Source organism: Ruditapes philippinarum, unplaced genomic scaffold, assembly GCF_026571515.1.
Source record: "Ruditapes philippinarum isolate M1 unplaced genomic scaffold, ASM2657151v2 ctg6072_1_1_1_1, whole genome shotgun sequence".
In the NCBI taxonomy this organism is placed as follows: domain Eukaryota; kingdom Metazoa; phylum Mollusca; class Bivalvia; order Venerida; family Veneridae; genus Ruditapes; species Ruditapes philippinarum.
In genome coordinates this window covers 1-54061 of record NW_026852154.1, presented here as the reverse complement: position 1 = coordinate 54061, position 54061 = coordinate 1, and the positions used below count along the sequence as shown (strand labels likewise).

At 33.0% G+C, this 54061-nt stretch overlaps 1 long non-coding RNA gene across 1 annotated transcript; it reads right to left on the bottom strand.

Annotated features, from left to right (window-relative positions):
• Nucleotides 1–25114: 25114 nt before the first annotated feature.
• On the bottom strand, nucleotides 25115–37037 carry LOC132750795 (uncharacterized). The gene is made up of 3 exons (XR_009628599.1): nucleotides 36486–37037; nucleotides 28788–30683; nucleotides 25115–27930 (listed from the first exon to the last, which is right to left on the bottom strand). It is a non-coding gene; the product is annotated as an uncharacterized LOC132750795 (long non-coding RNA).
• Between the last annotated feature and the right edge of the window lie 17024 nt (nucleotides 37038–54061).

Here is a 54061-nt window from a genome sequence, read left to right as displayed (position 1 = left end):
ATGCTAACTTTAAAGGTCTAGCTCGTTGAGTTTTTAAAAAAAAAGTTTTTTTTAAGTTTTTATTAACATATAGTTAAAAGAATGACATCCTAGGGCTTTTATTTTGAAAAAAACTTTGAAGACCTCACTAAAGGTGTTTCATGCTTAATACATAAACTCTAGTATTTGTTTTATTAAAGAAGATTTTTAAGTTTTTCTATACACTAAAAGGGAAAAATTAATGCCCCCCGGGGCGGGGCCAAAATTTTGCCCCCCTAGGGTTTTATTTGAACAAATTTTTGAAGCACTAACTGGGAATGTTTCTTTGCTTAAAATATCTAGTCTCTAGCTTTTGGGGGTTTTTTAAAAAGTAGTTTTTTTTAAAAGCTTTGAAATTCACATATAAGGAAAATCAATGACCCCCCGGACAGGGCCAATTTTAACCAAGGCTCTTATTTAAAAATTTTGGTAGACACCCATTAGAAAATCTTTCATTAAAGATCTTAGCTCTACTTTTTGGGTTCTCTAAAAGAATTTTTTTAATTTTTTAAAATATATCATTAGGGAAATAAAATGCCCCCCTTGGCGGGGCCAATTTTGCCCCAGGGCTTTTATTTGAAAAAACTTGATGAAAATCATTAAAAAGAAGTTTCATGCAAAATATTTTAGCTCTAGCTTTTTGGGGTTCTTTAAAAGAAGATTTTATAATTTTTTACTATATGCTATAGGGAAATCAATGACCCCCTTGGGGGGGGCCAATTTTGACCCCAGGGCTTTTATTTGAAAAATTGGAACACCCATTAAAAGTTTTTTCATGCTAAAATCTTAGCTCTAGCTTTTTGGGTTTTCTTTAAAAAAATTTTTTAAATTTTTACTATATGCAGTGGGGAAAATAAAATACCCCTGGGGGGGGGCCAAATTTTTTGCCCCCAGGGCTTTTATTTGAAAAAGCTTAAATAGACACTCACAAAAGATTTTTATGCCAAATTCAGCTCTAGCTCTTTGATTTTTTAAAAGAAGTTTTTTTTAAGTTTTTTTACTTTTGGGTTTTGCCATGGAAACCCAGAGTTCTGCAGGGAAATTAAATTTTTGAACAATTTTAAAGGTGCACCAAAGGGAAACATTCCTGTGAAGTCGGGATAAATTGGGGCCTCAGCGGTTTTTATCCCTCATGTACAGACTCAATCAAACCGAGTCTGCAATTTTTATTTTAAATTTTGTTTGTTTAAATGCTTTCCGAGGGTCACTTTGTTTCCGATTTTGTTTTTCACAACAGCGGGTGTAATTTGCTGTGTGGCAGCCGTAAAAAGTTCCCCCGTACTTCACTTCAGTGTTGTTTATTTTTCGGGCCCTTGGGGGATCTTTTATGCCAACACTATAAAGTGTTAAAATTGAGTACCGCTCAAGCCGGTGCTAGGGGGCGTGGGGGATGTTGATTATCCTTTACCCTCATGTACAGACTCAATCAAACCGAGTCTGCCTTTTCTTATGTTATTTTTTTTTTGTTAATGCTTCCCGAGGGCACTTTGTTTCCAGAATTATGAGGAGATGTCTTTTTAAAGAAAAATTTTTAGGACAAACGGACGGACGCCGGACGAAAAGCGTTACAAAGCTCACCCTTCACTTTGTGACAGGTGAGTAAAAAACAGTTGTAAAAAAGACATTCAGCAGGCAAACAAAAAAGATAAATAAGAATCCCAAAAAAAAGCCCAACAGGGGAAAAATTGAAAATGGTGCAGGCTCGGTTTGATTGAGCCTTGATTGTTTTTTTAACTTCACAACACAGGTGTCAAGTGAGTGTGGCGCTGTAAAAAGTTGCCCCGACTTCACTTCAGTGTTGTTATATTGTTCTGGTCCTTGGGGATCTTTGATGCCAGCACTATTAAATGGGGAAATTTGAATACCACTTAAGCCGGTGAGGGGGTGTAAAGGGATTTTTTCATTTTTACATTACCCCTTCATGTACAGATAATCAAAACCCACTTACATTCTCTTCTACTTTTGGTGATTAATGTTCCCAGGGATAAATCTGTTTTCCCGATTTTTTTACTTAACAACACCAGGTGTCAAGTGGTGTGGCAGCTGTAAAAGTTGTCCCTACTTCACTTCACTAACCCTTTTTTGTTTAAAATGTAAATTTGTTAAGGGGTTTAGCAAATAATGACAAAAAATATTAAAATGATCTTATTACTCAAATCACGCTAAAAAGATTTCTTGAAGTTTTAACAGAATTTTTGTTTAAATTTTTATATTTTTGGGTTTTAAGCGTAAATAGCTACATTTTGAACAAATTTAGCGCCATAGAATCACTAATTTTTTTTAAAAAAATCAGGGTACTTGAACAATCCCTTCCAGTTACAATAACAAGCTTTTGTGGATTTAAAAATGATTGAAACAAGCCTAAGTATTCATTTGACATATTCTTTAAAAGTTTCCAGAGTTCCCTTTTGGTTTAAAAAAAATTTTGAAATTTCTAGGGCTCTAACCTTTACCCCCCGGGTCAAGTTTTTGGAAACCACCATTTTAAATTCCTTTTATATGGAGAAAAGTTTTTTTCCTTTGACTTCATAAAATATTTATTTTGATGGGAAATTTCAGAATAAGGAATGAAAAAATTTAAAAAAAAGAAAAAATTTTCCTGTGTCCCCTTTAAGCCGGTGTTAAGGGGGGGTGACGGGAAAATTGCAATTTCCAGTACCGTCCATAAAGGCTCAATCAAAAACCCAGCCTCAACATTTTCAATTTTGCCGTTGTTTGGGGCCCTTTTTAGGGATTCTGTATTTATCTATTTTATTTATTTACATTTCCCTGTTTATTTTTGGCCCTTGGCGGGCTGTTAAAAAATCCCCCGTAATTTTTAAACAATTTTATTTTATATTTTCGATCCTTGGAAAATCGGGTTTAGCACGACATTTTTTTGTTGTTTCTTGTGGAAATTTTTAGGGTTTTAAAATTTTTTGGGCCCTTTTTCTTTTTGGGTTTGGGTTTCCAAAAATTTTCTACTTTTAAATATTGTTTTAATCCCCCCTTAGGGAAAAGGGTTTCCTGCTTTTTAATTTGTTCCCTTTTGGGCGTCTTATCTTAAAATTTTTCAGGCTTATAAAAAGTCAAGATCCCCTTTTTAAATTCCTTTTTTTTAGTTCCCCCCAATTTTTTTCTCGTTTTTGGGACACGTTTTTTTACTTGGGGGCCATACGCCGCTTTTATGGGAATGGCACGGAAGAGTCACATTGTTCTTATTCAAATTTATACTCAGCACGTTTAAGACCTCATATCGACAACACTTCTGACCAAAAACGGCTTTTCCTAAAAAACCCTTTCTTAATAAAGGTATCGAATCATCGATTTACCAAAAGTTTTTTTCGTAAAAACGGGGTCACTAATTAGTTCCTTTTCTTAAAAAACACCGGGATCCCAATTTTTTGCTATAAATATAAGAAACCTGTTGGGAAATATCATATTTAATTAAAACAAAGTGGTTTCTGACTTAAAATTTCAGTCTAATACTCCAACAACTTGAGACTGCAATACTTCTAATTCTGAAATTCAGTTTTTTTGGCCATATAACACTGGTAATTTTGATATAATTGCGACAAAAGAATTCGTAACTTATTCTTAAAAGGCCCTAGATACAAAATTCCCTTCTGAAATTGATTTTAAAATGCTTTTTCGTGGTCAGATTGCTGAATCTATAGAGGATTTTTTGGGTCAAATGGTGTCGCCGTGAAATGGGGATTAAATGCTCTAGTTACAGGGAAACGTAACATCTTTAAAATTTATTGTTTCACGTTTTAAATTTTTTTTATCGGGGAAAATGAAATCTTTTGCACCTAAAACAAGATTACTTTAAGACATTGAAGAAAGATATTCAGCTTTTCATTAAAAATTTTTGTTTTGGTCCCCAGGGGGACAAGGGGGCAAATAATATTATATTGTTGACGAATCCATTCATTAACGTTTTGCATAAGGAACTTAATAGTACTAAGCGTATTCAAAAACCTCTCCCTCCGAAAAAGACATTGAAAACAATCATATTACTAATATTTCAAATTTTAAAGTACAAATTAATGAAACAAAACTTAAACTTCCTTTATGTATTGGTTTTCCTAAATTACAAAAAAAACCTTACAAAGCTAGTTTCATTGCTAATTCTAATCTTGCATACAATAAATTTTTCTTTTTTATTGACGTCTTGTTTGACTGCCATTAAAACACATGTAATTAGATTTGTGAAAAAGTCTATGAAAAACAGGCAAACATCTCTTTTGGTCAATTAAAAATTCGGGTGAAACTTGGATAATTCAAAATTAAAACTTTCAAAGCTTAACTGTCAGTACTACGATTTTTCTACACTTTATACAACTTTCCACATAAATTAATCAATGATAACTAATTTCCCTAATTCAAAAACTTTTGAAAAGGAAAAAGTTACCTTTCTAGCATGAATTCAACAAAGCTTTTTTTACTAACGGTATTGAAAAACATTATTATGTGGACCTGTGACAAATTTTGTAAGCACTCTCTTTTTTTTTTAGACAACATTTATTCAGGTTTGGTAATACCCTTTTTTAAACAGATCATAAAAAATTCCCTTGGTACAAATTTGGGGGCACCCCCGGTCCCCTTTTTTTTTACTGCTATGAAAGAGACTTTTTGAGTTTTAAAAGGATTTAAGGATTTTTTTTAAAAAAACCTTTGAATTTTTTTAATTTTTAGATATCCTTTTTTTGATAAAAATGGTGTCTGCTTTATCCGCATGTCTTAATAAAAAACTTTCAAAATTTTGTTTTTTTTCTTCTATTACTATAAACAACAATTCTATTCACACGAAATCTATAAAAAGAATGATTTGTTTTTTGTAATTTTAATTACCCACATTTAATGGAGACGTACCCCATGCAACATTTTAGGGGTTTATTTTTCCAGAATTAGATTGCTAGAGCTTGTAACAACGTAAAGGTTTTAAAACGACCCCGGGAATATTTTTATTACCAGCAAGCTTCTAAAACAGGGCTACCGCTATCATAAAATTACGGAAATATTTTACTAAATTTACTATCGTAACTTTGTTTTAAATTTTCCAAATTCAATAGTGTTTTAAAAAACTCTTCTGCGAAAAGGGGATTGCCACCCCTTTTTTATGGCGATGTGATTTACAAACTTCGAAAGATTTTGGGTCAGGGAAATTTTTTGCTGTTTTTACTAAAATCTTTAAAACTTTTTTAAAAAGAGGTTATGACCTACTATTTTAAGATACTGTTTTAGTGTTCAACCCTTTTAAGTTGGAACTCGTTTTTTTTTTTTGCATCTAAAAATAGTTATGGGATAGTTCGTCCCTTTGGGACTAATTGTTTAATGTTCGTTTTCTGCTTGCTTCGTCGGGCCCTTGTAGGTGATTTTTTGGTTTGCTTTTTTCCTTTTGGGGAATTGAGTACTTTTTTTATGGCTTTGGTTTTTTTAATTTTTACATGATATTTTGTGTTTTACTTTTTTAACCCTTTTTTGAAACCCATGACAACTGTTAAAATTTCACTTGGGGGGGATTCATTTTATTTACACTGTCTCTTTTTATAGGAACAGGGTGGGGTTTGGGGGGGTTTGGGTTCACCTTTAAACCCGGGTTAAAACCCCCCAGCAGTCTTATTAGGGGTGTGCCCGTTTCCAAGGCGGCGCCCCTGTGTTCTCAGATTTTTTTTGTTTTTCATTTTTTTTTGGTGACACTTTTGTTGTGTCCCCTTTTTTTTTCTGTCTACGGTGGGTGTCTTCCCCCTTGCCTTTGGTTTTTTTTTTTGATTTTCCCCCGGGGGGCCCTCCCCCCCCCCCGGTTCCCCTTTCCCCTTTTGGGGCCTTTTTTTTTTTTCTTTTTAATTCCTTATTACAAATTTATTATCATTTGATGATTCCTGTCCTTTGTTTTTCCCGGTTTTTTGTTTTTTGGGGGCCCCCTGGGCTCCCTTCCCTTGGTTGTTTTGCTGGTCATGTGGGGGTTGCTTCATTTAACGCCGCCTTTCCTTGTTTATCTTTTTTAAATTTTTTTAAAATTTTTTTTGGGGTTGGGGGCCGTAAAAAACCCCCTAATTGCAATCAATGTTTTTTTTTATTTTTTTTTCGGCGTTCTTTTTCGGTGTCCCCCTCCATTGTTTTAAATAATTTTTTTTTTTTCCCTTTTTTTATTTTTTCCCTTTTTTTACTTTAATATTGGGGCCCCACTGGACACGGAATCATTTTATTACTACATTTTAAAATTTTGAAAAACATTGATAGAAACAATACAAAACTTTTTTCACCCCTTCGGGTACATTTTTTTCTACTAATTCTTTACAGATTAAAATTCAGAAAATAAAAAACCATCCGTCGTTCTTTTGCCTTTAAACTTTTTTCATTTATTTTTTTTTCCCCCGTTAAATCTAAATTTTTTAATTTTTTACGCATTAGGCTTTCTCCTATAAAAATACCATTTTTAAGAAATATAATACAAATATATAATTTTTCCTCTTCTAGAGTGTATTTTTTAAAATTAATTTTAAAGGGGGGTTTGTAATTTTTTTTCGCACAGGTCTACAATAAACCCCTAATGTTTTTTAATTTATTTTAAAAAAGATATTTATGAAAGGGAACTCATTTTGTTTATGTTTTAACTTGAAACACCCCTGTGGCATACAGTATGTTGGTCAGACAGGACGTTCTCTTAAAATTCGATTCCGTGAAATTTTTATAAAATGAGAAAAACGCCCCAAAATTTACAACTTTTCTTTTTAAACAATTTTCGTAAAGATGGTCTTTATTTAAAAAAATTTAATTCAAAAAGTGGAACAAAAAAATTTTGATTTTTGATGCTTCTGCTAGTTTTAAAGTTAAAGTTAGACACTTAGCAGAATTAAATGGGTCAAGAACTTACAAAAGCCTTTCCCCCTTGGGCCCAAATGACAATATTTTTTTAACCCAAAGGGAACATCTCTAAAGATCCAAACATTGATATATTTTCTATCTGAATATTCGTAAACGTAAAAAACCCATTCACGGAAATACGTAGAAATGGCAACATAAACGTAAAACTAAAAAATTACCCTGTCTGTCACCGATTAAATATTATCTTAAAGAAATCTGGTAAACATGCAATGTTATCAGCTTATTCCCTTTATTTCATCTCTGAAAACTTAGACGCGGAAGCAGATAATATAGTTATTAAAAAGATCCTTTATATACAGCAGCTTTTTCTTATTCAAAATTATACTCAGCAGTCTTTAAAGGGGCTACACTGAGGTCTGACGGGTAATTTGGGGTCCAAAAAAAATGTATCAAATTTCCCCCCAAATCACAATATTATGACTAAAATAACAATAACTTACACTTTAACCAACCCTCTAAAAACAATTTTGCTAAAAAATGCATATTCACATTTGCTTTTTGATGAAAAAAGAAAGTTGGTTTTCCCAGAATGTACAGAAGTTCCCCCCAATTCATCGGGTATAACTAAAATACGAAAGGGCATTTTTGGAAAACAGAGTAAACGGGGGGAAAAAAAATCTATTTATTTTTTTTCAAATCTCTAACCTATTGTTTATATAACTTTAGTTAAAGAAGAAAAACTGTATAAAAGATAATCAAGGGAGCAATTTCGTAGTCTTGAAAAAAAAACGCCAGCGAAGCGGTCATTTTCTGCAAAACGGAAAGATATTATATACATGTACAATTTTTTCATTGACATTTCAGTTTCAATTTCAATATTCTAAAGGAAACATAATGCATCTTTTGATTTTTATACTAAAGACACAGTGTAACAAACTAATAAAAGTTTTTACGCTATCTTAAGTATTTAAATCAAATACAGTTATGACATTTATTGATTTGATTGTTTGTTTTTGGGATATAGTTGGGGTTACGTCCAAAAAACTGTGGGTATTTTGCGACTCTTCAGTTTACGGTGGGAAAAAATCAGGTCCCCCTTTTTGCAAAAATTGTTTCGGAAAAAAGGGGCATCTGTGTATGAAATGAGTGACGTTTCGTAGGCTTTTTGAAGGATCGTACATACACGTTCCACACAAAATTACATCATTTTTCATACCATGGAAAAATTAAATCAAGTTTCATATTGTAACAAATAAACCCCAAAAAAAAACCCTTTGAACTAGCCTGAATGTGGCATTTCACGTTTTTTCCCATAAAAGCCCCCCCCCCCCCCCCCCCCCCCCCCCAAAAAAAAAAAGAATGAATCCCGAGATGCCCGGAAAGTTCATACACATCTTCATTTTTTATTGTTAAACAGTAATACGCTGTAAAAAATTTTGTCAGCATAAATATATATACCTACCCAACACTTTTATAAAAAATTACGAACTGGACTTCGTTTGTATTTTAACAGATTTAATACAACATATATACATCACAGGACCCTTTTTGAAAAACGTAAACGCGTAAAATTAACTTCATTTTTACCAACTATTAAGGGTTTTCCGATTTCACCGTGGTACCCTGACGTATCTTAGTACATTTCCCTTTGCTATTACTTCATAAATTTTATATTTAAAATAAAATATTTTTAAAAAAAGATGTCACTGGGGTTTCCCAGACGTTGTAGATGCCCCCTTTTTCAAAGATAGTTGAAACGCAAAAACCAAAAAATTTCGGCCCTGCATTTCTGGTCGCCTGGACGTTTCTTATACGATTCAGCATCAATGCTTCTAAATCTTGTTTATATTTAAACGCAAGTTGCCTTTAACATTTTATGGTTGATTTTGTTTTTAAGAAAAGGTTTAAAAATCAGTTGGGCCATATTTGCGTTGCTATGAAGTTAAATATAAGTTCTCCCTCCGTGAATTTGACGTCTTTTTGAACACAACTTCATTGCCCATAATCTTGTTAAAAGCTGTTTTTTTTAGTATAAAGTCACAATTTACATAATATCATTAATACTTCCTTTGATGTCAAAAAATTTAAAAAAAGAGAGTGTCGTGAAAATTACAACTTAGTAACTTATTTTTTGAGAAGCTCAGGGCTGGGGGTCAAACCGCTGTGTCAGAGATTGAATGTTAGCTTTTGTATTTCCTAATCTTCGATCAGAAATACAAAAAGGAATGGTAACATTCAATGAATACAACACCCACACGACCAAGCAAAAACAGGACCACAGCTAAATTATCAAATGAAAACATTAATTTCAGGCTTTCAAGTGGTAAATAAAAAGAATAAACAACAAAAATGAAAAACAGGAAGAAAGAAGAGAAAAAGTAGAGAAAAGTAAAGGTTTTCGTGCTATAAAGAAAGAAAAGCAGCGTTCTCTCCCTAACTTATTTATGCAATGAAATGCATCCGATCAATATTTAGACCATTGTAGTTTTTTGAAACCAGTCACTCGTGTTTTCAAAATAGTCGGGAAATGAACCCGACTTTTTTTATCAAACATTTACAAAACTATTAACAATTGAGTATGCCATGATAAACAGGCTATAAGGAGTAAAAACAATGGTTTATATATGCATTGCCCTTTACCGTCTAGGAGTTGGAAGTATTATAAAACATAGTTTAAGTCAATGGTTGTTGTATGAGGTGAGGTTAATAATATCTTACTGAATTCTTAAAGTTACTTTTACTTACCTGCCCTTCACATTTGTCTTGCTGTATAATGATTTTGTTTGTTTCGTTTAATTTGAAAGAAAGTTAGGGTTTAAAAAAACAACAACTATATAATTCAGTTTTAAGTTTATTTCACTAGTCACGGCAATAACCTGCTGTGGAAGCTTGACTATGTCGGGGGCTGCGTCATGTGAACGTTGCCGTCGCCTTGATTGTTTTTATTCCAGTTTTTCCTTTTTTACTCTTATAACGCTCTCAAATTTCTTTTCCACCGGAAGCTTTCATATATTGGTAACATTAAAGCACAGCTCAATTGACCCATCACTAGTACGGAGGCCTTCCAATAAGAAAAAAATTATCAGGATATCTGCTAAATCAATAATGATCATTGATAATATTAATAGAGCCAGATTGTAAAACTTCTTTTCCGACCTTCCTGATAATGTTTTACCATGTGCATGAAACAGGTATCAATTACCTATAGTTTTGAATGGTCTAGATCAAAACATAGTAATCTTTTCATCAACAAAGTTTACATCCAATGCGGATAAATATATGCAAGTATGTATGTAAAATGATAAATATTAAATTTCAGATCTATCTAGCAAAGGAGATCGATTTTTTCTTAAAGAATTTTAATTATGTGCACTAGACAGACATTAGAAATATTATCTAATAAAAGTTGAAGCCTAAATGTCCTATAATGAGGCCGGATTCATTCTCTATTTAGCCAGTGCTTTCAGTGCTTTGATCAGAGTTAAAGAGAAAATTCTGGAATATAACATTCTGTGTGTGCATGTGATTTTTTTATATGCTTACAATACTCAAATTCATGTTCGTTGTATAAAAGGTATTACGAAGTTTTTTTTTTCTGAACGGGTGTCAGATAAACCAAAGTGACCTTTGAAATAGGACCCATTACACTGATTGACAAAGTAAATTTTCTTAGCCTAGATATCATGATATTTATAACCATTACAAAGTTAATACATAATATTTAATTAATTACACGAAAGCTCTCAAATTAACATAGAATATTTGTAAAAGTTGTGTATGTCAGTTTTCGAACTCCGTACGTTTAGCTAAATTCATCATTGTAATGGAGAAAAAAACATGATTACAACAATGTAATGCTTTTAAATATATTGAAATTGCTTTTGAAAGATTTTTTCTCACAAGAACATATGTGAACAACAAGAAATTTAACAAACAAACCCATTATTTGCTTTTAAATTTATGGATTGTTGGTATATTCCGGTTTCGCACTTTCGTTGCTGCCGATTACACAAAAAAATTCTCCGTTTCGCTTTTTAGTCATATACCGAGAATCATCACATGACCGTTGTTTTTTATTCAGATTTGCAAACTGAAAGGTGTTTAAACGCTTTTCCCACAAAATTGGAGAAAATATGTATTTAAAACGACTTGCCAATCCAAAGAACACATATCAATGTATCACTGATTCTGTTTGAATGTCCCTAACTCGCAGGTAACAAAAAAATATCGGTTCGTGAAATTTTACTTTTTTTTGTGACATTCGGCCGTACCTCAGTGGAGTACCTTTAAGACCTCATATCGACAACACTTCTGACCACAACAGGCATTTCCTAAAAGTAACCTTTCTTAATAAAGGTATCGATATCATCGATTTACCAAGTATTTTTCGTGATAAACGTGTCACTAATTCAGTTCCTTTATACTTTCAAAAACACCGAGATACAATTATTTTGCTATAAATATAAGAAACCTGTTAGAAATATTCATATTTTAATTTACAACAAAGTGGTTCTGACTTAGATATTCAGTCTAATACTCCAACAACTTGAGACTGCAATACTTCTAAATTCTGTAATTCAGATTTTGGCCATATAATCACTGGTAATTTTGATATAATTGCAGACAAAAGAATTCGTAACTTTATTCTTGAAAGGACCTAAATACAGAATTCCTTCTGAAATTGATTTTAATGCTTGTCGTGGTCAGATTGCTGAATCTATAGAGGATTTTTTCGGTCAAATGGTGTCGCCGTGAAAATGCGGATAGTAATGCTCTAGTTACATGGAAACGTAACATCTTTAAAATTATTGATTCACGTATTAATTTTTATCGTGGAAATGAACATCTTTTGCCACCTAAAACAAGACTTACTTTAAGACATCTGAAGAAAGATATTCTAGCTTTTTCATTCAAAATTTGTTTTGGTGCCAGCGGACAAGGCGGCTAATAATATTATAATTGTATGACGAATCCATTACATTAACGTTTTGCATAAGGAACTTAATAGTACTAATGCGTATTCTAAAACCTCTGCCTCCCGAAAAAGACATTGTAAACAATCATTATTACTAATATTTCAAATCTTAAAGTACAAATTAATGAAAAAGAACTTAAACTTCCTATTATGTATTGGATTCCTAAATTACATAAAAAACCTTACAAAGCTAGATTCATTGCTAATCTACATCTTGCACTACAAGTAAACTTTCTATTTTATTGACGTCTTGTTTGACTGCCATTAAAACACATGTAATTAGATATTGTGATAAAGTCTATGAAAACACAGGCAAACATCTCTTTTGGTCAATTAAAAATTCTGGTGAAATCTTGGATAAATTCAAAATTAAGAACTTTCAAGCTTCAACTGTCAGTACATACGATTTTTCTACACTTTATACAACTTTGCCACATAAATTAATCAATGATAAAGCTAATTTCCCTAATTCAGAAAACTTTTTGCAAGGGAAAAAAGTTACCTTTCTAGCATGTAATTCTAACAAAGCTTTTTTTACTAACGGTATTGTAAAACATTATACTATGTGGACCTGTGACGAAGTTTGTAGAGCACTCTCTTTTCTTTTAGACAACATTTATGTCAGGTTTGGTAATACCCGTATTTAAACAGATCATAGGAATTCCTATGGGTACTAATTGTGCACCCCTGGTCGCCGATTTGTTTTTGTACTGCTATGAAAGAGACTTTATGTTGAGTCTCTCTGAAGATAAACAACAAGATGTTATAGTCGCATTTAATAATACTTCCAGATACCTTGATGATATTTTTAATTAAGATAATCCTTATTTTGATCAAATGGTGTCTGACATTTTCCGCATGAACTACAACTTAATAAAACGAACTCTTCAAATTTTAGTACATCATTTTTGGATCTTCATATTACTATCAACAACAATTCTATTCACACGAAAAATCTATGATAAAAGAGATGACTTTGACTTTTTGTATAGTTAATTATCCACATTTAGATGGAGACGTACCCCATGCAACATCTTACGGGGTTTATGTTTCCCAGTTAATTAGATTCGCTAGAGCTTGTAACAACGTAAAGGATTTCATTGAGCGGAATATTTTTATTACCAGCAAGCTTCTAAAACAGGGCTACCGCTATCATAAATTACGGAAATATTTTACTAAATTTTACTATCGTAACTTTGATTTAATTTCCAAATTCAATAGTGATTTAAAAACTCTTCTGCGACAAGGGATTAGCCAGCCTGGTTTTTATGGCGATGTGATTTACAAACTTCGTAAGATTTTGGGTCATGGTAATTTTTCTGCTGTTTTTACTAAAAATCATTAAACGTTTTATTAAAAGAGGTTATGACCCTACTATTTTAAGACATACTGCATGTTTAGTGTTCAACCCTTTTACAGTTGGACACTACGCTTTCCTCTTTTGATTGCATCTGACGGACCAAGTGGGAGACTCTATGATGGATAGTTCGTAAAGCCTTTGGGACTGAATTGTCTTAATGTTCGTCTTCTGCCTTGCTTCGTCGGCCCTTGTAGGTGATTTTCTTGTTGCTCTGTCTTCCTTTAGGACATTGAGTACTTTTGTTATGGTCATTGGGTTTACTTTTATATGTTTCTACATGATCATTTTTAGTGTTTTACTTATTTAACCTTTTGTAACCATGACAACTGTTAGAATTTCACTTGGCGGGGATTCATTTTATTTACACTGTCTCGTTTATAGGAACATGGTGGGGCTAAGAGCGAGGTTTGGTGCACCATTAACCGGTTTAAACTCCCCAGCAGTCATTATTATGCTGCTGACCGTTCCAAGGCGGCGCCCCACTGTGTTCCTCAGATGTATGTCTTATGTTGTTTCATACTGTTTTGGTGACACTTTTGCTTGTGTCCCTTGTTGTTTTCTCGTCTACGGTGGGTGTCTTCCCCATTGCCTCTGGTTTTTGTTTCTTTGATTGCTCCCCACCCCCTCCCCCCCGGTCTCCTGTCCCCTTCCCCTTTGTGGGCCCTTTTTTTTATTTTCTTTGAATTCCTAATCAGTTACAAATTGATTATCATTTGATGATTAACCTGTCCGTGCTCTGTCTTTGCCCTGTCCTGTTTTTGTTTGGGGTCCCCCTGGGCTCCTTGCCATTGGTTGTTGTTGCTGGGTCATGTGGGGGTTGCGTTCATTGAACGCCGCCTTTCCTTGTTGATCTTGTTTATCATATATTATTTGAAGGTTCTATGATAACCGCCGTATGAACACATCTGCGGATGTTTCTAAATTCAAAATTTTACTATTTCATATTTAAATGTTGAATTCTGCTTAAGCCGGTGCTAGGGGGCGTGGACGGTAACTTGCACTTTCCAGTACCGTCCATGAACAGGCTCAATCAAACCGAGCCTGCAACATTTTCAATTTTGCCGTGTTGGGCTTTCTTTAGGGATTCTGTATTTATCTATTTCATGATCACATCCGTGTTATTTGTGCCGTGTGGCGGCTGTAAAAAGTCTCCCCGTATATTTTAATCAATGATGTTATATTTTCGATCCTTGAAGATCGTTCAGCACGACATTATTGTTGTGCTTGTGGTATTTTTAGTTTCAACTTTTCGGCATTTTCTAGTTGGGTGGTTCCAATATTTCTACTTGAATAATGTTGAATCATCCTTAGGATATGTTGCCTGCTTTTTAAATTTGTCTTTTTGACGTCTTATCTGTGATATGCAGGCTTCAATAACGTCAGATCCCCTTTCAAAATTCCATTTATTTAGTTCCGCCATTGTTTTCTCGTTTAGGGCACACGCTTTTTATTACTTGGGGACCATACGCCGCTTTTCATGGATTTGCACAAACGTGTTACATTGAGGGTTCTATGATAACCGCCGTATGAACACGCCTGCGGATGTTTCTAAATTCAAAATCAACATTTTCGTGTTTAAATGTAGAATAGCTAGGAGGCGTTGGTGGTAACTTGAACTTTCCAGTACCGTCCATAAACAGGCTGAATCAAACCGAGCCTGCAACATTTACAATTTTGTCGTTTTGGGCGTTCATTAGGTATTCTGTATTTATCTATTTTTGACGTCTTTTTGCTTGTGTCCCTTGTTGTTTTCTCGTCTACGGTAAGTATCTTCCCCATTGCCTCTAGTTTTTATTTCTTTGATTAACCCCCCTCCCCCTTCCCCCGGTCTTCTGTCCCCTTCCCCTTTGTGGGCCTATTATTATTTTCTTTGAATTCCTAATCGGTTACAAATTATTTATCATTTAATGATTAACGTGTCGTTGCCCTGTCCTTTTTATGTTTGGGGTCCGCCTGGGCTCCTTGCCATTGGTTATTGTTGCTGGGTCATATGGGGGTTGCGTTCATTGAACGCCGCCTTTCCTTGTTGATCTTGTTTTTCATATTTTATCTGTGATATGCAGGCTTCATAACCTCAGATCCCCTTTCAAAATTCCATTTTATTTAGTTCCGCCCATTGTTTTCTCGTTTAGGGCACACGTATTTTTTTTGTCCCCCGCCTTTTCGAAGAAAAAAGGGGGATATAGAAATAGGCTCCGTCTGTCCGTCCGTCCGTCACACTTTCGTGTCCGGTCCATAACTTTGTCATTTATGAAAGGAATTTGAAATAACTTGGCACAAATGTTTATTATAATAAGACGATGTGTCATGCGCAACAACCAGACCCCTACCTCCAGGGTCAAGGTCACACTTGCTCATTCAAGGTCAACATTGCCTTTTTGAGGGTATATGTCGTGTCCGGTCCATAACTTTCTTATCTATGAAGGTATTTTGTAAATACTTGCCATAATTGTTCACAATAATCAGACGATGTGTCATGCGCTAAAACCAGTCACCTACCTTCAAGGTCAAGGTCACACTTGGAGGTCAAATATAAACATAGTCTGTTACAGGGTATATTTCGTGTCCGGTCCATAACTTTGTCATTTATCAAAGGAATTTGAAATTACTTGGCACAAATGTTTGTTATAATAAGACAAAGTGTCATGCGCAACAACCAGACCCGTACCTTCAGGGTCAAGGTCGTACTTGCTCATTCAAGGTTAACATTGTCTATTTGAGGGTATATGTCGTGTCCGGTCCATAACTTTCTTATCTATGAAGGGATTTTGTAAATACTTGCCATAATTGTTCACGATAATCAGACGATGTGTCATGAGCAAAAACCAGTCATCTACCTTCAAGGTCAAGGTCACACTTGGAGGTCAATATTAACATAGTCTGTTACAGGGTATATTTCGTGTCCGGTCCATAACTTTGTCATTTATCAAAGGAATATGAGATAACTTGGCACAAATGTTTATTATAATAAGACGATGTGTCATGCACAGCAACCAGACCCGTACCTTCAGGGTCAAGGTCGTACTTGCTCATTCAATGTCAACATGTCTATTTGAGGGTATATGTCGTGTCCGGTCCATAACTTTTCTTATCTATGAAGGACTTTTGTAAATACTTGCCATAATTGTTCACAATAATCAGATGATGTGTTCATGCGCAAAAACCGGTCACTTACCTCCAAGGTCAAGGTCACACTTGGAGGTCAAATACTTACATAGTCTGTTACAGGGTATATTTTGTGTCCGGTCTATAAACTTTTTTCATAGATCAAAGGATTTTAAAAAAATACTTCGCACAAATAGTCACTATAATAAGAGGATGTGTCATGCGCAACACCTGCATCCCTACCTCCAAGGTCAAGGTCACACTTAGAAGTCAAAAATTAAACATAGTCTGTTATATAGGGTATATTTTGTGTCGAATCTAGAACTTCTTCATAGTTCAAGGGATTTTGAAATAACGTGGCACAAATAGTCACAATAATAAGCGATATGTCAGGTACAACACCTGCACCCCTACCTCTTAAGGTCAAGGTCACACTTAGAGGTCAAAGGTTAACAGAGTCTGTTATTTGGTATATTTTTTTTCCCGTCAATTACTTCTTCATAGATTAAGGGATTTTAAAAATACTTGGCACAAATAGTCACAATGATTAGATGATATGTCATGCGTAATATCTGTGTCCCTACCTCCAAGGTCAAGGTCAAACTTAGAGGTCAAGATTTACATAGTCTGTTATAGGGTATATTTTGTGTCCAATCTATAACTTCTTCATAGTTCAAGGGATTTTTGAAATACTTTGCACAAATAGTCTCAATAATAAGACGTTATGTCATGCACAACACCTGCTCCCCTACCTCCAAGGTCAAGGTCACACTTAGAGGTCAAAGCTTAACATGATAGATTTTTAAATTCCGTATTTCATTTAGTTTTTTAACAAATTTATTGTTACATTTGCAGATCTAAGCATTGATCATATTTTTGGACTGAATGTCCTGAGATCCATACCTCAATCTTTTGATATAGCACAATTTTATGCTTCATATAAAACTCCCGGGGCGGGGGACGTTTGGTAACTCTGTTACAAATTTCTTGTTAATTGTGGGACCATAGCCGCTTTTCATGGAATGGCATACTACTGTGTCACATTGAAGGGTTCCGTGATAACCGCCGTATGAACACAATCTGCGGATGTTTTAATGATTTCAAAAATTTTACTGTTTCATGTTTAAAATTGTATGAAGTATCTGCTTAAGCCGGTGCAGGAGGGCGTGGACGGTAACTTGCACTTTAGCAGTACCGTCCATGAACAGGCTCAACAAATAAGAATACCCTACAACAGATAGATTGTTCTAAAGAAAGCAACACACAGACAAATATATATTAGTAAGTGTTGCGCTAGGCTCGGTTTGTGTAGTCTTGCTGTTTCATTCTTGTATATTCGAGATATTAGATGTAAATTGGGAATTTAATCGCCGTCACGCACTCTCACTGACAGCACCGGTCGTAATAAAGAGCGGAGTAAGTCAAGTATGTATTGAATTTTATACTCGTGTGGATAATTGAAAATTAACTTAATTTGAAAGAGATGTGGCGAGAAGAAACTCGTTATTTGTATTAGGACAGTAGTATGATGATATAATCTAGTTAAGGACTGGTCTTATCTCCAGTTGTGAACAATATCCATGTGAGAAACAAGTAGTGTTCCCGCATTTCCTCGCGATTGTATAAGAAGACGGCGTTGGTCCCAGACAGTATAAATTTTATAGAAAGAGCTCGTAGCCTCTATAGACGAGAAAGCAATGGGTAGGGAAGTGTAGAATTATAGTTATTTGAGATTTTATTGCATGAGAAGGGTTATTCTTGGTAACAAGTGTTATGGATGCAAGGTCCTGGTTATTGTAGGAACAGATAAGAAGCGTCAAAAGACAAATTTCACAAAGAATGACAAAGGCAACATATCATAGAGTGAGTTGTGATATATAAGAACATTATACTTCACGTAGTAGCGAAATTGGTGAAAGTTCTCGACACTCACAACTAGAAAAATGCCGAAAAGTTGATAACTAAAAATACACAAGCACAACAATAATGTTCGTGCTGAACGATCTTCAAGGATCGAAAAATATAACATCATTGATTAAATGTAGGGGGAGACTTTTTACAGCGCGCCCCAACGGACAAATAAATCACGGATGTGATCAATCAAAAACCGAGCCTGCAACATTTTTCAATTTTGCCGTGTTGGGCTTTCTTTAGGGATTCTGGTATTTAATCTATTTTTAATTTTTCATATGCTCATACAGAACAGACTCAGTCTATGATATCTGGAAATCAATAGTGAATACAATATGAAAATGTAATCTTCAGTGGCTCAGGTTTAAATTTGAGCCTGATCATGTCAAATAAATTCAGGGGACAAGGATGTACTTGTTGATGCTGGAGCGTACTGTTGTAACTCTCACCACTGAAGCTAACATAGATGGTTAGGAAAACTACGCCGCTCTATATGACTGAAATATCTGATTCAGAGAAGTAAATACGGACGGCTAAAATAGTATACAAACATAGCTATAATGAACTTAGTAACTCTTATCTAGTCTCCAACTATTAATAAAAAGTCATATTTACAGACCTACAAATCGTGTCAGAATAATTTAACCTCAGTTATTCTATTGAAAAAGTTACATTGAAGGAGCTCTGTCCTTTAATGCTGAAATATTGTATTTATTAAATAGAAATTATGCCAGGTATTTGCATAGTGTCATAAATTATACATATTGAATTGAAACTGTGACTGATTGTAAAAAGACAGAATGTCCAGATTTAGCTTATGTTCTGGTTCTATAATAACGGATAAATAAATTTTTTGCAAATATACAAAGCATTAAAACCGTTTTAACTATCCTAGAAGATTTAAAATTGAAAGATATTGTTAATCCATCTTCTATTAAAGCACGACTGAGTGTTTAAGTCGCAATCGTCATACTAACATTTATCATGGAACGTACATTTTGAATATTCAATCTCTCGTAGATAGATCGCTACTTCCTAACTGGCAAGGGGTTCATTATCATTGGAAATCCGTCAATTGTAAGATATAATTGTCGATGGCCTTTAAATGTTCCTATGAAAGCGCGCACATAGATGGTGCCAACGCTCTAAAAAATGCAAGTGTATGTTATCGGCGTTATATTATAGATCGCGTCTTTATATAAATAGAACTCATTAGACATAAAGATCACAAGGCAAGAGCAAACAGTTCACTATAGGACGAGACAGCACACAGACACACATCGTCTCACGACACACTAAAAAACCTAGGAGTCTCATTCAAGAGGAATAAATTGCAATGAATGCATAAATTTAAGAAGAAAAATAAACAATAGGGATGAATGACACGTTGAAAATTTTATAGTTTTAGTTGGACGGCTTAAAAATGTACGTGAGCTCGCACTCTGAGAGTGTGTAAGATCTTTAATTTTTCTACTGAGATACTGCAAGACATTGTGAGCGTGAAAGACTAAAGAGAACCAGAGCGGATCATGTAGGACTGTGCCTATACGCGCACAACATGGGGATCAGTAAAAGATAATATACAGAATAGACTAATAGAAAGCCGCACACACGTGAAATTGAAAAATGTTGCAGATCGGTTTGATTGAGCCTGTTCATGGACGGCACGAAGACGCTAGTCAAAGGATTATCCTTTGCGTACCGACCCAGCGTAGCACCGCCTTTTTAGTCGATGTTTGTCTAAACAGTTAAAACCACACGATTGAGAATGTCATGAAAATTTTGATATACGCAAACATCCGCAGATGTTAGTATATATCATACGGGCGGCGTTATTTAAAACAGAATATAAGTGAACCTATGATACAAAAATGTGACACTTCCGTGCCATTCCATAAAGCGCGTATGGTCCCCAAGTAAAAAAATGCGTGTGCCCTAAACGAAAAAAAATCAATGGGCGGAACTAACTAATATGGAATTTTGAAAGGGGATCAGAGGTTATGAAGCCTGCGTATCACAGATAAGACGTCAAAAGACAAATTTAAAAAGCAGATAACATATCCTAAAGGGTGATTCAACATTATTCAAGTTAGGAATATTGGAACCACCCAACTAGAAAATGCCGAAAAGCTGAAACTAAAATACCACAAGCACAACAATAATGTCGTGCTGAACGATCTTCAAGGATCGAAAATATAACATCATTGATTAAATGTACGGGGAGACTTTTTACAGCCGCCACACGGCACAAAATAACACGGATGTGATCATAAAATATAGATAAATACAGATTCATCCCTAAAGAAAGCCCGACACGGCAAAATTGAAAATGTTGCAGGCTCGGTTTGATTGAGCCTGTTCATGGACGGCACTGGAAAGGACAAATTACCGTCCACGCCCCCTAGCACCGGCTTAAGCAGAATTCTACATTTAAACGTGAAATAGTAAAATTTTGAATTTAGAAACATCCGCAGATGTGTTCATACGGCGGTTATCATGGAACCTTCAATGTGACACTTCCGTGCCATTCCATGAAAAAAGCAGGCAACATATCCTAAGGGTGATTCAACATTATTCAAGTAGGAATATTGGAACCACCCAACTAGAAAATGCCGAAAAGTTGAAACTAAAAATACCACAAGCACAACAATAATGTCGTGCTGATCGATCTTCAAGGATCGAAAATATAACATCATTGATTAAATGTACGGGGAGACTTTTTACAGCCGCCACACGGCACAAATAAAACTGATGTGATCATAAAATAGATAAATACAGAATCCCTTAAGAAAGCCCAACACGGCAAAATTGAAAATGTTTCAGGCTCGGTTTGATTGAGCCTGTTCATGGACGGCACTGGAAAGTGCAAATTACCGTCCACGCCCCCTAGCACCGGCTTAAGCAGAATTCAACATTAAACGTGAAATAGTAAAATTTTGAATTAAGAAACATCCGCAGATGTGTTCATACGGCGGTTATCATGGAATATTGATAGACATTCTTGGAATGCAAACTTACACGGTACACGCAGGGGGATGGGGAGGAACTGTTACTTATGACAACTTGTCAGAAGTTCTTGTGATAACTTCTTTGGTATTAACTCCATACGGTCTATAGGTTTTTAATTTATTTTTCCACAAGTTTTCTATTGTTTTTCTGTATTGGTCATTCCCGTATAACTTTTCCAGCCCCATTATTGAAAAATCATTGACTGTGTGGTCGTTCGTGTAAAAATGCACCGCTAACGGATCGTTGTATTTGGTTCGTTAAGAAGGTGTCTTTGGTACAACGTATCCCCTGTTTCTCCAACATAAATATAACGTTCGCAACGCTTACAATAAACTGCATACACAACATTCGTAGATTTGCACGTGATCTGATTTCGAACCTTATACGAGGCCCCGTTCACACCAATGAATGTGTCTGCTTCAATAACGTACGGACAAATCGCACACTTTTTGGATCTGCAAGGAGCACAGGAATTCGGCTGTTGAAAAAATAGTTTATTGTGTTTCTTATGAACGAGAATGTCTTGTAGGTTATTATCTCTTCTAAATGCTGCAATTGGTGGATTCGGGAATATTTCCTTCATTCTATCTGAGGTGTGTAATTCAGGTAGGTGTTTTCGTACTATTTGTCCTACATTCGGAAGCGCTCTGGAAAATGTCAGTACCAAGGGGATTCTTTCAGTGTTTTCTTTATCTTCATTATAATGTAATAGGTCACTTCTTTTTTAACTATCTACTTTATTTAATTCTGTTTCAATATGTCGATCTTCATAGCCTCGTTTCTGTAACTGAGTTTTAATATTTTCTCTATGTTGTTTGTAAGTCGTTTCATTAGTACATATTCGCTTAGCACGGAGGGCAAGTCCATATGGTATTGATTTTTTTGTCCGGCAGACTGCAAACAACGCCACGGCGGGCGTCGTTCATTGACGTTACGTCACTTCCATTGTTTTGTTTGATATATTTGTATGTAGAAATTAAATGCTGCTGAAGAAGGCCGAAAGCTACGGCAAATTTAAATTAGCGTTTTTTCTTTTATATATATATATATATATATATATATATATATATATATATATAATATATATATATATATATAATATATATATCAAAACATTGACTGTTATAATGTTGATTTACCAACACTTGATATTGAAAAATGTTTAAAATAAAATATAATTCTGCTGAAAAGACTGTCCCACTCTTTTTTTGAAAATTAAACGTTACAAACAGATAATTACCGATGGATATTTTTTAGGAAATAGCCATGCGAATTATTTATCTTTCATACGAAATAGATTATAGAATTTTAAAGAACAATGGCAAAATGTAAACTTATTTTGATTTACTAATTGATTTTTCAAAGATTTGTTTTATCCTTCTTATAAAGTTTATCTTAGTGTCCAGCAACCCAACAGTAATGTAAAAAGAAGGGAAAGTCGACACTTCGAGCCAAACATCATTTAAAGCTACATTAACTATTTTTGCCGTCGGCCTAAAAACCAAGCATTCTACAGTTTCATTAACCTTTTTTACAGTATCGTTGTAAATGCATCAAATATTGTTCATAAATTAGGATTTTAAATGGAAAACCCCACGGTAACACATTTAAGTTTGTATACGAATTTTAACATGCAAATGAAGACTATAATCAACTCGTGTACGCGCTACGTCACGGTGTTATAGTTGCTATCCGGAACACAGCAAATATAAAATTTTCTTGTGCAAACACACTTTAACCGTTTAAGCTTCACGGTGCACTAGACCTGGGGTTTAGAAAAAATTATCATCTCATAAAAAAGATTAAATTTATATGAAAACATCCGTTAAAATTCGGAAATATACCGTTAAATTAGGACTGTTACTTACAGCCATGTTTGTGATGATCTGAAGGCGGAGTTTCTCATGCAAACAGAAATTGAACTTTCATTTTCGCCACAATGAGGTTACACATTTTTATGCTCATAAAACTCATTTTGGTTGTCTGGACACCAAAACAAGATCTAAAGTCGATATGAAACTTAATTTTTTAATGAAATGTCGCTATTTCTGTTTTTGTGAAATTGATTAAATGTAACTTAAAAGATGGCAAATTTCACAGCGTATCATAAAAATGATATCAAAAAATGAAAAAACATTTACCGGATCTCGGAAAACTGCATACCCACACATCATCTTGTCTGGTATTCATACTTTCAACTTGGTCCATTTCCTCGCGCAGTTTACTGTATATAACTTCACCCTTGTAGATTTCCCTCTTCGGTAATATGCTTTTATTCGAATCCATCATTAATGTGTCCACGAATAGGCCAAACTAAACACTGTCTACCTATTTTGCTATGTTATCATATTAAAACAATGTCACCTGTTTGTTATGTGTAGATAAGGTCAATTTACTGCTTATCTGTATACTCATCCTATATTTACAAACACAGTTGTAATCACTGTAGTGAATAACTAACTGTATATTTTCATTCATCCAGGCATAAACACATGACATCATTTTCATTCATCATTATAAGAATTATGGGTAATGTCTTGTTCTTGTTGTGAGTTACTATGCTCAGTGAACTGTCTCTTGTTATGTCCTTGTTATGTTCTGTGTTGTTAAGTGATGTCCAATAAATATCTTGTATATTTGTTAAGTTAGAATGTAATTGGATGAGAGTGATTTCATATCATTTTATGCACGGGCAATTTACATTCCTTTTCTAAGAAATCATTTTTTATACTTTGCATTGTAAGGTGAACTTCAGTAGTTCTTCATAGAACATATTGAATATTGTACGTATTTATATAAATCAACTTTACGTTTGTTCTTTATAGAACGGATTTGATATTTATAATTTTATATAACAGAGGTCAGCCAGTTGCACCTGGTAAGATATGTTTTACTTTAAATTACTTAAAATAAATGTAATGAAATGTATGAATTAAATAATTGAAATTGTTTGAAATATGAAATGTTGAATTGATATTGCATTTGTATTTTAATTTGTGTTTTGTATTTCATGTATTTATAATTGTTTATTCATTTTATAGGTTTCATTTACACATCATCAAAATAAATATTGAACACCCAGTCAGAGTTGGTCATGTGTTCTACCCAAACCATACTCTACATATAGGTCATTTGGCGACGTTCCAGCATTATCGGTGGAGGAAGACCTCAACAATGTCACCTGGTTAATGTACTATAAAAACTTGAATTTGCATAAAAAAGATCTTCAAGTGACTTTTATGACTTTATTATTCAAAAAGGCTTCCTGTCAATACACGAACTCAATACCTACAGATTGCTCATGAGATAAAGCTATGACAAAGTAAAACATGCATACCATTATAACGAAACAATGTAATCGGACACAGATCGAAAGGTTATTAGGTATAAGCGATGTTCATAAACATAGAAATTTGTTTTTAAATAAACCAAAAACGTGAATGAAATATCAACTTACATGACCTATGGAGGTAGAGTTTAACAATTGTTCATAATTTAAAACCCTATTAAAATGCTTAAAATGATATCACTTTTATTGAAACGAGTTACAGAGACCCTGAATACATCTTATTTAAAAAGTAAATTTGATCGGTACATTGTTGAATGTTTTAAAGTTGAATTTCATTCAATTAATGACGATTATAAAACTATATATACGGCAGTTTCTGCGCGAGAAGTAAGTATTAAACAAACTGAAAAATAAATGTTTTCCATAGCCAATTATAGAACACGCTATGAGTTTACTTTTTATCAGTGTTACGGAAATAAATGAACCGAATATCAATTGAAACATGAGAAATTTGCCTGGAAAGCAAGAACAAAATGTACATAATACAATTTTAATTGCAAAATTATCTGTATTAGAGTTTCTATACAAACATCTGTTAAAGATCCTCTATGTTTTGTGATTGATATACTCTCCTGCGCATCGGTCGAATGTTCCACTATCGCTCACTTCTTACCTCTGCTAAAATTGTAGGTTCAGACCGATATTTCTATTTTTAGACAGGAAAATCCATGTCTACACTTCAGCCAATCAGTGACTAGCTTACTTGTAACGATTTGTCACATACCTGAATTTGACGCACCGTAATGTAAACAATGCGTGTTCATTTGTACTTTACATAAAATTGTTTGTTTTAAACGACCAAAATGGTAAATTCGCGATGATATATTATTTATGGATAGTCAATTGTAATGGAGTCTACGTAAACGGTAGCTCAATACGAATAATGGTCCGCATGCATATTCTGGCTGCAAGAAAGTCCACGTCAGGCCGTTAAAATTATTTTTCTTATATTTTCTCAGATGACCAGAAGCATTTCGACAGTAACTCAACCAATCCCTCGAAAAACAGAGCCATTCTTATATACATGTATGAATAAAGCGGAAGAAGTTATCACATGCTATTGCAACATTACACCAGGTCCAGGTGTATACTATGCACAAAAAGTAATTTAAAAAATATTAATTTGACTGATCTTATATAGAACAGTACATACAAAGTCAGTATCATCTAGCTTTAATGATGGCCATTTAAGAATATCCAAAATCATATTTGACGTACTTTCATACCCTGTGTTTTTTCCATGGATGGGCAGGTTTTGTACAGTCATGATATATACATGTATGTGCAAAATGACATATACATAGGCTACTACATACAGATATGTGCAAACTCAACCAACACTATTTTAAACATCAATAGTAAAACTGCATTGGTTACTCATTTGAAATTCAGCTATTCTACTTAATAATATTGTAGTCAATCAGGAGACTACCACAGCAACCACAAGCTTGTCCATTAATATCAACAAGGGCTGTCAATAGAACAGTTGTTCTATTTAACTATTCTCAGAACTTGATTGAAAATGTTTGAATTAACTAAGGAATATTTCATTTATATACATATGATCAAGTGTTGCAATTTTATTTATGTTCGCATGAGGCCATATTTCATTTAAAATTCACAAGTTATGAGCCTTTGACAGTGACCTCCAAGGTATACTATTATTAAGTTTCGGGGCGTCTGTGGCCGAGTGGTTAAGGTCGTTGACTTCAACCCACTTTCCCCTCACCGCTGTGGGTTCGAATCCCGACAGGGACTTTGGATTATTTCATATGAGGAAGCTATCCAGCTAGCTTACGGAACGTCGGTGGTTCTACTCAGGTGCCCGTTTGTGCCTGAAATAATGCACGGAAGGGCACCTGAGGTCTTCCTCCACCAGTAAAGCCGGAACGTTGCGATATGACCTATACTGTGTCGATGTGACGTAAAACCCAAAACAAACATACAAATTAAGTTTCAAGATTAATTTTGCAGGCAAAACTTTAACCTGTATTAAATCACAAGTTTAGAGGGTCATACTTCTGTCAAAATCCATGCTAGAGTTACTGGCCTTGGAAAGTGACAATTTTTATGATCCCAAAAAGTGTGCAAAGTCTTTTACACATGAAATAATGCAGATTTCAAACCAAGGTAAAGTGCAAGCCATTAGTTGCACGAAAAACTTTAAGATGTTACACTGATGAAGAATTCCAGGTGTAAAGGATAGCCCCATTTTTCTTCAAATAGTTAAGCTAAAAATAATAACTGCACTGTAGATCATCAATGAATTTATTTCATACCTCTAAGTCTTGATTTTCAAAACAATGTGTATATGAAATTACAAATGCAATATTTTATTGATTTAACATACATGTATAACCACAGTCCTAAATATAATGTATCAAGGTTTGATCACATAAACATAACAAAAAAAAAAGAGTACATAAGTTGGCTGTAAGGTCACTCAGAATCACAGGGATAAATTGACAAATATTTCTCTTCCTATGAAGTTAACATCCTAAGTCAATAGTAACAATAGAATAACAGCAAGATCAAACTTGACCAACACTAAATACAAATAGGTTGGTATATTTTTAGCTAGTTATTGAGTAGGCAATGCATATTTAATTTCAGGTTTTAAAGTACAATTTGTGTCTTCAGCACTGGTTTAATATTAAACTTTCTGAGTCAGATACCCGGTCATATTGTTACTATGTTCAGTGAAATCATGATTCCAATTCACATTGTTACATTGTACAGTGTTTACTAAATATGCATTAAATCAAAGCAAGAGCCTACAGATTATTATCTTATTTTTGGTAAATCAATGGTAATAATTTAACAAATTTCTTTCAAATTTGTTTTTATTTTAACCACAATAGTCATGTGACCAGCATTACTTCAAATATAATCAGAAATAACTTACATGTAGACACTAAAGGTAGATCAGTTTTCATCTACTTGTACCAAGTAAACTATTTTAGGATTTCTAAGCTTTATCAGCAAGTATGTAAGCTAACTAATTAATAATTTCTCAAATAATGACATAGAAAATCATTCACAAGAAAAAAAACAAGAGGGCCATAATGGCCCTGAAGACGCTCACCTGTATATAGGCCCTCGGGGTGAGGCCAATTTTAACCCAGGGGCTTTTATTTGATCAAACTTGGTAGACACCCATTTGAAGATGTTTCAAGATAAATATCTAAGCTCGAGCTCTTAATTTTTTTTAAAGTTTTTACTATATACATTAAGGGAAAAACAATGACCCCCTTCTGGGCAGGGCCAATTTTGTCCCCGAGCTTTTATTTGAACAAAATTTATTTGGTTAACACTCACTAGAAGATATTTCATGCTTAGTATCTAAACTCTAGCTAAAAGAAGATTTTTAAGTTTTTACTTTACACATATACCCTAGGGTGGGGCCAATTTTGAACCAAGGGCTTTTATTTGAACAAATTTTGTAGACACCCATATCTAAGCTCTAGCTGCTATTTGGGTTTTTTAATAGAACCCCCCCCCCCCGGGCAAGGCCAATTTTGACCCAAAGTCATTTATTTGAACAAACTTTGTAAACACTGACTAGACGATGTTTCATGCCATATATTTAAGCTTAAGCTCTTTCGTTTTTTTTAAGAAGATTTTTTAAGTTTTTTCTTTCGGTTGCCATGGCAACCAGACTTTTGCATGTAATTAAATTTTTTGAACAAATTTTGAAGTTGACTATCAAAGGAACATTCCTGTGAAGTTTGGATGAAATTGGCTGAGCTGTTTATGAGAAGATGTCGTTTAAAGTAAAAGTTTACGGACGACAGCCCGATGTAAAGCGATCAAAAAAGCTCATCATGTCACTTTGTGACAGGTGAGCTAATTATATATATATATAAATATTTTGGCAATTGCCAAAAGAAGGCCGGAACAGTATCTGGTTTATGAGGCTAAAACTCAAAATAGGTCATATTATTTGGTCGTAATTTAGCATTATCCTTAGGACAGTGTAATTTGCTATTTTCATGCTTGATTGTAAATAAGCTATACCAGCTTATCAAAGAAAATGTTCAATAAGTTTTAAAACTGCATGCCTGCAGATGAATAAAAATAAACTGTACTTAGAATTTTAGAAAAGTAAAAAGATACTTTTTGATTTTCCATGATTAATCACCAGCGTGACTTATAAGGACTATTTTTGCATATTTCACTTGTTTTTGGTTATTTACGTGGAATGTAAGTGCCATTTGCAATGTGTAAATTACTTTCTTTGTTCACTTCACAATATTTTAATATTTTTTAATACATTTTGAAAATTTTAATGAAAATTAGCATGAACCTGGAGGCATGCTGCTTTAAGTCTTAGAACACAAAATTTAAGAATGACTTTAAATTGTCAGAGCCATTGAACTTTTCCGACATAATGCCTACTAAAACTTTGATACCAGGCCAGCATTTAACGCTTACACTGCTGAAACCAAGTGATTAGCCTTTGCCAGCAGTATACAGCCAGGCTATTGAGACTGAACAGGCTCCACACTGTTGTCTCACTAACTTTAACTTTCCATCCTGATGTATAATGTACCCAAAATGATAATAAACACTTTTAAATATGAAAGCCAGACATTTCCATTAAGAAACTCTACAGGCTAAGGGTTGATATAATTTTGCATCAATGCTTTCATTTTGCAAAATTCAAAAACAAATACTGGTAACATCTAAAAGCATTTAAAGAAATGCTGCAAGTCTTATTATGTTGTCATGAATGACAAATATCCCATAAATAATTTCATGTTAAAGCAAAACTGTTAGTTCAGACATTACAAGTTGAATTAAAAAATCTAACTTAGGATCAGGAACCATATTCCTAAACAAAAATAATTATGCAGGATTTATGCAGCTTGTTCTATATGATATGATGCTTAATGTGAAACAAATGCCCCCAGTTCAAATGCAATCATTTACAATGTAATTATAACATTTCCTGCAGATCTACATTTATTCAAGACTGTGAAAAAATTAGACATAACTCATTGTTAATTATTAATTAATTAAAGGTGCTATCTCATTTAGGGTAAGCAACAGTAATAACATAGAAGCTGTAAATACCCCAAATATTCAAATTTATAAAGGGGATATCATTCACAAAATACTGGTGCCTGATGTGGGCAGAAAATAAAGTCAACAAAATTCAACTTGTTACATCCTTAATGCATTACACAATATCTCACACAGTAAATTTTCATGTTTCAGAAACAGCTAATTTTAAAATTTATCAAAAATTACAAAATTGTAAAAGAAAAGATCTAAATTTCATGGAAAATGATGCCAGAATTTTAAACCTAAGTACAGCCATTTGATGTGAGTGTTGATAGGACACTAAAGATTCTGATTTAATATATAATTTAAATTGCACATGCACATGTATTTCATATGACCAGTAAAATTTCCATCATTACATCTTTTTGATAAAGGTCACAACTTGCAGCACCAATACATATGTAGTTTTCATGAATTTGTCACCATAAGGCTGTCGCCTTTCACAAAACTTAACATTTTGGGCCAAACCTGGGCAAAACCTTGACCTGAAATTACGCATACTATAAAGTAATTAAAGCATTCCATGAGAAAGTGTTCCAACACAACTTAAACTTAATCTCTATGTTGAATGCAGGTATCTGATCATATACTGATGATGGTCCATACTGTTCAAGTATTAAAGTCTAACCATATTTCAACATTTTTGCAGTGGTGAAGACTTTAAGACTGCTATTTGGCTCTGATTGATGATTTGATTTGATCTTTGCTGTAGTAATATGTCACATAATTCTCCATCCCAAATTTTATTTTAAGATAAATAAACAAGGTCAAAAATCCTTATTTTATCTTCTGTAAATGCATGTAAATCACATTATAAGTCTTTGTTCATAACATTTACTTCCCACTTACAAGAGGCTTTCAGATCCACAGATACTTTGATCACTGATTTCTCCTATGTTTTATGCCTTGGAGTTCAACTGTACTATTTCTAATGGTTCTTTTATACATGTACTTAGTACACAATGTTTACAGTATTTGGCACAATCTGTTGGACTAGCTCTAGCTGTAAGTGCTAGCAAAGCTCTTCAACCCCTGTGAACACTGGATGAAACACATCTTTCTGTTTCTTGTCATATACCCTAAAAAACAGAAATTATGACATTTATTCAATTATATATGTATATAAGAATTGAACAGTATGAAAACATCATTTATACAGTAACAATCCTGTTCTTTAAAGAAAATAACCAACTTTATGTTAATAAATGTCAAAATATAGTCCACCTTAATTTCAGAAGAATGGTGTTGATCCATTAAACATATACAGAAATCTGTCAAAATGCAGAAACTTAGTTTAAACTTTATTTATTCAATAAATGCGGAAACTTAAAATTTGAAATTAAATCATCTTCTAAAGTATCTCCTTTGAGCTACTGTTTAATTTATACTTTCAATACCCCATAAGCACCTTACATTTGGAAATAGTAAAATCCCTCTAGCTATCATGGCCAAACTTTAATAGTAACTTTGTTTTTGAGGCAGCCTGTAATTATGTGAAAAGACAGATATTTGTGCAAACTATCAAAAATAGCCTAATTACTCCCCCAGGTGAACATCGCATGGCCAGGACTTACACTTAATACCCCTGTTCCTCCTCTACAACCCAAAATCCTTAAACATCATCCAAACATCACAAGTATTGACAAAAATAAATTTTATGAAAAAAAAATTATGGCTCTAAAAATGAGCCGCGTCACGACAAAACCAACATAATGGGTTTGCGACCAGCATGGATCCAGACCAGCATGCGCATCCGGGCAGTCTGATCAGGATCCATGCTGTTCGCTTACAAACCCTATAGCAAACAGCATGGATCCTAATCAGACTGCACGGATGCGCAGGCTGGTCTGGATCCATGCTGGTCGCAAACCCATTATGTTGGTTTTGTCGTGACGCAGCTCAAATTATAATTTTTATAAAATTATAATAATACCACTGTATGAAATGATGGCTACTTAATTTTCTATATTCCAGTTTGAAATGAAAATCTTCAAATTTATGACATATTCATAGTATAATATTTAGAAAGAAGTTTTCCCATATTACAATATGACAAATTGTCATTGACAATATATATATACACATGTACATCACAAAATTATTTCATGCTGATCAGTGATTTTCCCCAATATTTAAATAAAGGTTATTTCCCCAAGTCCAAAATAGGTATATTTTGATATATTTTCCCCTAAAAATGCTATTTCCCCAGAAATGCACTGTGCACAGCCTTCTCCATAAGCATGTCTTAACAACAGCTGACTTATATCAGGTACATGATACATGTACATCTTACTCACTGAAAGCTGTCCCTATATATAAGATAGTCTCGGCTATGTACCATGCATGTTAAATTGAAATGAAAATTTTATAAAATGTGTGTGTAAATTTATTATTTTGTTCTCAGATTCAAGAATTTGATTTCAGGATTTCACCCTTTATCCTGCTATATTTTTCACCTCAGGAAGCCACGGTGTTTAAACAAAAATCACTCTATACAAACATGTACATGTACTGTATTAATATTAACTTACAGTCAAACCTGTCTGTAGTGGCCAGTAAGGGAATTAAACTAAAAAAAATTAAGGACAGGTGACCACAACATCCAGGTTGACATCACATGAATAAGTGTAATATGTATATTTATGTATAAAAAATGTATTAAGTACAATAAAATTTAAAAGCTTGCTTTAATATGATTTTTTTAGCAAAATGATCAGCAGCTTGTACTCATTCATTATATTTTATATATCACATGTATATATTTATTTATTCATATTAAGATTATATTTAGTTTTGAAGCAAGTAAATAAATGTCAAAGTTTAGAAATGTTCAATGTTCAGGAGAGAAAATGTGTGAGCAGATGGATAGGGCTATTGGTAGGGTAGTCCAACTAATTAGACTTGTCAAAGAGACACCGAGATAATTTTGGACGGGCGCTGTCTTTTTCCAAGTCCAACCACGAACTGCATTTTTATGCACGGACGCTTCCCAATTAGAAGTTGTTGGGAGCGAAAACTAGAAAAGTTTCAAAGAAACGGTATACATTACCTGAACGAGAATCGTTTTTTATGCAAGGTTCCAAATTATCATACTTCAAAGTCGAACAGAAGTCTTAATATTCCACTTTAATTTTTTAATCGTTGAATGTTATTGAAAGCGGCCATATTGGAAAGCGGTGTCATGGTAAAATCCATGGTGTAACACAGGTATCGGCGGCGATCGATTGTATTTGCCAAGCTTTATTATACAATTTGTTTATGTTATTTATATGAATTATTGCAGGAATACATCTTTTATTCACACACAAATATTTCAGCATTAAAAAGAGAATGTGAAAAGAAAATTCTGATAACCTTACTTACAAATTAAATAGTTTATGATGTCAGATTATACTGCATTTAAGTCCGTTTAAATTGTCAAATTAGATATTATTAAGTTGGATTTATTAACATCTGTGATCATTAGGTGAAATTTCTGAACTACCTTTTTATTTTTTAACCCTGCCATGATTTCCCACATACGAAAATACAATGTAATTGTAAGTACATCTTAATGAATTATAATTATAATTAAACTATACATGATGAAGTAACGAAGAATTTCAATTTATATTACACTCCATATCAATTTCTAGTTTATTATCTTTAAAAGAAATTGAGGACGGTTGTGAAGGGGAAGAAGTTCAAAACAACCAAAAATAACTTTAAAATTCCGAAAAAAAAATCTTAAAATTTCAAACTATAAAATGGAATTTCAGACAGTCCTCAGAAAATACAATTGTCGCACAGATTTGACGGGGTTTATGATAAAAACGCAGCAAGAGGAAATTTAGTGACCGTTATTTAGACGTTGAATAGCATAACAATGTAAGACAGATGGGAGAAATGTTAGAACGACTGTCGCAAAAGGACACCAAAACCTCTGATACCCATTAAAAATTCCATGTTATCTAGTTCCCGTTGAACGGCACCTCGAATGTGTCATATTGAAAGTTCCATGATTACCGCCGTATTATGTACACATTTGTGGATGTTGATTAAAAATTTCAACATTATTATGTTTAAGTGGTCAATTCTGTTTAAACCGGCGAAAGGGAGCACTTGCACCTACCAGAGCCGTCTTTGGCACTCCTGTGTATTTATGTTTCGATTTTGCAGTTTCAGGCGTTTTTGGTGGGTTTTTTTTTTTGAGGGTGGATACATGAATGTGGATATTTTTTTTTCTGTTTCTTTACATTTCTTTGCTTGCTTGCCGAACCTTGTATTGATAATCATTATCTGTTTGTTACGGTTCGGTATACATGTATACAATATGATAAACAAGATGAGCAAGGAAAGGCGGCGTTCAATGAACGCAACTCCCACACGACCCAGGAACATGAACCATTGGCAAGGAGCCCAGGATGATTCTAAATTAAAACGGGACAGGGCGCAAGGGAGAGCACGGTCAGGCTTATCACTAAAATGTAACTGAGAAGGAAATCAAAGAAAATAAATAAATGAATGATTAATAGGACCACTAAATTAACGAGCACAGGGGAAGGGGATAGGAAATTCGGGGAGGGGGCGAAATAAAGAAATAAAACTAGGGGCAAAGGGAAGATACTTACCAAAGACGAGAAAACAACAAGGGACACAAATAAAAGAGAAACCAAAAAAGTATGAAACAGGACCACTAAGTTAACAGGCACAGGGGAAGGGGATAGGAAATTCGGGGAGGGGGGCGAAATAAAGAAATAAAACTAGGGGCAAAGGGAAGATACTTACCATAGACGAGAAAACAACAAGGGACACAAACAAAAGTGTCACCAAAAAAGTATGAAAACAACAAGACATACACCTTATACATTTATAAGTCTTAATCTGTTCATTTTGAAAAATCTGATCTTCTCAATGACTTTTTTTTAATATCGTATATAAAAAGATTTATTTCAATTAAAATATGTGACCCTTCCTTTATAGTTACACAGCATATGGCTGGATCACAATAAAGTTCCTTTTTAGTAAATTAATAAAGTATGTCAAGAAGACATTTAACTTTATCAATAGGTTTAATATGGTATTATACATCGGCAATCGGTGAAAAAGAGCTCTTGAAATATTATTTGTACAAATACTGAATAATTTGAAATGTATTTCAAATAGTTTCCTTCAATATTTCTTTTACGTTCTTAATTGTCATATAAATATGCATGTATAAATGAAGTCAGTATTTTATCCGAGAGTGACATTTGGCAGTCATTAGCAGTAAACAAGAAGGCAAACCACCAATTGATAAATGTTGAGTACATGTATTAAAATATTTAAAAAATATTAAACAACAGGACCATTGCATTTTAGGTTAAATACAATGATACTTTTCAATAGTATCTAATAATGCACACATTTATTAAAAAATGATGAATAGATTTATTTCCCCCGATATTTTGTTTAATTTAATCTTCATGCGTAACCCACACTTACCTGCTAGACACACTGGTAGCTACTACCAGCTTTCACGGAATCGATTTTTTACGATGACGTCATAACATGTCCGCCGAAGATAGAGTAGACAGTACAAATTTGAAATAAATCGCATGTATGCGCAAAGACAGGTACAATCTGATATTTTTTCTAGGAGAAGTTAGTACTAAAATTTATATTCTATTGATCTTTAGAGGTAATTGAAGTTACTTTTAGGTTTAAGCAGTAAAAATCAGTCCAAACTATCGATAGTGTTACCGGTAGATTTTCCGTGCGTAAAAATGACAGTTAAAATTAGGCGTAACGGTTTGACAGTAAGGAAAAAAAGTCTGTAAAATGGGTCAAACCGATCACGCCGAATTAATTAGGCTATTGGTAGGGCCATGGAAACATGTTTCAAAGGTCCCTGGTTTGAGTCCCGATCAGGTTGCAATTTTTTCTCAACCTGTGACATTTGGTGCAGTCCAAAATTTAATTCACATTGCTCTGTTAAATGAGAAAAACTTCAAGAGCTGAGAATCATGTATATCATGTTTCAGAACTGTTCCCAGTTGCACTGAGAAAATGTGAAAGCAGCAGTATATTTCAGTTGGTAGAGGGTCCAGGGTCAGACTGCATTTTTCTCACCCTATGACATGTACAGATGATGTAGCACTTCTCCACTAGTAACAATTAACAGATATTGTAAGACATGGGCACCTTTTTTGGGTGAATTTTCCTAATTTCTAGACATTTAATTATTATGTCAAAATCATCAATGTTTTTTAATGTGTCGATACAGTATCCATAATTGATAGACAGAAATTTTGAGGAAAATATCAATGATACATCATTATTGTTTCTATCAATGAAATAAAATGTTGAGATAAAAATTATACAAATAATCATGATAATACTGGGCTGAGTTGACACCTGCTTAGTTGATGCAAAGCTTATTTAACAATATAAAGGTTTCAACAAATAGAAAATAAGATAGAAAGTGGCTAGCCGTACGGCTAGACAAAAGTTCTTGCCGTATGTGGGTCATCATACATGTGAACTCTCCCACTTTTAGCGGGAGACTCCCACTTTCTGCAGCCATATTTTTAAAGATTTTTCTTAAAATAAGGGGTATATATTTTCACAAATTAAAGAAATCTCCCAATATTTGATGTCAGAACTTCCTTCTTTGTTTCTTAAAAATTCTAAAATCTCCCTCTTTTTGAAGAAAAATCTCCCACTTGATCATCAAAAAAGTTCACAATTACGGGTCATATATGACACACTGTATTGTCTAGCCGTACGACTAGCCTTGCCACTTCCAAAAAGAAATCTTAGCTTCACACCCTTTGTACATATAATTAAAATTTGACATATAGAATTTAATGAAAAGCATGTTTCTTACTAGTCAAAAGTGAAAAGAACAATGAAAAACATACCATGACAGTGTGTACTTCGTCGAACAGAATACAGATATTTTCCTCTACGAATATCCCCATTTTCGCTGATCTATGTAAGTGGCAGAAATCTGTCTAATTCCCAAACTTGTTTCTCCATCAGCAAAATACCAAAACAATCACCAAGTTCACTATATAAATATGTAAACCCTTGAAAACACAGAGACTTTCCCGATCATGTCTTTGCACACACAAAAGTGCCATTGTTCTGCTCAATGATAGATTGTTACACTGCCTTTTGAAACGGTTTAATGGGTCCATAATTGAAACTTTTTGCAAGCTTATCGAAAGTTGAATTGTTAACAGTCGCCATTTTGTTTACAAAATTTTGAGGAATTACCCGTGTATTTATAATTTTGTACATACGTCATCTGTTTCCACCAATGAAAATGCGTATAAAGATTTTCGGGCGATTTGGATTTTGGAAAACTTTCATTGGTCGTTCAAAGTTCACTGTAAAGGTCAATATCATGAATCGACGCGTTTTAAAGCAGCGGTCTGAAGTAACGGGAGTGTATTCAGTAAGCTGCGAAGGGAGCGTATGATTGATATTGTTACTGGGTGTATACCACACTTGCAAAAAATTATATAAGTATATAATTATGCAAATAAAACAATTTTCAAACATCGAAGAATATGTAAAATGTGTACTGCAAATATTTGGGTTTTTTTATTTATTTATATATATTTAATCAATAAACTGCATGCATTCATTTCTTATTGGAAAATTTGACTTAATTTGACTGTAATTACCTCCCTTTATTTCCATGAAATGTTAAATTGGGTAATGTATTTATAAAAAATGCTTATTTGAACTTACAATATTGACAAATCTTAATTTGAGCACCATAATTATGAAATTAAACCATGAAAAAATTGTGTTACAGGATCTTTAAAATATATAAGGATGTATTGCCTTTTTTATTGCGAAACAACACAGTTGAATAATCGGATCACCTAAACGTTTATTCAGATTTAAAACAGTTCTTAAACGTAACCTTATATGTAAACAAAACAGAGGGTGTTTGCATAATGAGTGAAGAATGTTTTTTTTACATCTGTCGAAATAATTTTGTAAGTAGATAGATCTGAATGAGTAGAAGTTAGTGCAGAAGAACTGTAACCCTCCGTTCCCTTAGTTTGGAGTTATTGTCCTTTTACTCTTTGAATTTTGTCCATGACATAACTTGAGATCTATAAAAGGGATCAACATAAAACTTTGTAGGTAGATCGATCTCACTGAGTAGAAGTGCAGAAATCTCAGGGATAAAGGACGTATTGCCTTCAGACTTTGATTTATTGATGTTTGAAAAAAATCTATAAACTACTAAACTCTCCCTTTGTGCAAAATTAAAAAGCAAGTTTCTGACAAGCGCATGTCGGGGGTGGGGGTATTCATTCGGCACTTTTGACAATTTCTATTATTTGGATTGTAACCACAATTAATGTTAAGATTCACTCTTTAATACAGTTAAAACCAAATCTGAAAAAATGTCAGTAGGTATACAATGTGCATTTGTCAGTTTCTTCAAACAACATACAAAAATATATCGTTTATTTATTTACATGGACTTATACAACTAATTATGAAATAATCTTATCCAGCAACTCCCAAAGTTTTCTTGATATTTGTTTACATTCTTAGGTGTTGTAGCAAAATACCGTTTCTGATTTGTGTAGTTACACAAATGTAAACAATATGTCTCGTATAAGAAGGTGGCTTGAGATATCAAATGTGTATCCCCTACATAAGTGATACTTTGAAAAGGAAAATTGCCACGCCACATACTGTACTTAAAACGTTGGAGCCGGAGCCAAATTGCGTTACCAAGTAGTCTTAAACTCATAATTTGATCTGTGTAATAAAATTTAATGATATCAATCTGGGTTTTTTTTGTGTGTTGTTTTTTTTTTTTTTTTTTTTTTTTGTTGTTGTTTTTTTGTTGTTGTTTGTTTTTTTGGCATGTTTGCTAAGCAATGGCGTATTGAGTACCGATGAAAATCTTTTAGAAGTCCGTTGAGTGTTTTGTATTTAAATGCTGTTGTAAATGACTTACAGTAACAGCCCGTGTATTAGAGGTTTTTATCCGAAGATTGACGGAAATGGCGCTTAAAAGTTTATTTCAAAATTTTTAAAATAAATTTGCTGCCTTTTTGAACGTGCAGCTATAAGAGATTAATATTTTAATGAGAAAATCATTTCGACATACTTTTTTCTATAATTCAAAACAAAATCGATCACATAGAAATTTATTTGGTAGAAAAAGAAAAGTTTAATCAATTACAGTTTTTAAGCTCTAGAGATATAAAAATAATATATTCTACACAAAAAGACAAAGAAACATTTTTGTTATGCTTAATTTCGAGCCTAAATCACATTTCTTCCATATTTTCTTCAATATTAAAATCTGTTTTCCACACTGGTATACTAAATTTCAGATGTCTTCAAAAATCATGAAGACTAGAGCTCCAACAATAAATTTGATATTGGTTGTTAGAGTACGACGATATTATTTAATTTAAACAAAATTTGCTCTAATAAATAAATTAAACGATTCTAGAAGACGAAAAGCATACACCATACGGTTAATTAGCCATTATCCGTGAAACCGAATGGGGTTATTTATCCATTCCATCAAAAGTGACAGATCGTTAAATGAATTGAACTTTTTACCACAAAAATCTTGCATTTAGCAATATAAAGAGTAAATCACCGTATTTAAGATATTGACGAAAACGTATGCGTCTTGTACAAAGGTAGATTATTTGAAATAAATTACAGCATCTTAGATTTAGGACTCGTAATTCCAGTTTTATGAGCCTAGAGGTGCTTCAGACTTGCGTCAAACTAAAACTAAAAGTTTTAGTGGTATTTACTTTAAGTCCTCAAGCATAAAGTGCTAAGTCTGTCTTAAAGGAATATACGTTTAACATTAATTTGATTAACGTGAAGCTATAAAACATGACAATGATGTAACGTTAACCTTTACCATGATATATATTTTAATGGAATTGTCCATATTGCAATCCGAACAAAAACCATTTATCATTTTAAGGGAACTTTCAAAATAACATGGGTCTAAATAGCGAACAGTGTCTAATGCTCTTGTCTTGGCTTGCACTCGTCGCATAGGGTTTTTTTATTTGTTTGGGTCGTCAGACCAAACAAATAATGGTAGCGAAATTTCAGAGTCTAATGCTGTTAATTGCAAATGCCGAAAGTAGTCCACTTTTTTGAAGCGGTTACTTCCCTTTATATGTAACACTAACGCAGAAAAATCCAGGGGAGGTCACTGCGTAAAGATGGTCAAAGACAGGCATCTATATTCAAGCAAAATAATTCCCGAATGGTCTAATATTGTTTTATTGTATTTTCTGATCGAAAATAAGTAAATACAAAGCGGACATTCAATCTCTGACACAGAAGTTTACGACAAACCTAACAACAAGTAGTTCTCAAAACAGCTTTAAACTAGCGATTTAAAAGAAAGAAATATTTTTATTTTGTTACAAGTAACCAACAAATTACAACGCATTCAAAGTTTAAAAATAGCGTTGGCTTATAGAATTGTCAATAAATGCACAATCACAAATTACGCGGATGAATATGATTTTATCAATGAAAATACTATTTTTAGCGATGTAGATTACCGAATACTACACAAACCGAGTAGTGGAATATATATATTCTACATGTCGGACTGTTTGGGCGAGAAGATTTTCGCTAAATTATTTACTTCAGTTTTAAACAACAGGTTTATCTTGAACAAAATACCTCGAAATTAATAAGGATTACAAACCCGAAATGCAATGCAAGTTCTAAATTTAGAATGACTTGATGTTATTCAGACATTGTTTGTATAACTTCTTCGTGGTGCAGGGGTAACTCGCTCGCTTAGTGAGTGAGAGGTCTGGAGTTCAAATCCCAGTCAAGGAAACTTTTTTTTTAATTCTTTTTTAAGTGTCTTTGTTAAGGAAGTAGCCATGATATGCAAGGATAAAGTGTGGCTGTCGTAAAAAATGAACATAAATGATTTTTTGATGCAACTCTAGTTATGTAGAATTCCGTATGTATCAAACTCTGGTGCCTAGCAAAATGAATTATAATACATAAAAATAAACTTATACAGGAAAATACATACAGATATACAGTACGATTTAGATTGCAAAGATCAGAAAGTACCACAGAACTTGCAGCCCTTTGATTCTTTATAAATAAACATGCTTATAGTAAGCTCCAGGATTATTTACATCTGTGTTAAACAACAGTTAAAGTCGTTACAAGCCCTAATTTAGATCGAATAATATGGTTTTCTTCAGGCCGTTCACATATAAATTCACCGTGGCTGAAGGGTATTCACGCTCGCTTAAGAAGCGGGAGGCCTGGAGTTCAAATCCCAGTAAAGGCAACTCATTTTTTTTTTCAAATTGTTTAAGTCAAATAAACATTGGATTGAATATCAGTGTTGCAATCAGTCTTATAGCCAATTTACTACAATTAAAACGCTGGAAAGCTTTGGTGGCACTATACATATAATCTCACAACCTGTACCTTTCTTTCATTCTGAGACCCAAACAAATTCAGCGCCTTCTGTGCTTTGATTTGCAATTGCCGCCAGCAGGCTAAAGGTTAATATTTTCTGAATCAGAAATAATTCTTCTTTCTAACGAGAAGGAAGAAGGACGATATTAAACTTCACCAAGAAATCAAAAGCATTAACTTAAAGAATGTATATAGAGCGGACGGCGCCATTTTTTATATCAGGAGGTTTTACTTTTTGTTTCGAGATAAACACAGTTACTAGCAGCAGACGGCAGAAAACAGTATAATTGTGATAGCAAAGTTTTGAACAAAGGCAAATATGTTATAACTCATCACACATAGTATCTGAACTATATTATAAATGTCATGTTGCGTGTTTTAATTATTTCTTCGTTTTCTGTTAATATCTTCAAATCGGAAGAGACAATTTGTTCATTGTAACAGAAAAACATCGTGTCGTGTAATTCATAAATTGTCGAGTGTGAACGGACTGTTAACTATTCAATAGAATGAAGGAAGCGAGCGTAAGTTAACGACCATAAGTTCTTAATTGTTACGTATTGTACACAATTTATTTATCGGTTCGGACAATAAATCTTTAACAGGTCGGCATCATGTATGTATATGTCTTACAATTTATCATCAGCAGGCCAGCATCTACGAACTCTACTGAGTTGTTATGAATATGCATCTTTAAAGATACGTGTAAATCTTTTTTCCTGCTTTTATCTAGAGTCCTGTTTATTAGTCGCAGGTAGAAACCGACGACTATATTTGTAACAGTTTAATATTAAATCTGTGGTAGGAGAAGGCCTTAAAATTTGAAGATAAAAGCAAATCAATTATTGACAGTTAATTGAGGACCACAATTATTTTTCATCATCTTAAAAATTCAAACATAAAATAACGTTGTTCAATTAAATGAAATATACAAATATTGACATCTTAAAAAGCAACATTACAATTGTCATATTAAAATGAATTAAAAATGTATCCCTATGGACCAGTCATTGAATTTAGGGATTAGTTTTACTTTTTTCAAAGTGTCAAGCGTTGTTATTTTATGACCGATAAAGCATGAATGATATTTGAAAAGACACTTTTAAATTATTTGGTTGTTTATATCTTATGAGACCTATTATATTTCATTTTTTAACTAATTATAAACAAATTCTCCCAGTTTTTTTGTAAGAATCACGTGACTACACGTTGTATGTTAGTGTAATAAAATCTATTAATCGTAACAGTTTGCTGACAAGTAGAGATTTTGATGCTAAAGCATCAAGTCGCCGGATAGAAATATGATTGTATTATCATAAATAAAAGAAAATATCAGTTTAATGGCTCGAGTATAAAGAAAACAGGAACAATAAGTTGAGTAATGTTTATTCATAAACACGTTTTCATGTACTTGCCACAATTATATCTTTCTTGATATAAACTTTGTAAAAGAGTTCTATTCAATAAATTTATGTTATGTTATAATAAAACATATTTGAAGCAAACTTGCTTAGCAATTTTGTCAAGAAACTGTTATCATTATTAAATAAGCAAGTATTGTTTGGCAATATTTACCCGAGACTCAATAATGTTCGGGAACTGTTTCGTTAGCTTACATAACTTATTATGCTTAATGTTAACGATTTTATTGTAAGTATAATTACATGTATAATTATATCAATTAATACTGATCGATGGCCTAGTGGTAAGTATGACGAAGTTGTAACTTACATGTAGTAGGCGCAAGTTCGAATCTTGGACAAATCCTGTGTGTAGTTTTCATAAATTGATTTTTATTATATCTTTTAACTTTATGAAACATAAGTTGATAAATCGTGTGTTTCATTTCTAGCACCTTTTTATTTTATAATTTTGATAAATGATCAAGTTTTGCAAAATACAAAAAGTATTATAAAAGAAAACATAAAAAATTACTTTATCGAACCTACAGTCTTCAATTTGAAACTAACTTAAAATCTAACACCTTGTCATCGAAGCTTGTAAATCATGTGATATGATTATAATTCTACTTGTAATTCTACTTTATATATAATACCGTTGTACCATACATTTGAACTCCGTATGGTTTACTTCAGATTCCGATAGTTACCCGATCATCGAATATTTGCAAAGTGACTATGCAAATATATATGCTTAATTATTGCATAAAACAATGCAATTCTACTGTAAAAGTGGTGTCTGCATAAAAAAATTATTCTTATGCACTATCGAAAAAATATATTATTTAACTGAAATCAATATTCCTGTCGTTGCATACAATCTAGTTAACGTTTAATTGCCTTTCAGTGCGATAAACTATCAACACAAAGATAGTTTATTAGTTTTCTCTGTGTATCCAATAGGATTCCGGCCCCTACTGTCATACCGAGATTTTTCATACAAAATTACTTTGATTTGCACTTTTATCAGATGCCAACCATTCATAAGTTACCTGTATTTCTGTCTTATCAGCAATTTGTTACTATTTATAGATCTTATAACACTAACATACAACGTGTAGTCACGTGATTCTGGGAGAAGCTGTTTATAATAAATAAAATATAGAATAGGTCTCATAACAGACAAACAACCAGATAATTCAAAAGTGTCATTTCAAATATCATGCATGATTTATTAATCATAAAATAGCAACGCTTGACACTTTGAAAAAAAGGAAAAACATCCCTAAATTCAATGACTGATCCATAGGGATACGTCATTATTTCATTTTATAAAAATTGTAATGTTGCTTATTACGATATCAATATTTGAATATTTCATTTCATTGAGCAACATTATTGTATGTTTGAATTTTTGAGATTACTGAAAACAATTGTAGTCTTTAATTGTTCAGTAATTGTTATGCTTTTATTTACAGAAATTAATACCTTCTCCTACCATAGGTATAATATTAAACTGTTACAAATATAGTCGCCGGTTTCTACCGGCGACTAATAAGACATACAGGTAACTTGTGAATGATGCAAAACATAGTGATTTTGTATAAATAATTACAAAGTTATTTTTCGCTAATCAGTTTCTTTTTTTTTTTTCATTAGAAAGGTCTGTACACTCATAATTTACACATTAAGAGATTGTAATGTATTATATTGTAAGTTATATATGTATTACTTGAAGTAAGGATTTGTAATGTACTTTACAGGTCACCATGTAATTCAACTTGTAACTCACCTTGTAACTTATGTTTCGAGATTGGAGAAGAGTAGTTTACCAAGTGGAATGGACTTTTGTGTAAAATATATGTGATGTACTAATATCAGGTGTTTTTATAAATGGAATAATTAATATTAATTAGAACTGCTACATGGCACCTGTTGCTTTTTTATGTTTTGGACCATCATTTAAATATAACCATAACCTAACCAAGACTACATTTGGCGCCCAACGGGGGACGACACATCGAGTCGACAGGACACGAGACCCATACATCATTAAATCGTGGTTCATTTTATAATATTTTGCAGTTATATCTGGAACTTTATTCATATATTTATTGTATTCACACAATCAGTGTGACAAAGTTACAATCCGGTCACGAATGTGTGTACCTATGAACTCTTATTCGTGTGATAAAGTGAAATTCAAAATAGAAGTGTGACCTTTGAGGTAGGGATATGATTCTTAGACACGAGAAATCGTCTTGATGTGGTAGGTACTAGATACTTATGCCAAGTTATTCTTAAATCCTTCGATGTCTGACAAAGTTACAGCTCGGACACGATTGTGTTTAAACCTATTAACTCTTATTGTGATAATGTGAAACTTCAAAATGTTAGTGTGACCTTGACCTTTGAGGAAGGGATGTAATTCATGAACGTGACTCATCGTCTTGATGTGGAAGAAATTTATGCCTAAATATTTTAAAATCCTTAATGCATGACAAAGTTACATTTATTATATCTATATTCTGCAGTCAGTTATCACGTAAGGCAAATCGTCCACAACATTGAAAACTCTGAAAACTTACAGACACTTGGGGTGTGGAGCTTAAAACGCCTTTAAATCCAAATAAAATTTCATATTTCAACGTCTATAATATTATTATAGATTTTGTGTTTTACAAATGAAGGTGTAATACGTATGAGATGTAATCAAAGGCGATACAAAGTATCTATCATTTTAACCTGTTTAACAAATATTTCCTGTAGAAAAAAAATAGGATACGATTTAATCATATTCATTGAATATTGTTAGAGGTAGGTGAACAATAAGTATTCATTGAAGTGAAGCTGGTCAATTCTTCATGTAGCTTAAGATCATAGTTGATTGGTAATCATATAATAGATCGATATATTTTGTCTGATATAATGTAAGACATATGTTGTATTTTGGATTTGCACTGCATTGTTTTATAATGACCGAAGTTATATACAATGTATTACAATGTACAAACATTCTGTACTAATACGAGTCTATTCTGTACTAATACGAGTCTATTCTGTACTAATACGAGTCTATTCTGTACTAATACGAGTCTAGGAAAATGGAAAAACAACATTTGCCTTATCATCTAAGTACAAGTGAACGAGACGGTTAAAAGTGATAAGAACTTTGACCAATAAAAAATGTCGACCCTTGACACTTAGACCCCTAAGACACTTAGACCCCTTAAATATACCGGACATTTCGACCTCTTAATTAATGTATTGTTATATTAGGAAAGACCGTGCTTTTTAAAAAATAAAAAACAAAGTAATGACTAGGTTAGAACATTTTCAGCCGTTTATTAATCATTTATGTATATTATTTACAAAAACAGTAACATAAATAAATATGCATGTACACACGTTACATTAAAATAACAATACATAGGATACGCAGACACTATCACTCACTTTATATACATGTATATAATAACTACAATATTTACAATATATACACATTTTGAAACTGTATTTTTGTATTTCTTATTGATAATCATTTTCCAATTATACATTTCCTTGTCTGAATGATCAACGGAATTGTCATGATCTGGGGGCCGTTTTATCAACGTGTCGTAGTCTACGACAATTTTTTGTCGGTGTCGTACGTCTGCGACAACGTCGTACGACCGTTTTATGAAACGTGTCGCAGACGTTTGTTTTTCTGCGACGTCGCAGCCTTTGTCGTAGACAATAATTCTTGCGAGACACAGTCTAGCCAGTGCGCGTTTTGACGTCACATATGAAATCAAAGTACTTAAAGTATTGATTGAATTTACATGACTATTATCAAACGGATAAATTTACATGATTATTAGAAAATGAATAAATATTTTTAATGTCATTAAAAGAGCAAATTTAGTGAGAAATACAGCATATATTTTCTGCACTCGATTCAACCCTTAAAATACTAAATCACGCTACGGTTCCACCATTAATGCCAGGTCTGTACTGAATGCTAAAGGCACATTATGTCTCAGTCTAATCAAGTTTCTGAACACGGGTTTTAAGACCTTTGAATAACTATTTCAAAGCATGCAGCCGCTTATGACTTGAAGCGGTGAATGTAAAATTATTAACCAAAAATGTCAACAAAGTAGTATTTGGCTTTTATACAAAATACTAAATACATGTAACTATCACAACTAAATTGCCAAAAATTAACAGACGCAAAAGATGGAAACCACCGATCAGCAACTTTTTGAAATTAAAACAAAAAACTAAAAATCAAAAGCATTTTTAAGAAATGCCAAAAAGTATGTTAATAGTACTTAAATAGTAAATTAAAATTTAAATAGCACCGGGCTTTTCAAGTATATCGTGTGGCGATCAATCGGAATTATCACGGCTATTATCTATAATAACATCGGAGTTAATACGGATTGAAAGTAGTTACACACCGTAAGGAATACGCACATATTTTTTCAAACTTTGCTGTTGTTCAACTGATTTTAACGAGATAAGTTGCAGAGTACCGGTGACTATACAAGCTACCCACAGTATATATAAACTAAAAAAATAATAACCTGAAAGCATTCGAGTATAGCCATTTTTCATAGTATTTTCCGAGAAATACGGTACAGACTCGAATATATGAACAAGCGAATAACTTATCCCTTGTTTTTCTAGTTGTTTGAAACAAAAAATATAATATACATGTATAGTATAGATATACCATTGCCAATGCATCGAAATAATAAATTGCTGTTTTGATTTTTTTGTTTATTTCGTTTTTAATTGAAACGGAACACGCTGTTTTGTATTCTGTTCCAATTTGTAATCTTAATGAAATATTTCTATTTAAGTGTCATGTATATTTATTTGTTAGTGTTTTTTCAGAATTATATTAATTGTTTAAAGGTATTTATACATATATTTCATGTAGTATTCTAAATAATCCCCTACTCCCGGCATTGTAAATACAGTTCGGGTACTATATTTTTTCAAGTCTTAAAAAGAATTAAAATAAATAACTGGGGAGGTCATCAGACCTTTTCACAGTGTTCAGACCGATTGCTGGCGGTATCCATTTTTGCGTATCTGATTGCAGTGAATGAATCTCATTTCAAGCGTAAAATCATTAGGAGCAGTCTACAAAAATGGTTTTGCGCATGCTCCGTTTCAAAATTCGACTTAACTTAAACGAAAAATAAACATCGAAGTAAACAAATCGGTACGTAGAAAAATCGGAAAATTTCATTTACGTCACTTAAAGCTACGTGGATGTGTCATTCCGTTTTAATAATTTTATTGTATAAATCAATTACCGTATTGTTTTCTGAATAGCGTTTTACTATTTCATATTCCGATAAATAGTAACAGTGAACACAACAGGTACAATATCACCATTCAATATGACTGAGAGAACCGTTTACCGAAATTTTGTTGCTCCTTAAACTTTTGAACATGTACGACTTGATAACGCAACGGAGATTTTTTTGGCGCAAATGGCACAAATTTTACTCAAGATTTTCCTCAAATATCAATTGTGGTTGGAGGCATGCAGCTTTATATACTGTTTATTCCAATCAAATGATATAAACATTTTTATGTAAATTATGGGACTTAAAATTGATTTACATACTTTATGCCCGTTTTGTAAAATGTAGAGGAAATGTATCCGCATACTAACCAAAACATTAACCGAAAATGTGCTTATTGAATTTTACAAGACACTTTTATTTTTGATAATACTTTTAATATAAATATATACATGTGTGTATCATTTATTTTAAATTTAGTTTGATGGCATAACACAAATTATTTCCTTTGTAGAAAAAGTATCGCTTTAAGTATCTCCGGCATATAATCTTTCAAAATACTTAAAAAAAAATGTAAAACAAACTTTCATTATGATACTATATAATAATAAATTATATTTTGTTAAATAATTGTAATTAATAAACATTCATTCTGTCTTTTATGCAAAAAATATCCCCAAATATTTTCGAATTACACAAATCTCTCACAGCAGCAAAAAGACCTCTCGCATGCTTCTTTTTAAAGAAGCAAACTTGTTAATATATCATGCAGTTTGTGCAGACTTACATTTTTGTTTTGCCTGTATTTCTAAAGAAAGTTGTTGTGAATGTGAAAGTATTAAAATTGTTACTGTAGCAAAATTTTGACTTTCATACAAATTACTTAATCATTAACACCGTTCTTGATTGGCAAAAATTAACAGAAGCAAACGTTAGTTCATGTTAATGATAATGGAAATAATAATAATAATAATAAAAAAAAATATATAAATAAAAAGCTTTACAAAATAAAAGCATTTCTAGGGTTTTATGGGCCTTTATGAAAGGATTTTTGCGCATTAGAAACAATTGCAGCTGCTTTTTTTAGAAACGCCAAAATTGTGTTTAAATTACTAGCAATCATGATAAAACCAATGATTTGTACATATGATTTACTTAAATGGCACCCAATGTAGAATGAAGTGTGGCGCACATTTTTACCCATTTTCCGAGGAATTCAGAACACACAAGATTTCAAACTAGTTCTGTTCCTTCTCGTTGTTTGAAATAAATATATATAATTAATCTTATAGATTTACTATTGCTAAAGTATTAAAATAATGAATTGATGTTTTGGACATATTTTCGTAAAGTTATATAAGCGCACTGCTTTTAAATTGAAACGCCCACGCTGTTTTTGTTGTAATTTATATGAAATAATTCACTTTAAAATGTAGCTTTTGTTGTTGTTTTAGTTGTTGCGTTTTTTTACGGAAAGCGGATTAATTTTTCTCATAGATTAGCCTGGGTTCCAATCTGTCGATTTTTTATGTGCTTCTTGTCGGCAAATTGACATAATTGAGCCGCGTCATGACAAAACCAACATAGTGGATTTGCGACCAGCATGGCTCCTGACCAGCCTGCACCTCCGCGCAGTCTGATCAGGATCCATGCTGTTCGCTTACAAACCATATAACAAGTAGAGAAACTGAGAGCGAACAGCATGGATCCTGATCAGACTACGCGGATGCGCAGGCTGGTTTGGATCCATGCTGGTCGCAAAACACATTTCAGTAAACTTCACTTATAGCGAACACGGTTATAGCGAACTTCAGGTTATAGGGAACAATTTATTTTGGCCCGAAATTTGCCCTTCTTTATTTAATATTAAAATATATGGTTATAGCGAACACGGTTATAAGGAATTAACGCTTATAAGGAACTCATTTCTTAGTCCCAATTTAGTTAAAAGTACAGAAAATTACACTTTTATAACAAACTCCAAAAGATTGGCTATCCGTAAATAGACTTTCGTTCTCATTTAAATGAATTTGTATAGTTTTCTATTTAGGATATTTTTAGCATGAGCTCTTTTCACCAAGATAAAATGGTTATTTATTTCTTTTCTTCAATAGTTTTGTAAAACAATTATAATAATTTATAATCGGTTTTCAACAAAATCACGCTTGCTTGCAAACATGATCCATTGCAAACTGCAAAGTACATTTGATTTAAATGAAAATAAAATCTATATCTTACATAAGTAAAAGTCACCCTTAAATTATGATAGAAGATATTCAATATAAAAGGAAGGAAAAATCGAAAATCTTGTTTATTCTCAATCATGGAAAGAAAATGAATAGAGTTTAGAATCAAAATATTATATTTTATGAGAAATTGACATAGGGAGTAAATATTAAACTGTAATAGCAATTATTTAAATTCCAAAAAGTACGTCTCGGGTATTGTGTCTAAAATAGAAATAAATGATAAATATTTTTTAATCAAAAGCTCTTTGAAATGGCGGAAAATGGTAAACAATCAGTTCGTTATATGTAAATCTGTTCGCTATAAAAACTCCTGATACAAGGAAATAATTTGCTATATGCTTACAAGGAACTCCGGATATAAGGAACAAATTTTGAATGTCCCAATGAGTTCGTTATAAGCGGAGTTTACTGTATGTTGGTTTTGTCATGACACGGCTCATATATTGATACTATCAAAACCAAAGATGTTGTGTTACCTATGACGATCGAGTATTAAATAGCGCGTGAGTTAAGAATAAGCAAAACATATATCAACGCATGAATCACAGGCTACTTATACATATATATACGTATATCTCATGTAGTTGTAGCATACTAAATAACTCCCCATCCGGAATTGCAATTTACGTAGTTACGGATTCTAGATTTTTTTTAAAGATTTAAAATGCATAATTAATACACCATGCAATTTTGCAGACTGTGCAGACTGTATTATTATATGTACACTGTATATTGCAGTTTACCATAAAATTTGATAATTTAAACATTAGTGCTTTTCATCCACGGTAAATTTTAGTTAATGTCGCCTTGTCTTGTTGATCTTTTTATATTCTATTGACTATTTTTTTTCTCTTTTTAAAATTGTTTTTCCGGAGTCATGACCACGGTAACTTTCCTGTGTCCTATATTTTATACCATATGGGGTTCTTCAAAGAAATATCTAAATTTATGTAAAATCTAGTTAAAATATTATGATTTTTCCAATATTAATGTGAAATAAAAAAGATGTGAGTTTATTTATTTTTTACTCTATTTTCCGAAGACATCTTTGGAACTCATTATTAATAGAATAGAGTATGACCGCAAAGGCCTATTTGCTCCAAACGAACGATATTTTGGTATAAGATTTGTATATTCTGTCTTTTTATTATACTTAGAGCGCATGTATAAAGTCCCTTTATAAGCGATTGACATTAAAAGAAAACAAATTGAAGTATGTTGTTTGTTTTTTTTTTATTCTGAAAAAGTTATTTCATAAAAATTAATGTGCTGAGCATGTATACATGTAAACAGTGATCGCCAGTCTTGACGTTACAGTAACGTCGTACGACAGCCCTAACCCTGTCGTAGAGCTGCGACATTTTTTACGACGTCGTAGGCTACGACAAACGTTAATAAAACGGTCTTAACGTTCTGCGACATGTCTGCGACAAAAAACTAGCCAACGACGTGTCGTAGAGCGTTGATAAAACGGCCCCCAGGTGTTGCTTGATCTGAAGGAGCGTCACTGCAAATACTACAACTTCACAAGTGAACTGTACGACGATTAAACGTTTACGTGCCTTGTAATAATCGATTCTACTGATACCTGCAAAATACAAATTTTTCATTTTATAACAAAATTAAAAAAAAAATAAAGTTATGTTTATTGATAATACATGTAAATACCATTCTAATGACCGATAATAGGATAAGTATCGGCAATCGCCGGTGTTAATCCAATTACGTGTCACTGAATAAACACATTCATGTATGACCGATAATTTGATTATTTAACGGCACGCGCCGGTGTTTATCCTATCACGTGTCACTGATTAAACATATACATGTATGACATTAAACCAGCACACGGGAGATGTATGATGATAATTTATTAAAGTCATTTTCATTTTTATGGTCAAAATATGTATGAAAGTGATTAAATGTGTATCAAAAATAAATCCTTATTATTTAATTATTTTTATTGGATACAGTTTGAAGCACGCTTATTCTAAATTTCACCTTTACGAATTTTAATTGTTTTAGTAATGAGTCATATATTTTTTGTAAATATCTGACAGACCAAGTCAATAAATACATCTTCAACTATATCATTTACCTAAAAATACTGATAGTTTTTTTTTTATTTTGATAAATATGGGGGGGGGGGGTCAGCTTCCGTAAATTATTACGCAGTCAATAATTACATTTCCGTAAACTATTACACACAATTCAATATTTCATTTAGTTTAAACATATTTTATTCATCAATTTTTACAAGCATGTAACATTTTACATCTCAATATATATGGATTAGAAAACAAGCATAACACTAATATTAATTCCTTTCCATGATGGAGTTTCGTCTTTATTATTTCACTTTATATGATCAGTGCATGTTTTTAAGTTCAAAATTGATCTAAATTAATAATTTTTCGAAAGGTTTTACTTGTTTTTTTGTTTATTCATTTTCCCTTTTAATAAAAAAAAGAGAAGAAAATAAAAATAATAATAACAATAAAAAAAAAGTTGTGTCACACAGTTCGTCATGGAAATACGATGTTTAAAACGCTGAGTCGGGAATTATGAATTGAAACGCTTTGATGCTTCAATGAAGCTCTGGACTAGTGTAAACAGATTCTGATTTATGTCCATACTTAGGCGATCATTGCCGAAAAGAAGATTATTCAGGGTTGGTGCACAGGGTAGGTCGTTAAAGAATTGCTGACGTATGATATGGTACTTAGGACAACTGAGCAGAAAGTGGGAAACAGTTTCTATAGCACCACATGTACACAAAGGAGACGAGATTAAGTTTCTCCTATGTAATTCGAAATTAAGAGAGCTGCATCCAAGTCTGAGACGTGTATGGGTTACTTGGTTTTTCCTACTGCCAAAATTATACAGGTGTTTTGTCTTTTTAGACGTCATATTTCTGTAGTTGAGTTTGTGTTTGAAAGCACTTACTGTGGATGCATTTCTAATATGTCCAGGTAAAGAATTCCACTGGCGAATAGTATACGGAAGAAAAGAAGTAGCATATGATTGGGAGTTGCAGTGTATTAATGGGATATCGGTGTTAGAGTGAATAGTGTAGGATTGATTAAAATGTTCTGGTATCAGACCAGAGAGATAATCAGGAGCGAGACCATTTTTCATTTTATACATAAGTACGAGACGATGTTTTCTTCTCCTTTCTGCGAGTGTATCCCAACTGAGGTCGCTAATTAATTTGTTGATGTTGCAAAACTTAGTAGCTCCTGTGACGATTCTTGCTGCTTCATTCTGAACTGATTCAATATCATTTTTTAGTTCATTGCTACAGTTATCCCACATCACGTCGGCATACTCAAGGTCTAATAAAGGCTACATATAATTTCTCCAATCCCGCTCTAGAAATAAGAAATTTCAGACTTCTAAGAATACCAATTCTCTGCCAAGCTTTATTAACATTTGATGTTATATTGTAATGATCTAGAAAAGTTTACCTGTTTACTTCATTTGTTCATTTTTACTTTCTGTCATTCATTGATCCTACTTTCGTTTTTGAAGCTTTTACTGGCAATAGCACATTAGTTGACTGGTGTCTTAGTAAATTTTCACAAGACATCAGATCAATGTCACGTATCATGCCAGATTTTATTCTAGTCTGTAAGAAGTTTAAATCCCTATATGTTTTCCATGCCAGAATCTGTTGTGTCATGTGTTTTCACGACTTGTTTATCTTTCCATGTAATTTGAATAATCCCTCTTATAAGTCACTATTTAGGTTTCACATCAAATTAATCCATGTTTATGAATGTTTCTGCAAGATAACTTTTCTAGAAACTTGTTAAATCCTTCACATTTTAATATTTTATATTTGACCTCGTTCTGTATTGTGCAGATCCGCCATCTTGGAATTGACTGTGAGCAGTTGCTACTAGCAACAGTCTGAGGCGGGCTATTTGAAATCGTATTTATTATTGTTTAAACTAGCGTATTTTTACGAAGAATGATGTTTAATTCAAGAAAGAGAACCTTTTGAGGTAAATGAGTGATTTATATATGAATTATGTATTTTCCATATATATTTTAAATAAGA